The 72,089-nt window shown below is 40.7% G+C and overlaps 1 protein-coding gene and 1 long non-coding RNA gene across 2 annotated transcripts; one reads left to right on the top strand and one right to left on the bottom strand.

The window, feature by feature from the left end:
• Window positions 1–16,812: 16,812 nt before the first annotated feature.
• LOC147602008 (uncharacterized) lies at window positions 16,813–21,464 on the bottom strand. Its single transcript, XR_015258885.1, has 4 exons — window positions 21,377–21,464; window positions 21,176–21,257; window positions 20,817–20,872; window positions 16,813–16,919 (listed from the first exon to the last, which is right to left on the bottom strand). It is a non-coding gene; the product is annotated as an uncharacterized LOC147602008 (long non-coding RNA).
• Window positions 21,465–34,377: 12,913 nt separating this feature from the next.
• TSPAN8 (tetraspanin 8) lies at window positions 34,378–49,428 on the top strand. The gene is made up of 8 exons (XM_086740038.1): window positions 34,378–34,542; window positions 39,098–39,160; window positions 41,989–42,117; window positions 42,825–42,899; window positions 42,985–43,092; window positions 44,778–44,924; window positions 47,000–47,083; window positions 49,137–49,428. The coding sequence occupies exons 1-8, from the start codon at window positions 34,483–34,485 to the stop codon at window positions 49,188–49,190; spliced, it is 720 nt and encodes a 239-aa protein (XP_086596164.1). The 5' UTR covers window positions 34,378–34,482; the 3' UTR covers window positions 49,191–49,428.
• The last annotated feature ends 22,661 nt before the right edge of the window (window positions 49,429–72,089 follow it).

The following is a 72,089-nucleotide window of genomic DNA, read 5'->3' as shown; positions in this document are numbered from 1 at the left end:
GCATTGGTCGGTTTGTGGCAAGCAATTGCTTTCGTGTCACTTGTTTTTCTTGGTTGTCAATATTTTTTTTCGGAAAGTTTAAACTTTGTCTCAGTTCACAGGTTTTCTCACTTTTACCTTTCTCATTCTGCCACCCATACTGCTGTGAGGGTGTGAGTGAGCGGCTGCATGGTGCTTAGCTGCTTACCCAGGTTAAACCACAAAAAGATTTGAAATGCCACACGAGCCCATTTGCCTCTCTTCTGAATCCCTGGAAATCATAGTTCAGAATGTGGTTTGGGTACTCGTCATGAATGTGCATCTACAGTGCTTAATTGGCCTTGTTTCTGCTCTAATGCACTCCTAACCAGTTTTATTCCAATAGTAGTGGAGAAGAATAGATAAAGTGGATTAAATTCATCTGACTACATATAAACGTCTACAAAAGAAATAACCACTTTTGGCTCCCTTTGTAGTCAATGGAGAGAAACAAACGTTTGTAGAGTATGATTCATCTCATTCTGAGATAGATGTCTAAACTAGTTTGGATGAATCATGTCCTAAAAATGCCTGATTCGCTACATAATGAGAGCCACCTCAGGTGTGGGTTTCTTCGCTTTAGAAACCCTTATCCAAAGGGAGATGTAGTGAATCTCAGCTAAGGAGATCCGGAGAACAGATAAACTACCGCATAAGGCCAGACCATCTAGTTTAGTACCACCAGTGGCTGATGCCTGAGACAATATACTTAAAGAAGAATGCAAGACCAAGGCAAGTATTGTCTTTCCTCTTTATACTCTCCCAGCTTCTGGTCGTCAGCAGATCATAGTCTCCTTGCGCCAGAGGTTTCCCCCGATCATTGCTTATTGTAGCTATTAGTGATGTCTTCTATCCATTTGCCTAGGCATAGTGAATTAATGTACCCCACTAACCCTTCCCGTCATACTCTCCTCTGGGGCTTCAGGATTCTTGTCCAGGATTAAGAGTGTCCTCCTATTCCTAATCTGCCCATCTATGGAAACTGTTTCAATCTAATCACTCTGATACTTTCTCATTTCTGTTATATCCTCTGGGAGTCAGAACTGCATGTTGTATTCAACACATACATACTGTGTGGATTGTATTGACAGATTTTGTTCTCAATTACCCTTCTAATATTTCCAACATTCTAGCTGTCTTTTTGATCACTACTGAGCATTACACTATTTTTGTAGGTAATTAACTGGCATCACTCCAGAACTGGTTTCTTTAACAGTAAGAATTAATAAATTAATGAACTGTAAGGTACTTTTTCCTGTGTGCGTTGCTTTACACTTCTTAATAGTAAACTTCAAATTCCATTTTGTCTCTTAGCTCTAAAATATTCTGAAATTCTTCTGCAATTCTTTGCATTTATCTTGATTATGGCTACTCTGGTTTATTTTATATGATCTGCGAGTATTGCTGCCTTCTTGTTCATCCAGTTCTATGTAAAACGGAGCAGATTCCAGAATAGGTTAACATAGGACATGAGAGATACACTCCTGTAAGAACTTACCTCTTAGGCTCAATCTTTGCTTTGCCTATTTTAAGCAGTTGTTTATCCTGTAACAGCTTAGTTTTTAGAGTTTCTTTCATAGAGGATCTTAAAAAATCTGTTAAATTTTATGGTGAGTCTTTGTCAGTTAGAGATTAAAAATTTTCACCACAGAGAGAGAAAGTGAATTGTGAAATATACATTGTGTTAGCAGAGAACTGGGGCATTAGGTAGTGGAGGAAAAGCACAAAAGATAATTTTATAATAAATAACAAAGGCATTTCGTGGAAAATTGAAAGAGTGAGGGAAAAAGAAGAGAATTGCTTTCATCGTACAATAAATAAGCATAAATAGGTTGTGATTCTAGTACTTGGAAAGAGCAAGATTCAAAGGAGTTGTCTTTCCTCTCCCTCTGTTTCAAGCCTGCTGCTTTAGAGTCTGCCTGCTTCTAATATGAAGCTGTAGTGCACCATGCAAAAGTATAAATATGGATTCCTTCAGAGGTCTGATGACATTTTGTTGGAAGACACAAACATGTTTCTTGCAGATTTGTGATCTGCAAGAATTCCGTTTGTGCCAGTACAATGGGGACCATGCCATAGATCACAGTTCAAAATTGCCAGTTCACTCTATTTATTTACCTGGGTTAATAGAAACAAAAGAATATTGAACTGCAATTAAACTGAACTTGGAAAAGGATTTATGAAACCTTGTCAACTGTGTTATCCAACACAATACCATTTGTGGGAGAACAAAGATTGTTCATTTAGAATATGTTGAAACCATAAGTGAAATCACCTTACAAATATTTTTCTCCTTGAACGGATAACATCTGACAGACGGGAAAGCAATGCCTAACCCACTATTAACCATTACCAGGTTACCATTATTGTTAATTAGCAAGGCATTACCCACAATCCTCTGAAGACAATTGTTTTCTGGCTATCACCCAGGCCTGCTGCAGTATAGGCTCACTGACTCCAGAAGGCTGACAAGAGGTTTTTTCCTGCAAGAAGCATGTTGTGAAAGAAGCCTGGTGATGGTGAAACATGTGTTGTTACTTTAGCTTTAGGAGATCAATTTGATCACATTAGCTGGCAGCGCTTCTAATGTTCATTTCAATGTCAGGGAAATTTCTGCATCAATTTTCAAAGCATAAGTCTGTATACTAATTGCTTTTTCTCTTTGGCAAATACCTAACCTTAACTAGGAACTAATTTGAAACCTGCACTCTTGTTGAGAACTCATCAACATAACATGAAAATCAGGTCACAGTTTGAAAAACTGCAGGGTTTTTTTCACTCTGTGAAGAGAAGTGTTTAACATCTTCATTAAAAATCTCAATGATGAGGCAGAGTGTACTCTCACCAAGTTTGTTGATGACATAAAACTGGGAGGAATGGCTGAAACACTGGAGAGTCTTATTGGACTTCTCTACAAGGATGGCCTGACAGTAATGCTGAATATGTTTATGTGGGAGATGTGTGTTTCCTCTTTGGACTGTGCCGATATGGCCTACTTCCTGACCTGGAAGATGCTAGCATTACTGTGGCAGCAGCCCATTCATCTGCTGAAATGAATGAAGTGCCGTGCTTTAATTCATGATGACCTATCTTGGTCACTAAAAAGAAGAGTCAGAGGCCTTCAAAGTGGTACCTCCCAGGTATCTGATTGGCATGTGGATGGACTATCTAGCAAGCATGTCACTGGACTGTCAGACCTTTATCACACAACTTGAGAACAGTCCAGCAAATATCAACACTGACCGCTTCAGACAGTAAAGGAACATAAACAGGGATTGCTAAGGTTCTGTTCCTTAAAGGATTTCTGACTCATGGTGATAGGCTATTTTTGATGCACATCCTGACATTTTCAAGGTGAATTTTCAATGATCTTTGAAAAGAATTCTTGCTTTTCCATTCATTTCATACTTTTGACCTGTACTTCTATTTTAATAATATTCTAGCTGGTGATGCCAGAAGAAATGAAGATCGGAAAGAAAAACATGTGTCGTTACTCAACAGTCTCATTGCTCAACCAGGCTGCCTTCTGCATAACCAGAATTTAGTGGTTTGCTCACTGAAACACCAGGTATTGCGTATCCCAGAACCCATGTTGCATTATAGGATCTGTGTCAGGGGGTATTGGAAAAGAAGATCTTATGTGACAGTCACTGCACAGGGCATGGTGGCTTAGCACTTCCTACTTGTGGAGCAAAATTTATTAAAAAGGGAGTAGATATATGTATGAGTTCATTCACGTGGTTTTGTTCCCATCCTATCTGAGAGTGTCTAGAGGCAACAGAAAGACCAAGGTTTCGTGGCTTTACTGGTGACAAAGACGCCTTTGTGAAATTTGTTGTTGGGCTGATGCTGAGAGCCACTTGGCACTCCACATCAGCTCATGGTCAGGAATGGTGAGGGAAAAAAATGGAGCATCTGAGAGAAAACTGGTCCAGTAAACTAGGTAGTCTTGGACAGATGTTGTGCATAAGCTCACTTGGTGTTCAGAAATTAGACACCTCCTCACCAAAGCTCACTGAGGCTTCATCTGGAGAGCAGGACCTACTCAAAACGTACTGACAAAGGCATTCCTGACAAAATTTGTCTGGGGGTGCCACCTTCATTATAGCTAGACCATAAAGACATCCTACCCATCCTCCTCTATATAATAATCTAATGGTGTGAGCCTTCAGCATGGAGGTGTAGGAAGTCTGGATTCAGGCCCTCTTAATCTTAAGGACATGCAGATTCAGATCTCCTACTACAGTGCCTTAGTCCTTGGTTGTGGGGGAGCATAGGGAAGTGATCTTAGTACATTTTGTCAAAGTAAATGCAAAAAAAAAAGGAGCCAAGATTCATTGGGTCAGAGAAAAAAAGGGAGATCTGGGCAATTTCCTGAAGGAAGGGAGTCTTAGACTCTTGATCTTTACTTTCAGAGAACTGTTCCTGTATATTATGTCAAACAGTCACTGGATAAAATGAACTGAATTGAAAAAAACCCAAAATAAACCCTTTTCAGGGGCCTAAGTCTTTTTGTATCTAACCATAGGTCCTTTCATTGCTAACTTTTATGGCTGTATATCGCTTTGATGACCCTATTGTGAATTCCCTTCGTTTTACTGTAGCAAGCATGGTGGCCTGTTACTGTAGCTTTCCTTCTGAGAACAATGACATGACTGTAAGCTGTGCATGTACGTGCAGAGTATTTGGAGCACATTTTAACCTCACTTACCAGGGCAGAGGTATTATTCTTACCTTGGCTTGCTTAGTAAGTTCACTAAGGGGCGGGAGAAGAATAATGGAATCCTGGAGATTTGGCTCATGAGATAGAGCTGTGTGCTGTGAGTAAAGCCCCCTTTGGAGATATCATTTGGGGCCAATTTATTTATTTTGTAGTCAGACAGTACTCTCATTGACGTCAATGGGAATTTTCCTTCCATAAAATATGGGGACTCAGGTTTGGCCCTGATTTTTTTTCTCAACTTGGGCCACTTCAGGTAGTGCCAGTATTCTGAACAGCCATTGGTGGGCAGAAAGCTTCTGTAATGTACTTAACATATCCTCAGGTTGGCATAAAAAGGTAAAAATAAGGAAAAACAACTCATTGGCCAGCTTTTTTCGGTATTCCCAAACGTATCTTGTATGAATAGTGGGACCCTCCCAGATGCATAAGGATAGCAGGTATTTTGAATTGAATCTTTAAAAAATGCTTTTAAAATCAGACATCTAGTAATAGCTTGTAAATAGAAATGTCAATAAAAATGCATCATATTCAGGGCTATTCACAATGTGAACCGCTTACTCCATCCCAAGCTTAGGAAAAGTAAATGTTATCCATTTTCACATAATTTTTTTAGCCAAAGTCTTTTAAGCGTATAACTTTACAGCTTTCATAAAAAGTGCATAAAAATGAAAAATGTGTTTTGCAATGAATCTGCCACTGATATGAGTGTTCAATTAAATGGACCGTGCAAGAAAAGAGGAAAGATTTGCTACTGGGATATTGCCAATGATATCCTTTGACACTTCCATGGTCTCATGTGTTCCTGATCAAGCAGCACAGAGCACTGGAAAATCCCAAACTAATAAGCTTGAAACCAGAGTAGTCTGCATACATTTGATATGCAGTTAGAAGAGGCTGATTTGAAATGATTGGCACTGAACTATGGCCTTTCTGTTAACTTACCTTAAACCATTTTTTCCCTTTTGTTGACACAGAACTTCATCAACTTTATTTATACCCTGGAAAACTGCATGTTTGTGCTTAGACAACAGATTCAAACTGTGTTTTTACTAGTGCCAGCCATTTGGAATTCTTTCCTACCACACTGTATCCTATTTCACTTCAAATCTTCTCTTCTGGACACATACAAGATTAATACTTATGTAAAATCTAATTACCAAATTTGGCAATTTGTCATTGACATTACCAAGTGAAAAATGTAACTGGTTTTAGTCCAGTTCCTGAATTTGCCTATTTTGTTCCCATCACAGAAATGTCAGTGTTCCTGATGCAATTCAGTATGGTTCGCAGTGTAAGATCCAGGTTGCCATGCATGCTGTACTGCAGATGCAGAGACAAGAGTGTCGGCTCTGCTTGTCTTATCCTTTTTCTCCAGCTCCAGCCCTCTCTTCTATGACACCAGGATGCCTGTCCTTCTGTGCACCTGGTTTGATGATAGATGAGCATGAAATAAGGACTGGTAGTTGATGCATCTTGGTCATTGTTTAAACTCTTAGTAACTGATGGATGCTGAGATTGTCACAGGTAATAGAGTTGCCTCTCACCTTTGTGGTGCAGGTTCCTAGGGAAATTCCAGGGAAGAAAAGACAGGATGTCTTCTGGTGGCAGAAAGCCTGCCTGCAATCTGATCTGCAAACCAACATTGGGTTCCCATGGTTTCTCTACTTGTGATCTTTTGGTTTTGGTGCAACCTCCTGAACACCAGATACTGAGAGTTACTGTCTCATTGTGTTGTGTCTCCCAGTACTTTTGGGAGACAACTCCTCTGCTTTTCCCTCATTGGGATAGCAACCACTCATTCTATCTAAAGAAGGAACAGGAAACCCTATGAAAAGAGTACATAAATGTTTCCATCATCTACTCTGTCACACACTCATACATATAGAAAAATGCATTTAGAGCAGAGTAGGAGCTCTTAACAAAGAAAGTAAAATCAGAATGTCACAGAGACCATTTTTCTTTGTAAAGCTAAAAAAGTGGAAGTCTGTCATGAATATATTTGCATTCTTGCCACTCACTGGCTTACCTTATATAAAGCTGACGTCTTCCTACTACAAATCTGGCACCACTCATAATGACTAAATTCTCCTAAAGAAAAATAAGAAGGAGAGAAAAAGAATTATTTTGTTGTGGCCAAAGAATGCATGAACTACTGGAAGAAGAATTTTGTAAGTGCTTAACACAACATAACAGAGAGATTATGCCAGTCTTCAGGATAAAAAGAAAATCTCATGAGGAATTCAGCTTCTTACTTGCCGTCTCATGTAATTGCATTCTCATCTGTGCAGATGTCATTCAGTTCTAAGTATAAAACTACTATCAGATTTATTTTTCATATGCAAGAAATAGTATTTCCATCAGTTCAAGATTCATCTGCTATGACTGAATTTGTTTTCTTGTGCATGAGGAAAGATATGTAGCTCATTTGTTAAACAAATGACATGTAAAGGACCTGCCACTACTCTTCCAAACACGTCCAATTCAGATCTATCTTGGTCTTTCTTGGGGAAGAATGCAGGTGTTCAAGATCTGACTCTCTTCATGGCAACTCACTCAAGTTCCATCTTTGGCTGTGTTGACCACTGCATCCCCAGCAGGCACATCTGACTCCCTGCCCTGCATATGGACAGTTGATCCCTACAGTAGAGAAAACGGGACAGATCTCAATCTCAGAGACAAGGGCCGTGGCAGATCTTGTGATTGCTAAACGTGTTTCCTCCTCAGAACAGGACAACCTTGTCCATGCTGCTCCTGGGAAAAGCCTCTGCCCAGTGTTAACCCCTGTCTCATACCTTAGCATTATCTGGGAGAGTATTAATTGTCTCATGTCAAAATTGGGAACTATTATAACAATTATATTTAACAGATGAGCCTGGGAAACTGTTCACACTGCTGTCCTGACCCTAACCTTTTTACTAGAGTAAACATAGTCCAAAACATCTAAAATCCATCCCATTAAACTTGAAACACTAAGAAGTAAGCTTGAATTGGTTTGCATGGTAAGCACACATTTTAGCGTCTTATCAGTTCTCATTGGTCTTTCTGACTTAAACTGAAGTCTCACTGAATATTGCCAATTAGTGATAACTTGGGAATAGAGGAAAAATGCTGAAGACAAGCAAGCGCACCATTAAGAAATAAACTCAAGCCTTTGAAAATGTCAAATAAACATATCTATGTAACTTTTAAAACAAAAGATGGACATCTCTCTAGACTGCTGAAATAACATTATCCTTCCATTTTTTTCCATAACTTTTTTCCCTTGTCTAACCAGAAATAATTCAGTGCAGCTGAAATTCGGGAGCTGAAATGAAATGCAACTTGGACTAATCTCAGTAAAGTTGCTTGCCTCATGCCAGCCAATGACTTCAGTACAATGAGTCATTTTAATTGCATCATGACTGTCCAAAACACCTTCTGTTTCATTGACCTCTTGGAAAAGTGAAGGCTTCTTGTTGGAATAAGTCCTTTTTATTTGCTTCCTTGTTACAGTGTGTGTATGTTTGTCTATGAGATGTGTAGAGGACTATAAAGAACTGAATCATCAAACTGCAGATGAAATTAACAGTGGTGTTCAGGACAAAGCAAAATGACTGGCAAACATGCAACTCTATGATTCCTTTTCAGTCCAAGTGGGAAAATAAACAGGGATGGCACTGAAATCTAAAAGAAAAACTAGTTATGCTTTGCATATGGCTACATGGACATCTTCAGAAATGAGAACTTGACATTCTCACATTTGTTGAAGCAAAAAGAAAATACAAATCTGTTCTTGCAACTGTATTATTTTTTTCCTTAATTATTCCAGACCTTTCATGTATTGTATCATGAACTTCTTTACAGAGAGAAACAAACAAACCAATAATATAATTTGTGCAATTTCATGATTCTAATTTCCTTTCTTATGAAGTGGTCAAAAAAGAGTGTTTTTATTCTATTTTGGTTACAGAGCATTTTGGCACAAACGTAATTTTTTAAGAATTTCCTTGACATTTGACTTACTAGTGTAAAGGAGAATGAAGAAGGAGAAAGAGGAATTTCCATCTGGAATCTTGGTACTAGCATTTATTCTGTGGCAATCAGCAGCTGTTCAAAACTCTCATCAGATGCAACGGGTGGATGGTATTTGTATGTTAAGATATATTTTATTGTATTTTATTTTGTTTATTACAAACAGTGTGTTTTTTTTTTACATGCAAATTTGACGTAATAATTCACAGTGATTTTAAGAAATGTTATTTGATTATTTATCAAATAAGTTATTTATTTTTGGTTATTTACCTAAAACTGTCCCAATTTGCATGAGACCTATGCTTTAGGAAATGGAAAGAACTTCAGGAGGTCACCTATTCTGAAGAAGATCTTTGCAGGATCAGGATTAGGGCAACAGTGTTCCTGGAATTCCTTCTCAGCACCAGGTAATGTTTCAGGGAATCATCACTGGGGAAAAACCATACATGGTACATTGATGTGCAAAATTCCTGTGCAATACCTCTGCATCACATTAAATCCCATATTAACCCAGTATAATATGTGTGATATATAGGATGGAGCAGTTAAGATAGATTTATAGAGCAGTGTTTTCTTTAGTTGTCAGGAGAGTTTTTGAAAAAAGTACCCCATAATAGCAGGAAGTGGGAATAAAGTGGGAATGTGGTCACGTGCAAAGATAGAAACCCTTAGTAAATACTGTGTTCTGAGACTGAAAGTCTATGGATCTGTTTTTAGGCCTGTTAAAGTTAACAGGAGCAGTTCTGACCACGGGAATGAGTGCAATTGACATACGAACTCGAGCTCAGTGAACAAGTTTGCGTAAAACGAGCAAATCTGAAACCTTGTGAAAAAAATCTTGAACCGAACCAAGCCTTTTCCTGAGGGTTGGAAAAAGTTTGATTAATTGTTTAATTTTCACATTCCTCATCTTTTCCATTTTCAGCTGGGAGAAAAAGTGGACAAGAGAGTATTTTGTGGTATTTTTACTGGCCTGACTGAAGCTAAAGAGGTATTAGAGGTAATCTCATGAGAAAGTTTGACCTTGCAAGATTTCCGATTGGTTTCCAGAGCCAAAAGATTCAGATTCATTTGGATAGACTTTGAACAAACATCCAGACTTCTACATGCTTGCCTGAACTGAAGATCTGAATGTTTTGGTATGCCCTCCTTCCTTTCCTTGCACATGTATATTGTGCGCGTATTTGCCTGTGTTATTTGTGAATCTTGGAAAATATGTGTACATTTAGACTCTTGTCAGAAGAGTTTCTGGGTTGAAGTGCTAATTCATTACTGGAAATAAAAGTTGATATAAAACATAAGTGCTAAGTACTCCAGAAAGTACATTATGAAAAATTGTTGAGCTATATGCAGTCTTCAGTCTCATTAGGAAGTGAGAAAGAGATGGCATGGAAAAAATTAACTTGTCAACATAGCCATATATAATTTTCAAAGAGCACAATGTGAACACAAGATGTTGCACTGACCATTCAAATAAATCAGAGAGCTGTGAATTGTTTCAGAGATTTATTGATTTAATTACCAATCATAACACAATGTGTTTGTTCTAAAGTAATCCTATAAAAAAGGAAAAACATGATGTATTTACGCAGCTTTTGGACAGAAAAGCAGATCCTTTGAAACTGTCAAGTTATGGACTGCATGTGAATCACACATTTACTATGCACAGCTTTTAAAAAGTTTATATAGAGAAGAGCAGCATCAACAGGGCATATTAAATGTTAGAGTTTCCAATGGAGAGCTTTTTGACCTCAGAGTAGCTGAAGATTTCTCTATGATTTTAGTCATCACTGAAACCTGAAACAGCAAAGGAGCACGCTGACCAGGAAGATGATTTAGCATGGGAAAATCATTGGTGCTTTTCAGCCTTGCAGACAGACAGCACCAAAAAATAACTACCCTGCAAAACTTGTACTGAGACAGAGGGAGCCTGAAGAAAATTACCTGATGCTCATATCTGAATATTTGCTAGCATTTCAATATTTAAGCATCCTGATCAGGAAAACTCATTAGATTTAAGCACAAGCTAAAGTCTCCTGAGGCAGTTCACATGCTGAAGGTTCTGCATGTGCTTAAGTGCTGCCCTGGGGCAGGTCTGCATAGATATGGAAGCCAGCATACAGATGTGTAGTTATGCATAAGAAGCAAAAAGAGCAAATAGTGGAAGAGAAGTCACAATGATTAAATTCATTGTCTTATGATGGACCCCTTTGTCTAAGGCAGATTTTTCTTCTCAGGACAAGCTGCTTAAAAAATTTAGTTGGGTAGCCCAAAGAATCCACAAGGCACCTGAGAAGTCTTTTTGCCATAACAGCACAGCACAGTGTACACATATATTTAAACAATACTTGTAATCCAGAAATGTCACAGGTTTGATGATTTTCAGGGACTTGATTCATCCAGAATGGGTCTAAAGCAAGCTTGTGTGTGCTCACTGTGAGCAGTCAGTGTACAAGGCTGAGTGAAATGGGAAGTGAAGTGAGTGAGTTAAACTTAGTGTTTTAGACTAAAAAGTACTTCCTATAAGTGATGGGGAATGAACTTACCAAGATTACAAGAATTCCTATCTACCTGACTTTTGGTCCACGTTCTACACACAGAGAGATGAAATTAAACATAAATGAATGTGATTTCTTTGGGACAAAATTTAATTTTCCAGGCTGTCCACTGGAAAAATTAACCTCTAAACTAAATCTCTGGAATTTATTTTGGGCCTGATTTTTATTGGTCCTTTAGGAATAAAAGTTAGTAACATCTAAAATAGCGTAACCTACATCTCCTTCAGAGCTGGAATAAACAGAAATTTTAATGATCTATAAAGTTTTATGAGTGACTGAACTTTAGTCAGCAGTCTTTCAATGGGATTTCTAGAAACATCAAAAGAATAAAAAATCCAAATATAACATCATTCCACTTTGGTGGCTAAGAGTTAATAAAGTTAAAACCTCTTCCATACTCTGTCATTTAACTCCATATCATAACTCTTGTTACACTAAGGTTCATTGCCAAGAATTCATAGTAGTAGAAGCAGTATAATGAAAAATGGACAGAAAGACCACAGTTTTGTTAGGCAAAACAGTTCAAGTAGAAGATTTTGGGCACTGTGAAAGAAGCAGAGGTGGCCAAAACTACTTGAGTGTAACAGCCTCCCCATATTCTGCAATTACATAACAATGAGTCTAGTCATTAATATCCATTACCTGTCTTAAAGTCCTGAGCAATCCAGTGCTATAACCCCTCCCAGAGTGCATCAAGCCAACAGCCTAAAGAGGTTCCCAAGACCTCAGCAAGCAGAATAATAATGATAGTTGGGAATAAACACCTTTGTTCAGTAAAATTAATCGTTGCAATGCTAGAGTCTGTGACCAGGTCATTACTTTAAAGGCAGATCCTGGTTGTGGCAGCTGAGCGACCGTAATGGAAAAGCTCATAAGCAGAGGGCATGAAGCAGTTCTTTCATAATGCTTAACTAGGGCAAGAGAGTAAGACCTTAACGAGTGACAAGCTGAGCTGGAACTGGCCACCATGTCAGTAGTGTAAGCAGGAATACTACTATAGCTATAGGATACTGCCATTATCTAGGAGTGACGTTCACTGACTGGCAGAGGAAATGAGAAGAGGATAACTCTTTGTCAGGCAGAGAAAGCTGATGAAGAAACAGGACAATCTGAGACTAATGCAGGACAGCCCCAGAAACTGAGCTTCCCTTCCCGGGAAGAGATGCAGTTATACAGAAACCCTTGCTCTCTAGTTGGGTGTAGGCAGTGCTAACCACCCACAGCCTCTGCTGCAGCCATTAGTAGGCTTGAGGCCTCAAAGACACACCTGCAGAACTGGGGGGAGGAGGTGGTCTAGTTTCTGTAACGTACCTAACTTGCTACTGATTTCCATGGGAGGTTAGGCATCTGAACATTAAGTTAGGTGTCTAATACCTTTCATGGACCTTGCCCCCTGTCCTTACAAAAATAAGGTGATTTTGATTCCTTAATAATTCCAAACAGAGTTTCCTCACCATCACTACTACCACTTCTGTAAGTAGCAAGGGTTCCTGTGTGATGTCCAGGTCGGAGGCAGATAGCAAAGGGTACAGTTCCTCTCTGTATCAGTCATGGTGGATGAATGCAGTGGGAGTCAGATGAAAGGATAAGACAAGTATAAAGTGAACAGGGCTTGGCAGGTATGCTGCAATCACAACTTTGCATTTGCTTGGTCAGTGCAGCAGGGGAGTTAAGGAGTTTATTTCTCTGTCCCCAGATGGAAAGGCTGCAGGGGAGGTTAAACTAAGAATTCCCCATAGCAGTTTTCCTTGTACATAGGGGACAGGCAGATGAAAGCATAGAGGTGGCTGAGGAAGAAGCAGACATGGTGATCAAGGCTGTCATCTTTGTCAGATCACAGGCAGGAGCTGACAGTTTGATAGGCCAATATATTTGACAGATAGGGTGAGGCTAAATGTGAAGGTTCTTAAAGGCAAAGATAAGATGCTTGTGTTCGAAAATTCGAAACCACTGGAAGGACACAAGGAGAGTGGGGATGCAGCCAAAGCAACAAGCCAGGAACGTGGTTCTAATCTCAATGTTTTGAATGGAAGTGAAGGCAGCAACAGTGCTGGAACATGGCTGGAGACCAGATTATTACAGACGAAGTGTAAAATGATGGGATCCTGCTATGAGCCTTAGCTGGCTGCTGAGAGAAAGGATGAATCTGTGAGCTATTATGTAGGAGGAGGCAAAGAGACTTGGATCACAGAGTGACTGAAAGAGGGAGCAGAATCTAAAATGTTCCCCGGTTATGGGCTGGAGGAAGTGTGAGGTTAAGAGCAGTGGAAAAATCAGAGAAGATGGACAGAAAATTTGGTTTTAGCCATTGCTGATTGTCGGAGATGTGGAAGTGAGGTGTTAGAATGAGAATTACCTAGAGAAAGAAACAGTGAGAGATTTGGGAATTATTTGCAGAGGTAAATTTTTAGAGGAAGGGCTCCCACAAATGGAATAGAGCTAGAAGATCTTCAAATAATTCTTTCTATTTCTCTGACTCTCTTCTGATGTTCAGGCAGCTGGAAAAGTCATGGGCATCACCAATAGCAATTCTTCTTTTGTTTGCGTACTGAAATCATCATTTTCCTAATTTTGTTATATTTTTCTCACTTCTATGGTAGGATGTGTACTGGGTGCACAGCCAATTCACTCAGCTCTGGATATTCCAGATACTGATAGGGGTTACTGGCAGTACTGGACACAACAGAGCTTGTGAGTTTTATGAAAAAGGACAGTAATTTCAATGCAGTGACAAGACCCATCCCAAAATGTGACAATCTACTGGATATACAATGGGCCCAGTCTTCTATGGTTTCGATATAAAATAGTGTGGATATATGACAAGGCCTTGGGTATTCTTAAAGCAGCTTTATGTGGCCTCTTTAATTTTCATGGTGAGATAATCCTACGCTTTTCTATTTGGTGAGAAATCACAGTCCTGATGGAAGTTACGAGATTGACAGAGCAGGAGATACTTGATAGATATGTCATTCTTATCAAAACCACCAGCTTTGCAGCCAGGTTGGATTAAGTCCCATCAGCATCCCATGGTTCAGCTTTTCTGTACTTCTCAATGCCCCCCCCCCCATCATCTGTCATTCTTGTTGATGGACATGGCATTCTCCCTGCCAGCCACAAGAGGAAAGGGGCAGTAAGGGCTTCTGTGCACTTTTTTGTGCTCACTCCTTTAATCCCAGAGTGGCAGATTTGGTCTCTGCTGTGAGACACCAGGATGAGCTTGACCTTCAAACTTGCTTCCTGCCCTTCTCATGGTAGGTTTTAACTCCATCAGAGAGTATCAACAACATTCTCACAGATTTCTGCTGAGAAACCGAGGCCAAAAGCCAAGGAAAGTATTTGAAGAGACGGTACTGTTTCCTTTTTCCTTACTAAACTTCTAGCCAACGTCTAAAAACCAGGGTGATGGCTGAAGTGCTGAGAGTAATAAACAGAACATCTTATGGATCATTTTGGCTTAAGAGAAAAAGAAAACCAGCAAGTCTTTGTATGCTTGAAATAATTATTAACAGTTTTTATTAGGAAGAGACCAAACTTGTTCAGCTTCTTTTATAGTAAACATGTCTGGTGGGGTGGAGAGAAAGGAGGGAAAATCACGCATATTTTTTATACAGTCTGGTTGGATCACTGGCAAGTGCACCTGTAGGGCATATGTGAATGTGTAAACCCACACATGTTCACTTAAAAGGACACCGTCAGTTTGCTTCAGAGCTTTTGTTTGCTCTTTAATCTGCATTATTTTAATACCCTCTTAGAAGCTTAAAAAACATTATTTATTTCCCTATTGATTTCCTTCTTCTCTTTTCCCTTGTCAAACCCTTTCTGTGTGCTTTTTTTTGAGTGGGGATAAAATTAACACAGCTGGTCTTATTTAACAGCCCAAACAACTTCAATTTGTACCACACTTTATCGGGCCAGTGCGAGCAAGGGTGAGAGCGTCAGTGGACAGTGATCTGAGTGGGCACGCCATGGGAGTGCTGCTTTGTACTGCCATGCTTAAACTGGCCTTTGATGGGACACCAAGGCAACACAGTTCCTCTTTGGTTCGCCTGGGTCGGAAAGGGAGGACAGACACATTAAAGAGATTCAGTTCCTGTAAGAATGTGAGTAACCACTTGCTGCCTCTTCTTGAGCAAAATGGATGAATTAAAAAACCACAGTGGCCTTTGTCCCAGTCTGTGCAGTCAGGTTAACACCTTTCTGATGCAAAAAGACCCAGTGTCAGTGGAACTAAGTGCGAGAACCTCTGTTTTCAATCCTTACTGCTGTTATGAGCACAGGTCAGTTTGCAGTGATGCAGAGCTCTACCAAAAGCCCTGGGGGGCTGAGGCTGCCCATCCTTGACATCACCTCACGGTGCTGCTGGCAGCAGACACACCAGGAGAAGCAGCCTGGTGGGAGACACTCAGTGAAAGCCATCTGCTCCTTGCCCTCCCTCTATGTGGGGGAAGAAGGGTGCAAAGAGGAGCTTGCCAGAAAAGCGGTGATGGTAGGGAGCCGTTCTGTGTACTGAGCTTTCCAGGTAGATTGAAGTAGGGAAATAGGAAAGAGTGGAAAAGCAGGAGAAGGGGAATTTCCTAGTCAATCCAATGTGCAATAGCTCTGCTGTGGGCCCTCCAGCTACCCTGGGAGATTTAGCTGCGGCCACTGCTCACTCAACCATTGTCTTTAGGATCTGTTCCAGAACAGATTAGTTTAAGTGTTGACTCTCATTTTTAGATATTTGATCAAGTGAGAGGGCTAGAGGGAAAGCAACAGACGTTCAAGGATCAAAACATGCTTCTGTCTTCAGCCTTGCAGGCTTTGTCAAAATCTAACAACCCCTCTTTAAAGTTCCACATGGATGAAAGGATTTTGTGATTTCACCAAAGTTACACTCAAAAGGAAGGAGCATCACCTTTGACAGCTTGCTTAATGCCAAATGAAGGGGAGCAGGACTGGCACTGGCACTGTGCTGTTGTTTCTTCTTCCCAATGGCAGGGTAGGACCAGCTTGCAAACGAAGCCTTGCAAGCAGAAAGTGCAGGAAGCTCTTATTAAGTAAAGCATCAGGCTAAAACATGCAAAATAAGCTGCACAAGAGCTCCAAACCTGGTGTTTCACCTGTTTTGAGAATTCACAGGATTGCTGTCCTTTGGAACATAACTCTCCAAAGGTTACCACAAAAGAGCAGACTGTGATTTCAGCAATAGCCGTGGCTACAAAAGCCGTATGAAATAACAGGGTGAAAAGAGAAATTCACACCCAGCCCATTACTGGATTAAGCGTTTTATGTTCCCGCACAGTGTTCAGCTATTCTCCAGTACTTCTAATGTCAAAGAAACATAATACAGCAAAGCAAACAAAACACTTCAAAATGCCGAGATGAAAAGCCACCCTTAAGCAGAGATCTGATGCGGCGACTTCTTCCTCTGCGCTGAGCAGCTCCGGGCAGGGCTTTCCCACCTGGGCTGGTGGCTTGTCATTTCAGGGCTTCCTTCTGCCATCTTCTGCCTCTTTGCAGTACTGCTAGCTGGGGAGCAAACGCTTCAGCCTCCTGCACAGGTCTTGTGGTCGGCAGCAGCAGGACCTGGGCTTTTCCCCAAGGGCAGAAGATCTGATTATAGTCATGCACTGGGAAATAATTGAAAATAACTTCTTTACAATAGTAATTATGCTTTATTGAAATTATGCTCTTAAGTGCTCATAGGCATCCCTGCCTGAGCATCTGTTGTCTGAGCACATGCATGAAGATAGAGAATAGCTGACAAAGGTAAGAGACCTTTTTTTTCCCTGAGGGTTTTTCACCTTGACCTTGAGGCTGCTAGCTGCCCCCTCCTCCTGTTGAGGAAGGGGCTTTGTCCACCCCACTGAGGTAAGGTGCTCAGCATCTTTGCATGGAGGTCTACAGGTTGCATCCTTCAAGACAATAAAGAGAGCAGACAAAGAAAGAAGCAAGAAACCGTCTACTTCACGGTGATAGCAGATGGCTGTGCACTCTGATAGGTTTTTTGCTACCTCCTAACAAAAATGTGCACAGTGACCGTATGACTTTACCATGTATGTCTCCAGAGATTATTGACTGTCTGACAGGCCTGGCTTACAGCTGTCCCTTTAGTTTACTCTGACCAGCTAATGGTGATACTGACTACTGCTGTATGCCTGGGTTCTAGATAGGGTTTGTCTCCTTGGGGTCCTGTAGCAGAATTATACACAGTAATGGTTATCATCCTGGAACAGTTGTGGTGGAGTAAAGACTGTGAGGGACCCTCTTTTGCCCCTCTTTCTTTTAAACCTCCAGACTGAAGGATAACACTTATTCAGTACACTGGAAGGCTACTAAATTGACACCTCCCAAAGAGGACAGAGTTGTGTGTAGGGAGTAGGGAGCTCTATGTCCCTTCTGAAGTGGGTCCCACTCGGCTTTCACCACTGATGCATTTAGTCTTAGACAAGCAGATTTCTGGATATGCCTGCCCCCACTCAGTACACATTAGTCCCTGCCATTGCTGGGTCAGGTACGAATATTTGAAAATATTTTGCAAATGTAAATATGGTGTTATTTCCTTCCAGCTGTATCCACTGTGCTGCCAGCTATCTCACTGCACCCAAGATTTGCATCAATGTTCTGCTGCTCTTATTTTCCTATCAGTTAGTAAGTAACCTTTTCAGCTTTTGAGGAAACTTCAGCTGCAAGCTATATGTACACATATCTTCTAGGAGGCATTAGTGGCTGGCATTTAAACAATAACAACAGTGACAGCTACCAATTTATGTTCCTACTATTTGGGTCTAAGCTACAGTACTACCTGAAAAGGTGGAAGGAGTTCAGCTATTTTCTGCTTTTGCATAAGAATTTGATTTATAGTTTCTCATATGTTTTTCCTCATTTCATTTTGGCCCTGGGTGTGTCTCTCTCTTGTCTCTATTTACAAATGTTGTCCCAGAAATACAAGGTTAAAACAGTGGTCACCCCATTCACCTCTGACTTGGAGTTATGGATGTAGAAGTCACTTTCCTGCCAATTTCTATGAACAACTGCAACTAAAACCTCATATGATGGTTTTCCTGGCAAAATGCGGCTCCTCATTTCCCTTCTTTTGTTACAGTTTTTTCCCCACACAAAATAATTAATACTTTATGTTCTGCTTTCTCTTACCTTCCACTCGTCTTTGTTTTGTTTCTGACTTTGTAAATTTGTTTTGGAATAGAGAGGTCTTTCTCTTAGTTCTTTCCAACAACCTTGTGTGCTACATTTTATGAATGATTGTGACTTTTACAGTGTACAGCCTATTTGTGTGTGCAATTTCGCAGTGCTAAGGTTTTCAATAAAATTCCTCTCACCACAGAAGTTTAGTTTAGTAAAAAAATAACTTTTTTTTTTCCAGTTATGCTTGGGGTTACTTTTATGTGTTGTTAACTATATCTAATTAACATTGGCACAACAGTTTTGTCGTAAAAATGAAGACAATACAAGCTAAGTAATCCTTGCCTAAGATTTTAAAATACAGAGGATGTTGGGTTGGTTTTTTGTAGTGGTACAGTAATTAATTTTAACAGAAGAGAATTTACTCCACCAAATCTTTTTGGGCATTCTTAACCTATAAGGTTTATTTCCTTGCTTATGGGTACCGGTATTTACTGCATCAATTATTTGCAATTTTGGTGTGGTTAGGGGGAGTATCTGTGCAGTCCTGAGCAAGAAGCGGGGTTTAATATGCCTGGCTGCAGAAGACTGGGCTGCCTTCCCAGGCAAAGCTCTGGGCACAGAGCTGGTCGCTGGGGGTTCAGCAGGGCTTGGAAATAGCACAGGTGCAGGAGAGTTTTGGGGCCAAAGTCTGAATTAACGTAAAGACTGCTGCCAGCAGTAGAAAGACGTTATTTGCACACTGAGGAGTAAGAAATAATCAATAGACAAAAAGCCTCCAAGAAATTAATTAAAAGGTGGTGAAGATGTGGAGTGTTATGATAATCTTATGTTTAGTTTATAATTTCTGGGTAATCTTTGTTTTACTAAAACTTGATAAAATGTGCTGTATCAATTGCACCCCAGTAAAGGAGCTGGGAACATGCTGAAAAAAGAGGGAGAGTTCAGTAAAGCACATTTTGTTTGCCGCAGCGTTCCTTTTCCTTCCTGTTTCTTCAGCAAACATGTGCGTTACAGCACACACCGTATTTTAGCTTAATCAGTAATGTACCAGGCACCAACAGTTACACATCATCACACACAGGTTCTTATCATCTCTCAAGGTGTGTCTGTAGATAATGTGTAATGTAAATGTGAGTGAAGTCTCCATCATTACATGAGTTCCACATGCCAGTTACTATTATCTAGGAAAATTATTTATTAACAGAATAAGGGAGGAGAAAGGCTGGGTGCAGTTTCAAACTAGGGTTTCTTTTGCTTAAGCTTAGGTTACATGACTCACAAACTGAAGTGTGAGAATGTGTATCTAAAGCTGTGATTTATTGCCTCAGCTATGAAGAAGTTCAGGAGCATTTTAATTTGTCTGTCTCTGATCTCTGTCATTAATAGTTTACTCTGTAGTACTGTCCGTGTATAGCCCACGCCTTTCTTGATTTTCCTTGCCCTAAGTAGCCTGAAGTATTCTTCCTTCCCCTGATTTCCCTGGTATTTTCTTTGTCATTGATTCTCTGCCCTTTTTCTGTTTTTCTGTTCTCTCCCTCACTCCTGACGCTGGAGCAGAGCATTTGGCTTGGAGAAGTGTCAGGGTTGCAAAAGCCTGCTTTGAGTGCTGGGGTGTTCCAGCAGTCAGGGTTGCTATCCCTTGGCCATGGCCCAGAAGACTTTCTATAACCAGAGCTGGTGCCAGAGTAGTTATGCCAAGTCGATGAAGGTAGAGGATTCCTCTGTGAACAGGGGACAGTCGATTTGCTATCTAACTGCCTTTAAGTTTTCTCATGAATTCTGCAATGGCACCCAAACAAGCCTGATGTGGTTAAGTGTTCAGCCCAATGATCTCACATCCTCCACAGCAGTTGAAGACTCATAAACACATTTTATGTCTGTATTGGTATGTTGTCATAATTTGGGAAACACATTGCCTGGAAACACAATAGTTGGTTATGAAAGTCTAGTTGATGCTGAGAAATCTCAGCCAGATGTTGAATTCCAGTAATCAAAATTAAGCTATTGCAGGAACAAATAGAAAGTAGTGGAAGGCTAACTTTATACAGCTATGTTTTTTTTTTCTTTTTTTTTAAAAAATCATAATTTAATTTTGTCTATAAAAGCAAGGACTACTTGGAGAAGACAACAATGACTAGAAGACTACTAGGAGAAGAAATCCAAAGAACTTTAGAACCAGTAGAGCTAGTCAGGGAAGACATTTCATATTACACATTAACCTAGAATGTATATCTGATTAGAGCTGTACATGCATTAAGTGTAACCGATCAGAGCTCCAAGAAAATAGGCTGTAGAATCAACTGGTGGAGGAGTAGAGATGGGTATGGAAGATATGGTAGTGAAAAGGCTCCATAGAAAACTCAGAATTTGCAGATACTTACTGCACAAGGCAATCTCAAGGCTGCTTTTCTAGTTAGGTTGACCCAGGGAAGTATGTCTGTAAGAAAAATGTAAAGGAACAGAGCCAACTGAAAGACACAGAGGTAATTGAGGGCTGAATTTTCTGCACTGTGAAATGAAGAACAGGAAGGGAGAGAAGGTGGGAAAGAAGGAATTTGGGTAGAATAGCCAGCTTCACAGAAGACAGGAGGAAAAATGGATATATGTGGCAGCCATAATCTGGTGAAGAAGAGGAAAAATACACAGAAAAGCTGTCTCTGAAAAAGGAATGTGAGAGGAGGACTCAGGGTTGGGGAAAGAGGTCAACAATCTTGTTGGAAGTAAAGGAATATTCACTCACCTCTCTGAAAAGCAAGATCCTTGCTGGAACAAACTGAAAGTCAGTGTGCTGACTTAAAGGTGGAAACTCAGGGATCTTGTTTCTGTCAGACATTCAAGGACCAGTTTATAGCAATATGCACAACCACCTACAGTAGTTAAATCCCACAGCTGATCCATGGTTAGTTTATTCTCCTAGCAAGTAAAATAATAAATAACTAACCTTATTTTCCTTCTAGTCACCTGGAACCTGCTTTCTTATCTCCACAGGGACCTAACTTCAGAAGCAGATTATGTTTGCACACCCTGCCTTCGTACCCCTCCACAATGCACACATTTAAGGCTGATATTTGCTTAGACCCTAAGTCTTCTGCTTCTCAGGAAAGTACTTCAGCTGGTATTCAGAAAATCACGATCATTGGCCTTGTCCTGAAAAGCAAGGCCATATGCTTGATAAGGCGACCACTTCTGCAGACAGTGCAAATGCAGGAGTTCTTCTCTATCCCATCTCTGTAAAGCATGTGATGGGATACCATGTAGGGAGTTGTTTCTTAAACCAGTGAAGATGGAGATCAACAGAAGTGCTCTATGGTGGATAAGGAGACACTTAAAATAGAGATGTCATCAGGTAGTGTTGAAAGGGAAGATGCTGGCATTAAAGGAAGTTAGTTTATAGAGGAGCAGAACTGGAGCAGTGCAGGAGCAGAGTCGGGACTTTTTTTTAATGTTTTCACTGAGGCCTGAAGAATGAGGAAGCACTGATGTGAAATGTTAGTGACACAAAGGTTTGAGAGATGATCAAGATATACAGATGATCAAGATATACAGAAAAAATGAATGACCTGAGGACTGGGGTGTTAGAGTGGAATGGATTTCTGCAAAACATAATGTCAAGTATTTAGCATTGACAGGGTTAAAAAACTCCTTCCATTATAAACCAGAAACTAATCAGGTAAAATCAACTGAGAATGGAAACTTGGGCATGTTATTTACCAGGATAAGTATGCACTACCGGTGTGATACAGCCAGGAAAGAGAAATATGGACAGGAGAGCAATTAACTGTAGAAAGAGGAATGGCTATCTTTCAGACCTCATCTGGAACTTCATGTCCTGCGTGGAGCTCCCTTATTCAGGAAAGATGGACTCAAATGGAAACAGGCATAGAGAGATGTGGTTAGGTTCAGCAGAGGAATGGCAAGCATCTTGCGAGGAGAAACTAGAAGAATGTGACATGTTTTTAGCTAAGCAGTCTTTCAGTTCATAAAAGTATTACAGAAAGTAAATAACTATTTAAGCTAAAAGATGAGGTTACCAGAGAAGAAAGAAATAAACTGCATAAATGTAAACTGGCCATGTGCAAATTAGAATGAAAATTAGAAGAACTTTCCTAACAGCATAACAACAGGAGTAGAGGAAGTGAAGAAAACAAACTGCTAAAATGGAAGTTGATAAAAAAGGCTGTAATATGATGTCTGCAATAACAAGAGACTGGTTTATGTGACTCAGGAGTACTTGCTGAGCTCAAACGCTGGTTTCTTAAATTAGATGTATTTTTATAGTTCATGAAATCAGCATACCTATGGCAGTGAAGTACTGTCTAGCTGAATGAGACTGGATTCATCTGTTCAGGTGAGGAGAGAGCATTAAGATAATCTATTCTGAACTTTAATGTAATACAGCCCATAGAAACCCACTCATTCATTTTTGCTCCAGGCACAATGCATCTCTTTGATCTATGGCATATCTTTTCAGAAAGGTATTCAGATTTAATTTAAATACTTCAAGTGAAGTAGAATCCACCATTTAACAGCAATGTCTATTGAAACTGCAATGCAGATGGTGTTTGAGAGAACAGCTTTTGACCTTCATGATTTGTTTTCCTTTTTTTTTTGCCATCGTCGACAGGCTTTATGAGGAAATACATCAGACAGATCATCGTGGAAGCTATTAAACTTCCTACATCTATTCTGATCTGATGAATTCCTTTTCAACAGTCTCAGGAGGTGTTAATGGCCTGTGGTATGTTCTGTCTGCTATTGAGCCCAATTTTGAAATCAGTGAAGTTATTCCCGTTTACACCAGGTAGGAATCTGATCGTTTATGCATATGATTAACCGGCTTTGTGGGATGAGTAAATATTTTCTAAGTAATCTAACAGGCTGGAAAATAGCTATGTATCTTACCTCTGTATCTTACCTATGTACCTTACCAGCAGGCATTGTTTTATGGTATACTGTGTGGAGTGCACAACATTTAATTTTTTACACATATAGGAATCTCTTAGGGTAGTATCTATTTCCATTAATATTGTCTTCCTAAATCTGGCACATAATCTGAGCAAATCCCTTAAATTCTCTCTGTAGTTGGAAAAGAGAGATAAATACTTGCCCACAATAAGACATCTCACGTGTTTTATATACTTTGGATGGATCTTCTTCAGGTTAGAAAACTAACTTAAACTAAAGACTTAGCTTTTAAATGACAGCAATTAAATGAAAGGAATTCTATTTATAAATTCTGGAAAAGAAATATCTTAATGACAGGGAATTCTGGGTGACTATCATAGAATAAATTTGGAGTAGTGCAGTGGTAATACTAAATAAACCAAATTAGCCATTCAGATCTGGGAATAAATTTAGCTCCTCATAGGGAGCTATGAGCCTTAAAAACCAAGTACAGAGCTGAACCCAAGCATAGCTAAATAGTGGTTAGATTCATGGTTATTCTTCCTTTGCAACATTTCTGTTTGATTGTAATACTTCATTGGCACCCGTTCCAGAGATCTCAGACACCCTGGAGTGCATTCCTGTGCAACCAGCAGCATGCATCCTGGAGGATGCTCCCACTATATATGACATCTTTTGACAAGCTTATTTTTAGCAGCACAGTGGTTATGCCTTGTTTTCTGTACCCAAAGTCTCTTTCAAGAGCAACGTGCAATGGTGCTAGACGTTGAACTAAATCTCAGACTAATCAAAATCCTTGCCCAAACGACCTTTTTTATATATAGTCGGCACACTCTTAATCATGCCTTTTATAAGGATAGTTTCAATATGTTTAATCTGTACTGCAATGCTGTGAAAAGAAAGACTGCTCTTAGCTACAGCAGTCAGCACAGCCATCTGGAGGTCAAGTATTTTTAGAGGTCTGACTTGGATTAGAGTATGACCCCCATGAGCATGAATCGTCACAGGGATTAATGAAGTGTATAAAGTGTGTGTGCTTGTTAATCTCATCTATGGACATGACAAAGGAGGAAATTCTTCACTTTGAGATAGTGAATAGTTTAGCAAAGAGAAGACACAAAGCCTAACCATATGCTGATGGAGACCCTACTGCTTAATGGAAAAGTATCTTTTATTATCTTAACAGTTAAGAACTACAGTGATTGTGCTGAAAGGAGGCATGACATGAAAATGATCTTGTTTCACTTTTAGCCATGAAATTTTCACTCTTCTTCCTCTTGGCATTCTCACCTCTGTTTTAAATGTTATCTATTAGTTTAGATTCTATTTTAAATGGAAACTGGAGTTTAATAATTTGCATTGATTTTACTTCACACTTCCTGTAAGTTCCTCCGGTTCATGCCATGGATATAAACATGGTTGCTCAAGATTTGACTTTGGCTTGGTGAAATACTTTCGCAGGGGCAAGTATTTCTCATAGTAGCTCTGATAACACAAAATAGGAAGTTTACTAACTGAATTTTGCCTTTAGTTGTTACAATAGTTCCTTAACTGTAAGGTTAACAGGAGGGCCCATTCCAGCTGTCCATCCAGGGCAGATACTCTGAGGCATAGTACTTCCATAAAGATTGTCTTACTTGGCTCTGCAGAGGAGGTTTTTAAAGTCTCACAGTCAGCAATAAGACAAACTGTGTGCAGAGCTTTTAAATCCTTCATGGATGGTGGCAGTCAGAGTCTCGTCTTCAGAAGCTCATCCCTTCTGATATGGTACTGTTTGGCAAAGAAAAAGTCAAAGGGATCAGAGAGCAAGTAAGGAAGCACATCACGGCTTCCAAAAGATTGAGTTCGTCTCTAAGAACTTCTGTAGATACAGTTTGTTCCAGTATGTGTCTTCTTTCTTTCAATGTCAGTAAAGAAGGGTTTTGGACATGTCCTGTAGCTTTAAAGAGAATCATCTTTGTGCAACAGCCAAGAGTATCCCAGATCCATGTGCTTGTCTGTTCAGAGGGAGGTAATCCCAGAAAACTTGTGAAAGCTGAACAAAAGGGAACTATTTTTACAGTAGTGCTTAACATTTGGAGCTAAGTGCTGGATGGTACTGCGGTTCCTCTGAAAGCAGCGCAGCACTCTCAGCTCTGATTACAGTCTTGGGAGACCGACAGTCCCTCAGCATGGGCTTCTTAGCTTTTCTGAGGACCAGGCTCTTTACAGCATCTTTCTTCAATGGCTTTAGTAGGAAATTAGTTTTTTAGTACAAATGTGAATTGCACATGTGCAAGTTACAAATCTGGATCATTGCCAGTAGGTGAAGTAGCTAAATCTGCTGTTTGGTAGTTACTATAAAGTTTTCAGTAATACTCTTCAGTTCTCTTCCTGTCCTTTCTGCTAGAGAAAAAAAAGATTTGGAAAGAAAAGAGCCTTTTTATGTACAGAGGGGATAAATGAATAGCACTTGCAGGCCGAAGATGAGTGGGAATGAAAAGATGAGGTTTTTTTAGCAAATGTTTATAGTCTGCAAATGATAGAATTTTCATATTCAAGCTTTGTAAAAAACAGCACTCGGGGCAGAAATGAAAGGTTTGTGTGTGAGGGGATTACACTAAAAAAGCAATACAACCATCTGAATCAGAAAAGATTCCAGTGTCCAGAGAGCGCTGCAGAGCAGTGAAGTTTGATGCCAGCAAGATTGTGAAGGTCAGTGAGCAGATGAGGGTTGATGGAAACTCCTCTCTGGACTGTGAAAAGACTGTACGCATCTGGTAGAATAGTCCCAGAGGATCTCTGCCTTGCAGGAGATTGCGAAGCCTGTAGCTCACTTGCTGTGTAGTGTTATTTTGACAGCATCACTTTGTCAATAGTAACCATAGAAAAATAAAGAAGCTCCTATTCAACTTTCAGAGCACGGATGTTTTACCCTAAATGAGACTTAAGGAATCAATAATGTTGAAAGCTAAAGTTTGCTTACTTATGTTTGTTTTTTTATTTTTTTGTATGTGTTTACCTACTTTGCCAAACAGAGGTATGCCTCAGTGAAAGTGGGGATTGAGTGTCATATTATCCTGAAATAGAAGAAATACACTTGTCAAAATAAATATCAAATCTGTATTTTTGGAGCAAAATTTCATGACAGATGTTATATACTTCCCGTGTACTAATTCTAAACATAACTGGTGACCACATTGCCTGCCTGCCCATATTATGTAGAGTTTTCATATAAGGCATTAAGAAAGCACCTTTATAGAGAAAAATACAATTATAGTTACATAACTGATGACTAGAAAACAACACCAGAATAACCTAGTTCCCATTTTCTAACATAAAATATCAGATTTTTGGATCACAAAATAACTGTATACCTGTCTGGGTCTCATATAATTTGGGAAATTTGCCGTCCAAGGCTGGAGGGCAGCAGGGAAAATTCAGAGAGAAAGTGTCACATTTTTCTGGCAGATTTACTGTTTTTCCCTTGGAAAAATTAGAGCAGAGAGGAAGATCAGATATATCATTTCTAATCTGTACTGGCAGTGACTTTCCTTCTAAACTTCTTCTGATTTACATGGGCATAAACAAAATCAGAATCAAGTTTCCAGTGTTTAGACCTGAATATGAAATACGTATGTCCTTTTCCAGGAGAAACACTCCTAGGTCAGCTCCCCCCTGCTTGAAAAAGAAGGTGATACTCTAAAGGTGTATCTGAAGCCTTTTGATCTTTTGATTCTTCATTGACAAAGGCTGTTCTCTATATTTTTGAGGCATCTTTCTTCACAGCAATCCGTACTTTACGGCACAGACGGTTTCAAGATATGCTGAAAATGCAAGGGGTCAAAAATACCACTTTGTATGTTAGTACCAGCTCCCATACATTGAGCCCTGCCTGTTATGAATCATATTCAGTATGGGTTCTTTAGCAAGTATTTTTTAACGAAGTTAGGCTTAATAATATACTTATAGGCTAGATAGTGAAACCCTTACTGACGCTAATTAGCATGTTAATCCATGATGGATTCATTCTGAAACCAACAAAATGTTTTAAACCTGGAGACATATAGTTTAAATGAATCCCGACCAGGTGCTGGGAAATAGGAAATCCCTGACATAAGCCTTACATAAAAGAACAGCCTAGTTCATGAAGTACATAAATGAGCAAAGAGGATGTAGAACAGCCAAGAACAGCAGTAAATGAAAAGATCTGGGGAGGCAGGAAAGGTGAAAAGAGAAATATGTGGATTAGGTATGTGAGTTTATTCGTACTTAAGAACTTCCTTTATTTTAATATGAGCCAAATAGCCTAAAAATATGTATTTCAGAGAGTCTGTAGATGAAAGGCTTAGAAGAAAACCAGCAGTGTACGGGAACAGGAGGCTGCATCCTTTGGGAGGGAGAGTGGGTCACTGGCAGACTTGCTGCACGAGGTTTGTTTTCTGATGGAAGAGTTGTTGCTTTAGGGGAAGTGAGAGTGTTTGAGACACCAGACCTTGCTAAAGCAGGAACATATGAGTGATGTTGGCACCAGGCCACAGAGCGCCTGGATAGGAGTCCAGCACAGAGCTGGCCAGGGATTTTCTGATGAAACTCTTTTGTCAGAACAGGACTCTTTGTGGAGACATATCCCCATTTAAACTGCCTCTCCGGGGACAAGATTTCCAGTGCTAATGTGAAAAGTGTGGTCAGATGGAGGGCATGACGCACCTCTGACCAACACCCCGGTGGCCAACACACTTACCTTGAGTCCTGCTCCGAGTGCTTGCTCTGGGACGAGAATGTTAATGGCTACAAACACCTATTATTTCAAAGCAAAAGTAAAAATCCTAACAGGCAAGAAATTGGTTCTCAACATGACAGTAATAGGAGCTCAGTTCACTCATGTAGCCCATAGGAAACTGGGAGGCTCCAGATCTTGCTCTGAGATGCAACTTTGTCCTCTTAACAGCTCAGTATGGGGTAGGAGGGAGGAAAGGAAATTCTAGTAGTCTGTAGCAGTATTTGACACCAAAGGACCACACAGGACTGCTTTCTGGGTGGATTCAAGCTCGCTCTGAACTGGAACTGCAGTGGTGCTGGTGTAAGTGCACTGCTGAAGTGCAGTCAATCAGCGTCTCTGAGAGACTGGGCTTGCTGCTTTGGGCTCCACACCATGGCAAGTCCTTGGCTTTGGGTTGGGTCAGGGAAAAGCCATCTGATGGCAAAAACTGTGCAGATGTGCCCACAGTGTCAAATACAAAGGCCAGATCCTAATTTCCTTTTTTTTTTTTTTGCACTTTTTACATCACTCCAACAGAGTTTAAAAAAAAAAAAAAAGAAGTCCTAAAAGGGAAAGAAACATGTGCTTCCTTCAGAGCACTATACCAGCAAAAAATGTCTGCTCTGAGACACAAACGTGTCCCATTGGGCACACTCTTAAGTGAGATCCACCTTATGTGACTACAGTTTCCTGGGCTCACTTTTTGGTCAGTGGAAAGAAACAGATGGTTTAAGGGCAGAATTCATCTGGCCTGTTTTCCTGTCTATTTTCCTGTCCAAAGAAGGGCAAAAAAGCTGGTGAAGGGTTTAGAGAACAAGTTCTATGAGGAGCAGCTGAGGGAACTGGGGTTGTTTAGTCTGGAGAACAGGAGGCTGAGGGGACACCTTATCACTCTCTACAACTACCTGAATGGAGGCTGTAGCGAGGTGAGTCTTTTTTTCCCAAGTAACAAGTGATGGGATGAGAGGAAATGGTCTCAAGTTGCGCCAGAGGAGGTTTAGATTGGATATTAGGAAAAATTTATTCACCAAAAAGGTTGTCAAACATTGGAACAGACTGGCCAGGGAAGTGGTTGAGTCACCATCCCTGGAGATGTTTAAAAGATGTGTAGATGTGGCACTTAGGAACATGGTTTAGTGGTGGACTTGGCAGTGTTAGGTTTATGTTTGGACTTGATGCTCTTTAAAGGCTCTTGTCCAACCTAAGTGATTCTATGATTCTAAGCCATGTGAGGTGTAGAAATTTGCAAAAAGTTTACCCACTTATAGTATTGTCGATCATGTCAGCTGCCCAAAATCACGAGAAAGGTGTAAGACTCATGTGATTAAATACAATATTGCTGTCTTCTTTCTTCTACTTTTTCTTCACCCTTTGGAGTTTTCAGGTATATTTTTGTCATGCTTTCCACTCTTACTTTTCATCTCAAGGCCTACATGAAAGGATATTTTAAAATAAGGGCAAGGAATCTTGTAATTATTTGACTCTGAGAGTTAAGTATAAACTCAGCAGCCACATCACTACCACGTATATTCCAATGCAAAATAATTCTCCATAAATAAGATCTGTTAGGACACTGTAATATTTTGACACTTTCCCATGTCAGACATGGGAGTATACTTCAGTTTTACAATGGAAGTATTACTAGCTGTTATGGTATTGCAGTAAGATCTGTTTGTTAAGGTTGAACATAAACCAAGAAGTGTAGTAGACTGACTGCAATCTCAGTCAAGACCCAGTGTTGCAAATATCTTCAAGGACAAAAACAGACACTCCCAGTGGGTTGAAGGCATCTGTCCTACTATTTGGGCAGCAAACGTGTCTTCTTTAGGCAGTCTTTCTCATTTAGATGAGTGCCAAAATGTTGTTAAGGTTGATGGCACACAGTACTTGTTTCACCTGGCATCACATGTGGGCAACTTATTGTGAAAGAATGAAAAAGCTCTTGTACTTTGCACCACTGTTTAAACAGGAGTTTAATCAGGAAATGTAGAAACTTGTTGAGTAGAGACTTCAGGGCAACAGATGAGGTTTCAAGAGGTGAAGTGTCCCTTAAACCTGTCTCTGCACAGTAGGGCTGTCCCTACTGATTCAGTAGATCTCTGCATCTACTGATGTCAGCGTGCAAGCTCCACGCTGAATATAGTTCTTACTCATCTTCTCCATTGTGCGTTTATCACCACACTGAGCTGAAATTCCAACGGCAAACAAACTTTCATTATCCACTATCCACATCCCACTGTTCAAAAAGCTTGCTGCTACCCAGGAGAAACCAGTTTTTCAAGTCCAGTCCGGAAGGCATGACTGACTATAGAGTGAATCATCTGATCTGGGGCTTTGGTCGGGGCCTTACCTGTGAGGCACCTCACAGGAGGAAATGGAGGTTGTAAAAAAAGAAGAAAAAAGACTTCAAGTAAGGAAAACTTAGAGACGAAGGATGATAAAATCATTATAAAACCAACTGTAGCTGCTTGGGAAGTGTCAAAGGGGAGATGCTTTACTCCAGGTTCATTACAGGCATAATAGCATTTTTTTTTTCTGCCCAAATACGCCTCTCCTTCTCTAGTTCCTTGTGTGACACAGCGGGCAAAGTCAGCATGTCATCACAGCTCCTGTGCCGTGGTGGGAAGCTGTGTGTATTTCTGCGTCAGAGGCTCCCACCCTGCGCTGCACCCGGGCTGTGCACTGATAATCCTCCACTGCTATCTGTAAGGAGGAGTCATAAGTGAATGGAGTTTTACAACTTAATTATGGGGAAAAGCTTTTGAGCAGTTTGTTGCGTAGGCTTTGTTATTGGTAGGGCATAGCTGATCAGTTAGTGGAGGGGTAATGGGAGCAATTTCACATGTGGTCAAATAGAAGCAAAATTTCTCATGCCGTTGCTGGCATTCATAAACCTCTGCAATTTTCTGCATAACCCTCATACATATAGGTACAACTGCAAACGTAATCTGTGCCATAATTGTGGCTTTACCCTTTTCCAAGACATATAAAAATGCACTATGTAGCCAGGAAATAAGAAACCATCAACTCATACAGAAGATTTAACCTGAAAATCTGTCACTTAATGGAAACTGCTTGTTTACTTTTAATCTTAGATGACATATTTTTACTTTGGATACCATTAAATATAGATATGAAACATGTAGGAATTGTGGTAAATTCAGATACTGAGTTTCTATTCAGCAGCCACATTTAGCAGGTTGGAAACCCACTAGGAAATGTATTTAACTTTGACATTATTTTCTATTTGCTGTTGCTCGCAGCCCAGAAGGCCAGCTGCATCCTGGGCTGCATCAAAGAAAGCGTGGCCAGCAGGTTGAGGGAGATGATTCTGCCCCTCCGATCTGCTCTGGTGAGACCCCCACCTGGAGTACTGCATCCAGCTCTGGAGCCCCCAGCACAGGAAAGACATAGACCAGTTGGAGAGGGTCCAGAGGAGGGCCACAAACATGATCAGAGGGCTGGAGTACCTCTCCTATGAGGACAGGTTGAGAGAGTTGGGGCTGTTCAGCCTGGAGAAGAGGAGGCTCCGGGGAGACCTGATAGCGGTCTTCCAGTACCTCAAGGGGGCCTACAGAAAAGACGGGGAGAAAGTCTTCAGCAGGGCCTGTCGCGATAGGACAAGGGGTAATGGTTTTAAAATAGAGGGAGGTAGATTTAGGTTAGATATTAGGAAAAAAATTTTTGTAATGAGGGTGATGGAACACTGAAACAGGTTGCCCAGAGAGGTGGTGGATGCCCCATCCCTGGAAACATTCAAGGCCAGGTTGGACAGGGCTCTGAGCAACCTGATCTGATTGGAGATGTCCCTGCTCCTTGCAGGGGGGTTAGACTAGATGACCTTTGAAGGTCCCTTCCAATCCAAACCTTTCTATGATTCTATGATCTTAGAAAAGAAGCATCTATCAGCTCCTGGGAAAGTCTGGTTTTGTTTTTTCCAAAGAGATCAGTAAACATATAAAATGCAGGTAGATTCTTCAAGGTTTAGGAAGAACTGGGGTCTTACTAGAACTTGCCTGTGGTTAATGTTCAATAGGCATATTTAGAAAAAAAAAAAAGAAAAAAAAATTTCAGAAGTTCTGGCAAATTTCTTCAACATCTACAGCCATAAATATAAAATTGTAGTGAAAACAGGTTTCTGGTCTAAATCTTATCTGTCTCCAGCTGTTTAAGTTTCCTTAACTGAACCAGTTAGTCTCTCAACTCCTGAGGATGGAGGCTGGAGGAGGCTCCAGAGATGCTGTGGAGCTCTGCCCCTGGACAGGCCTGGGGTCCTCTAACAGCCAGGGACTGTATACCATTCTGGGACTCACACGGGGCATTGCTGACACAGACTCCCACCTGCCCAAAATCCAAGAGTGCTGTGAAGGAAAGCAGGGAGGCGAAGAAGGAGCAGGCTTCTTGCACGTGAAAGGTCCTTGCACATTGGCCTTTTACAAAGGGCCCGTGTGTGAATGCTCACGCTTGCTTCCTCTATTATTACTGCCCTAGCACAGTTTCCCTCAGACATCTCTGACTGAGTGCCTGGGCTAAGCATCTCACAGACAACAGTGCTACAGCTCAAGCCTTCCTTAATGAGTGTCTACTATGCGTGAAGATTTAGTTGTGTAGATTTTGGTATAAAATGCTGTTTCCATACTCTGCTTAAAATAAACTTTGTTTACTGCAGTTGCATGGTCTAATTGCAGACTTATCTCTTCAAATCCCGTGTCATCCGTGATTCTTTTATTACCCTTCATGACCCTTTTCATACAGTTTTATATGATCCTTTAAACTTTTCTCATGATTCATCTGTGGCTATGGCATCCCTCCATAAAGACACATTTCTCAACTTACTTATTTGTTGAGTGCTTTAGATCTAAACCATACCGCACAGTTGTTTCTCTCAATCCTTATAAAATCTGTATTTCATGAGTGCAATTGTTTTTAGGAACATTCTCAGATTCAGGGTGGATATTGTGAAATAAGCTAGCCAGACAGCAGATCTCTCTCAGAAAAAAAACCCCTATTACTCCAGAAAGGAGCCTAGAAAGTCAAAGACAGGTATAGAGCCACTCTATTGGAATGGTTGTGTCTGTTTAAATACAGATAGTGAAATTGAATGGAGAGATTACAATATCCCACCCTCATTAAATGCTGGTTTAGAGAGCGCCCAGAGCAAGTTTTTTCCAATGTAAAGTAGATTTTTCTTTTGTGGATCCTACGAAAGCCAGACTGTAAGTTATATCTTTTTGTCACCATCTACAGGTGTGTTGTATACTAACACTTTCCACTTTTTTTTTTCAAATACGGACAGCAGAGTTGAAGAATGCGAACGGACAGTGAAGACTGAAAAATGGGCTTGGGCCAAAGGGACTTCATAATTCAGTTCAGTCCAGTATGTCCTTAATCTCTTGCATTTAATTCCTTTCTGCTCACCTACAAAATAAAGCTTCTTTTTCTTTGATGAACCCAGGGGAAGCTGTGTCTGACCCTCATCCCTCCAAGGACTGCTATATGAGGCTTCTCCAGAAAATGGGCTGATAGAAAAAACAGAGTGATGATACCTTTATTTTCCCCTCAGGATTCCTAGTTTGAGGAGCACTAAAGAAAACAAACAAGACATAAATCAAAACTAATGGAACAGGTTTATTGCCTTGTCTTCTGGGACGAATCTAGCTCCTGTTGCTGAGAGGTATCCTGCATCTGACACCAGAACCATGACTGCTGTGCTCAGGTTCACAACACTTTCAGAAACTTGCACAGAAGAACATTTTGTGCACCATAGTGCTCAGGTTCCCAGGGTCCTGATTTGGTGAGGAAGAGGAAAAGGATCTGAAGTAGATGCCGAGAGGGAGAAAATGGCAGCAGATTCCTTACCCCTCCTCTGCTGGGACAACACCAACCTATCCCTTTATGCCGGTTGAATGTCTGGAGTGCGACAGCAAACACGACTGAATGAATGTTGGCAATGGCCAGTGGGCAATGAAAGAGTAAACCCCCTAACTTAAAAGCATTTCCGCCTCTTAAAAGTAGGTCTGTAAAACATTTTTGTGCTCACTTCCCTTACTCTTGAAACGATGACTTTTGCTGCATTATCTATTTACTTTTGAGGTGTAGGACGAGACTAACAGGACCATAGAAAAGTACAAATCACAAAGACGCAATAAAAGTCGGGAGACTCAGTGATAACACCTGGTAGTGCTTCCCCAGTGCTCTGGTTAATATTTACCTGTGGTATAGGAACTGTTTAAATAATTGTCGATGCCTTGGTCACAATTTTTGCTTTTAGTAGCAGAGCACAGTGTATTTTACATGGTCTGAGAGGTTTTTCTGAAGACACAGGAGCAACTTTTATATCGAGGTCAAACTCTTAGGAAAGCTTCTTCTGCGGTGCTCGTTTTTGCCTCAGCTCGTTGAAAATGGCGGGTGTAAGCAGCTGTATGAAGTACTCCATGTTCATCTTCAACTTCTTATTTTGGGTAAGTTGGTGTTTAAATTGTTATTAGTGATGCATGAAATGTGTTCAACATTATCTGAATGCTGTAGTTGAAGGAATTGTAAAGAAAATAGAGCATAAGTGGAACCAGAGTACAATTCTAAATCAGGGAGGGGAGAATATGTTTAACTTTTGTCCTTCCCTGTGTGTTCTTCCTTCAAAATAGCTTTCCCTCTGCATTCAAAAGTAGACCTGCTGTGACTCTGTCTCCCTGCGTTTATGACACTACTTATGTCAAGGGACATCACTCATTTCACTCGTAAGATGACAGACTGTCCACTTACAATGCATTGTTCTCTTGCTTTCATTGTCTGCTGCACCAAGGCAGATAGAGCACAGGGCAGCAGGCAAGTTTCTGGGTGTCATTTGAACCATATTTGTCTACTTATCACATCTCAGCTTGTTTGCAAGAATTTCAGGTCCTGGAAGCTCTGGAAAGGTTAGAGTTAAAGAGCATTTCTCTCATGATTCAACCTCACTATCAGCTTTTCTGACAGAGATTTGTCAGGTTCACCAGAGGTTCACTGAAACCAGAAGCGGAACTACTAGCCACATTAATGGGGTTTGCCTCAAGGGATTATTTTCAAGTGAAGAGGGGACCTCAAACAGTAGCCTTGTAAAATTTGTGGCTAGCCAAAATGAGAAGAACTAGCAAAATTCTTTGATCACTTGTGGACCTCGCAGAGAAATTCCAAACAGGCCAGTGATGGTTTGGACTGCCTCTCCCTTCTTCTTCCTCCACTTCTATCAAGGCAGATTTAAGATATTTGACATCTGTGTTGAAGTTTTTCTGCAACGGCACTTAAAAGAGTCCATAAGTTTCTGACTTGGAATTCCTGCCCCTCAGGATGTTTTTTCCTGTTCATATACAACTGTATACACTGTAAGCTAAAATATAGGCATATGTCAAAGTTCCAAACTACTTCTGGAGTGAGCATGTGAATGCCTCACACCTAAGCCTCCAGTGACAGCATGGGTTTCCTAGGAAAAAACACAGGATGAGATCCTAGGGGAGTCTTGAAAGCTCATGAAACAAGTAGGTATGCAACCAATTTCTCAAACTTATCTTTATGCCAAAGGTAGGAAAAACTGTACTCTATTCTAAGGAAGTATATGCTGAAAGCACTTGCTGTGCATGTAACTGCCTGTATGGGACAGAGGAAGACAGCAATGCAGCTGTAGTTACTTATTTTAAAGTAAGGGGTTTAGCACTACCAAGATAGAGAAGAACAGACTTGGTGCAAACAGGAATATGGGCTGACAGACTACAATGAAGCTGAATTGTTTGATTCACATTCCTGTCTCTAATTTATGGAAATCATTAAATTGCTGTAGTAAAGTACAGGGAACAGTGATGTCTTTACAGCCACTGGTCCCATAGCTGCTCTCCCTGGTGCAAAAGACACTTTTGCAAGTGGAAAATTAAACTGATAGTGGGAAATAAAGGTGACTTTAACTTTAACTAGATAAGAGCAACGGCTGCATACTTACCTGACGTCCTTTCATTTTAAGCCCTTTGCAACCTCTCTGGGAGTGTCTCCTCTCAGGGGACTTGGGAACGGGGCTTTCCAGCCTTCTGATGCCTTTTTCTAAGCAGTTCATACAGCATAGCACTAAGTGTGTAAGTGCTGGAATAGTCTAAGGTAACCCTGCGAAGTGGCTCTGACTTCACTACATTATATGTGCCTTCTGGGAGTCTACAGCCCCATGCTGAGCTCCAGTGTGTCTGTAGAGTTTTGCATCCTCCCAGTTTGGTGAAGGAAAGCTGAGCATGTACTTTTGAAGACCTGTGCTTTGGAGCTGGGTGCCTATATGGAGATTTAAATAGTCCTTAAGTTAATTCTTAAGTCAGTTTTGTGCATTAAACCTGACATATAAGTCACATATTTCCTCTTTCCCTTCTTCAGAGTTTGCAGGATATCCAGTCTCACCTGCTGCCCTTATTCTGTCTCATGCAAAGTTATAGAATTATCTTTTTTTTTTTTTCCCACTAAATATTGATATCTGATGCTAGTTTGAGGCAACCTGATTAGTCACAGAGCAATCTTTGATCAATTGTTGATACTAAACTTACAGTCCCATCTACAACCAAAGTGGTCCCTTGCCCATACTTTACATCTGAACATCTCAAACCCTGAAAGCAGCAACACAAGCTTAGCAGGTATGCTGAGTCGTAGGCCACGCTCTCTGCTGGACTTTCCTTGCACTGTTAATTTCAGGGATCTCAAGGAAGTGTTGCAGTCAAATGTTTTCCTGAACAGGGGAAACCTTGTAGAAAGCTCCTCCCAATATCCTTAAACTGGTTGCTTAAAAAGTGTGTGCCAGTGGAGGGAATCCCCCATAGGTTTGGTATTCCCGTGTCTGAGAAGAGCAGAGTCTTGATATACTGCTAGTCCAGAGTCACGATAGGCTCATCTGAGGTGATATTAATTTAAATAGCCTGTATTTCTTCATCACACCAAGACTGAAGGGCTTGGGAAGATAAGTAATAATTGAATTTGAGGGACAACAGTTCTGTTCTTGGTCAGTTTATGAGATGGTGATGAGGTCACTGATTCTTAGTCAAGGTCATAGCTATCTAGTTTGGGAAAACAGATGAGGACCTTTTCAAAGAAGCTCTTTTTTGTCCATTGGAAAATACTGGTTCATGAAAAATGAAATTTCCTGAAATGAAATTTTCTTTAGTTGAAACTTTATTTTGAGAAAATTTAATATTCAGGATGGAGTACTACAGCAAACTCGTAATGTTCTACTTGGACTCTTTGGGAACAGACCATTTGAATTGTTTTTTCAAAACTTTTCTTTGTATGTTCTTGGACACTTTGTATATTATGAAAATAAACAGAAAAAAAATTAAGATTTTACTGAAAAGGAGCATTTTATATCAGCCTAAGCCAACTGTATTTTAATAATTAAAATATATACACCATGCTAATAATTTTGATTTATAAATGATGTTTATTTTTTTTCAATCGGAGAAATAAATATTGTAGCATTCCCGTCTCATTGGTAAGTTCCTGTATGTTCAGCTATATTTACTTCTAGTACTCTGCTGTATTTATACAGGAGGTCCTATGTAACGAATAAGGCACTGGGCCAAATTCTGTTTTGATTTGTAGCAATAGTTGCATCAGTGGAAATTTTCACATTAGCGAGCCCATGTTGTCTGTTGCATAGCCACATGGCTCACATAGTGCTGCTGAACAAGACCTACATATAGACTCACATGATACCATCAGTTTCTAGGCAGATTCAGCGGGATGCAGAAGGTTTCAGTGGGGACTTCCAGTTAAATTTGATAACATGATATAGCTGTCGTCGATTGTACAACTTTACTTCTCATGTTTAAAATGCAGTTACAGGAGCTTTACTTAGAGCAGGAAAATGTGTGGTACTCATGTCTGAGTGCTGGCTCTGTTCCATATTAAATAATCTGCTAAAGTCGTTATGGTCTTCAATGCTGAATATTAAAAGAAATCTTTTGCAAGGAAAGTATTTTTAAAGAAAAATTATCTCAAATATATAAAAATAGCTCTTTTAATTTTAAAAGATCAGGTATAGTCTCACTCTATGGGAGGCTCATAACAACATTTCAGAGCCATCTATGACTTGAGTTTTAATGACATACAGGAAGATAATTATAAATCTCTGGTCCTCGGTGATGTCTCTTTCCTACTAGTTGTCTCAGCAGGCACAATCCTTACACCTGATTGGCCTCTTAATTATCTGTCTCTAACACTTAATAAATTCTGTGTAAGAATCATCACAGGCAAGGTTAGGAATAGAGTGACTGGCACATGGTGGAGTGGTACCTCAACGATCAATGAAATGGGAGCACAACTAGTGATCAGTGAATGTGTTTGGATCTGGGATTCATCTCCCCTGACTTCAACATCTTAAAGCAAGTCATCCTGGTCTAACTTTCACATGTACATGACCAAGTATGGTTGGTTTTTTTTTGTAAAAATTTAATGGAAATAATAACTATGGGTATTTTATAGGAGGAATATTCTAAGGATTGGAGATGGCCAGATATATTGTAATAGAAACAGCAGAAAGACTTTATTTAAAACTTTTCTTGATAGTTTTACCATAGATAATATGTCTTTAGATATATGTCCTGAATAATTCTAGAAACAACATTTATACAAACATCCCTTATCAAATCTCATGTGTTTCCATTATACAAGAAACAATGTTCTTTACAGCCATGTTATATACATACTATAGCCCTTGATATTCCTCTCTCATCTGACAGAATTTCTGTTTGCTTCCCAACCGCATGTATAAATCATCAAGGAAATGTGGAGTCCTCTGAGGTAGAAACATCAGGAATTTGGTGCATAACTGAAGATTTAACTTCCCTTATGAAGTTTCCTGGATATGAATCAATATTCTATGCTCCAGCAATTAATGTTTCTTTCACTTTGTCAAACAAATGATTTCAGAGTTTTGGCCAGCATCTGGTGCAATTTGGATGCTCAATGTTAATCTAAAATTGCTGACTTTTCTAAATATTCTTTATTTTCTCTTGCCAGGTGTGTGGTTCCATTATTTTGGGAGTCTCTATATGGATACGTGTTAGCAAAGATGTTCAGCAGGTAAATGTATGGAGTCATATCAGAACCATGTAAAATGTGGAAGCTACTGCATACACTTGTATTTCCCATCTTCATTTCCACAAATTTGATATGTTTTTGTTGAGGTGGTTTGTGTGGGTAAAGATTAATGCATTTAATGATGTTTAAGATTAAACAAAATGGTGCAGTTAGTCAGATAAAGCGATTGATGTAAGCACAGACGTGTAACTACAAGAAGTGTCTTCTGGTGTTAATAATGTAGGTTCTTGCAGATGCACACTGATTTCTGTTGGAAAACACGTGTCTCTCTCCTCAAATGAAAACTAATGATGGATTTGTTATCGATTTCAGTGTTAGCTAGATTTTTCAATGTCTTTCTCTATTAAAATAGTATATTCATATATATTCCTAGGGCTACTTCCATATAATCATAGGGAATATTTTTACCTTTCTCACTATCTTCAATAACACAATTCTTACTTGCTCAGTAACTGCAACTTTGAAAGAGAGCAAGGATTGTTCCATTCTATTTTCAGTGCCTCCTTAAAAATACCTTATTCTTTTCCCCTCATATTTACATAGAAAGTGTTTTGGAGTCCCCAGAATCTTTACTTAGGATTTAAATGTCCTAACAGCCCTCCTGGAGGGGAGAAGAAAGTCCCTGAGATCCCCTCCTGGGTTTTATCTGGGTTATTAAATTACTTCAGACGTTATGACTTTCCTTTTCTGCAAAGCTAGGGAAAATACAATTTTGAGGAGGCCTTGATCTTACAGACATGCAGCAGAAGCTGGTCCTGTTCGTGCAAACGCCCTTTGGCCCTGTGGGCCCTGCCAATCTTTTGCCAAGTGTGCTCCCAGTGGCACTGGTCTCTGACTCGCTGCATGTTTTCAGTCACTCTTGAGTGAAGCTGATTTTGCAGCTCATAGATGCTTCTCTGAAAGGCACTGGGCAATTCTGTATGTTGGTGCTTTGTTATACTACCAGAAAGAACAACCTGACTCTAAGGTGTAAGCAGTATATTTCTTCCTGTGAATTTGGGCCAAAGAAATGTAAATGAATTTTAAAATTTATTTGGCATACTTCTATTTTCAAAAAAGCTTCCTAGCTGTAGAAATGAAAAAAATGACCAGGTGCTATATGGAAGCATTTTTTTTCAGCTTTCAGATTGAGCCTTTATTAGAGACTAAGTTGCAAATCTTCAGATCCCTCACCGCAGTCCATCAGTTAAGAACAGTAATTTTTAAGTGAGTATTTTTCCATCTGGAAATAAGAAGATGGTGAAGATAAGAAGGTAGTTTTATATATTTCCTGCCATTTGGTTGATGATGCTGTTGCCCTTAGCCAGTCCTGGATGTCTCACTTCTGGCAGAGGATGGACGCAACAGAACTCAGTTTATGATGACATTGTGCCATGGGGTGAATTAGGTCATGGCGGAGAGCTCTGCCACTCTCTGTTGTGGAAGAATGGCAACTTTAATTCCTCAATCAACATTTTAGAAGAAGCTAGCCATACTTGCTAGTTGACCATCTCTAGTATGATGGTTCAGATGGTACAACGGAGGTTGGAAAACCATAACTACTATTATCTTTTCTTAATTTTTTAGTGATGTCCTCTTTAGAAAAGCATACTTAATTGTGTCTTAAACTGGTTTCCTGAAGTGACACTTAGTGCTCCCCAAAACCTGTGAATTAGGAGTAGGGACCAAAATTGAAAGCATTTTCTCACATTTTTGCCTCTATTGAGGCAAAGTTCCCATTCAAAACCAAGGTATGTTTTGCATGAACAATAATTGAACAGACCATAAGGATTTGACTGTAGATGAATAGAGCTTTCTAAGAATAAATAACAGGAGGTTCAGTCCAACTTGGAAGGGGAAATAACAACACATTCTTCAAATTATACTTGTCTATATACCTTTGCAATTTCCATCAGAAGATAAATATGACAACTTCCAGACATTTTTGCTAATCTTGGCACCAGCCACATTGGAAAATATTCTTTGAACATTCTTCTTTGTTTTGGCCTTTGGCCTTAGTCAGTCCTGTGGGAATGGAATAATTTGATATTTAATAATATTGAGGTATATGAATTGTTTAGTTGAATGTCCCACACATCAAAATACAGTCCTCATCTCTGAAAGTAATATTAGAGATCATGCCTAGGGAAAAAGAAAAAGAAAAAGAAAAAGAAGAAGAAAAAGAAAAAGAAGAAGAAAAAGAAAAAGAAAAAAGAAAAAGAAAAAAGAAAAAAGAAAAGGAAAGGAAAAGGAAAAGGAAAAGGGAAAAAAAAAGAAAAAAAAAGAAAAAGAAATAGAAAAAAAGAACGGAAAGAAAAAGAGAAAAAGAAAAGAAAAAGAGAAAAAGAAAAAGAAAGCTGCTTTGGAAAATACATATAGCTATTTCTCTAATATATCCAGCATCACTCTGAGAAGTGTTCTCTCAGGAACAGACACAGAGTATGTTCCTGGCTTTCTAATGACAAACAGAGGTTTTGTTTCTTTAACATTTGGTTAATGTAGGAGAGATTTCGAGATAATCAATTTTGCCACTTCCAGTAAAAAGCAAAGATTCATTGACTGAAAACTAACAAAGCCATTTATTCTCTAAAGTTGACTTTCATCTTGTGCAGAGACAAGGACTGTGAAAAGCCAGGTTCTACCAAGCTCCCCAACAAAATGTTTAAGAAAGGGGCATTAGAGGTTTGCTTATTTATGAAATGGAATTTCTCCATGGTTGCTAATCAGTATATTTATCAGATATTAAGCAATTCTCTTCTTTTGTGGGATACAGATGTTTGTAAGAGGAGCTTCTTGTGGCTGAAAGATTTTTTTTCCCCCTGTCTTTTCAGGAGTTGCAGATAGACAGCAGCCTGTTTGCAGGGGTTGATCTGCTGATAGCCGTGGGCTCCATTATTATGGTCCTTGGGTTCCTGGGCTGCTGTGGTGCCATAAAGGAGAGCCGGTGCATGCTGCTGTTGGTAGGAAAGAAAAACATTTTACTACCTTTAACAGGCCAGAGCTATATTTGATGGATAAGGTCCTTGCAAATGGTATCAAATGAGGATGGGGACCTTTTTGTTTAACCAAATGCTCCTTGCAGGGGGGTTGGACTAGATGACCTTTAAAGGTCCCTTCCAACCCAAACTATTCTATGATTCTATGATTACTATCATGTATTTTCACTGCTTATCTTATGCTTAAGCCCCTTCAAATTCTCATGCAGAAAAAAATGATAGATGGTCTCATTAACAAGAAGATAGGGTCCAGAGAGAAAAAGCTTTTGTTCCATACAACGGTTTTGTTCCATACAACCATCACAAAAGTTCCCTCCACGAGTCCTCTCCCACTACCTATCCCATTCAATTTAGTAAATTCCCAGTTTCTCTCTTTGCTGGTCCTCCTAAACACCCTTCCTGTCCTCCTGCCCAACACCTCTCACTTACACATGCCTATCATGCCACTACTCTGGTGTGCACCTTGCTTACTGGCTGAGCACACTCTGTCTTGAGCACTCCTTTTTCTTATCACCAAAGAAGGAATCACTTGAGCAGCTCTGACTGGAACTTCAGTTCATTCTAGCTATATGGTTATTCAAGCACATGAAAGCTTAACATTCACTTAGAAGAAATTATATCATCTTGGTCATAAGTATTATAATTTTCTCCCCCTTTTGTTTTCTTTGTAGTTTTTTATTGGACTACTTCTGATCCTGATCCTTCAGGTCACGGGAGGTATTTTAGGAGCAGTGTACAGATCTCAGGTACAGTATTATTCTGCATTTTCATCAGTGTCTTCCCAGAGTTTTGTTTCTACCCAGAAAACTAATAAAATATTTTGACTTGCAGATTGAAACATCCTTTAACAAGACTCTCTTGGAGAGTGTGAATTCATTGCAAAGCTCTACAGAAGAATCAAAAGTGTTTCAAGAGAAGTTACAAGAGTTTGAGAGAAAGGTAATTAAAATATAATGAAGGGCAAAGGTTGTTGCTATCTGTTCCATCTCTAGCATTTTTCTGTGCTTCGTTTTATGGCTACTCTGACATAGATTTGAATTTCATTCCCTGGGGATGGGGAAGGGTCTGAGTTAAATGCAAGTTAAAACATTACACAAGGGACTTCCGCGCTCTTGGTATGGCATGGGCTTTCTGTGATGATTTCTTTGTGCAATAGTATTTATAAGAGCCATGGAGCAAGGACACACAACATGCAAGTGAGACCAACAGTTAGCTAAGCTCTTTCATGAGAAGGCTGCCTGCTCCTTTGTTATAGCTTTTCCTTCTGAAGGGACATTGTTCCTTCACTGTATCCCAGCTAAGAACTGTCCAGTACTTTTAAGGCAAGATTACCCCAGGGATGAGGAAAACTTCAGGAGTCTATTTTATTTGGAATATCCTATTGCTATGAAGTCTTAAATGTCATACTTTACTGTGTAAGAAGGGGGAAGAAAATATGATAAAAGGGAGGTCTTTTTTCACTGTACTTACACCCATCCTGGCTTCCCCCACCTGCAGGACCCCAGAAGTTACCATCTTGCTCGTGGGTATCACACAGAACACCCTTGAATCTCACTGATATCATTGATGGTGTAGACCCCTGCCCCTCTCACTAGTACCTGTGTGCCTGCTGTTATTTTTTTTCAGTCCCTAATGGGTGATGACTTTGATGAGTAAGCTTAAAGAATCCCTGTATTTTTAAAGGCTGCTGGTGTGAAAGAAAAGGAAGCAAGAAACAATATTTGGGTGGCTTATATTTCTTCTGCTTCTGCTTCCCCATTCCACCTCCAGCTCTGTCCTCTTCTTCTGAGCCAGTTTATTTCTTCTGATATAATAAATTGCTCCCTGGAGAGATGACTGGAGGGTGAGCAAAATGAAAAATCCCATAATTACTGTATTAATTTTTAAATAGACCAGGGTTGCTTTATTATGTCCCCCAGCCTTTGCTTTAATACAAAATTATGTGAACATTTCCAGCTGCTTTTTAAAGAGGGAGGACCGCAAACTCAAGTCTGCACCCCTGAGCTTTAGTGGCTTGAATAAAGTGGAACACAAAGTGAAACTGCACCTGGTTTAGGTTTCACAAACCCCAAATGGAGCCCTGGCCTCCTCAGTACATTTCTAATTTAAAGGGCTAACCATCATACAAGGTGGTTATTTTTCTAGATTTCAGCATTTTATGTGCCTGAATTTTACATTCTCAGCCTGGCTTTTGAAGATATGAAATGTGGATGTTACAGGAGCTGTTACTTACCTTCTGCAAGTATAACCTGCAGAAAAAAGACTTAATTATCAAAAAAATACTATACTCAGTCTTGCTCCATGTTCCATTTCCATTCTGACACTGACAATTACTAGCTTTATAGTATGTTAATGTTTTTTAAGTACTGTGTACTGAAAATCTGGTCTTTTTCCCTTCCCCCCCCTTCCCCCCCTTTTTTTTTTAAACTTGTGCACTTACATTTTTATAACTGGTACAGAAATGTAAAGGGTGGTTGAGACATACTAATTTGGGAAAACCTCCACATGGTTAAAGATGAAAGGAAATGTCTCCTTTGTTGTTCCTCTCTGCTCCCTCCTTTACTCTCCTTGAACTGCAAATCACCACTTTTTCCCTCATTTCCCCATTTCCTCCTTTCTTGCAGAACCAGTGCTGTGGTTTGCTGAATGGACCTGCAGACTGGGGCCAAAATTTTAATAATCTTGGTAACAATAAAATCTGTCAGTGTGAAATAAAGGAATCATCAGCAGACCTCTGCATGTTTTTTCAAGGCAGATACGTTTATAAAACGGTAAGAAAAATATAATGTGCCACTCTTCTATCCAAAATGAGATTTTCACCAGAGGTTGTCTTTGATGGCTGGCATAGTCAGCAGTTCTGTCTCTTTCCAACAAGGCAAAGTTTTATCTTCTCTTCATTAGTCAGAATTGCCCCTGTGCCACTTGTTATGAAATTACTGTGTATACGTGAAAGATGCTGCTGCTTCCTCTTCCTGCGATGCCTCTATTTAGTGCAGTACCCTTAGGACCTCAGCAGTCTGCATGGTTACTCTGGGTGAAAACTACTATTGCTTTAGGGTCAGGGTATGCCTCTGGGTCAGAGCAGCACATCAGCTACCCTTTGGCTCTCATTCCTCCCTCAGAAGGTTGTGTTCCCACCCAGGCTCATTCTGGTGGTAGACACATTGACTCAGAGGCTTTCGAAGGGCTAAGGGATATTGAAAAATGAACACATTAAATGCAAGACCTTTGGGGTTTTATAGCCCTTTAATGAAAAAACCCACACTCATTTTGCAGTATGTGCTGGAAAGAAACCTTACATGTTGGAGGCCTCATGGCAGTATACTCAAAGTGTCATTTCCTACAACTACAGCCTTTTGAAAAGCTTGTAACTGTTAATACAATAATAAGGCAAAAATGTCTGGTGATAGGCAACAAGAAAGCATACTCAAAAGTCGGTAGGGAAGCAGCAGAGATCTCAGTTAATGAATTTCAAGCTTTATCTGTCCCGTTATATGGAAATCTGGACTCCATGCATACAAAGAAAATTATGAAAAAAAGTGGAAAACTAGCACAAAATAGCTGCATTTTCAGAATGTTGATGGTACACAGTTTTCCAATCTGCACCTAGCACAAAGCAGATTGTAGCAAATGTTTGTTCTAATTGCATACTTTTCTAAATGCACAGGTCCTTAGTCAGGTCCTGCCTGAACACTAATTTCCTCTCTGTGTAGTCCCGTAGAAGCAAATACTGTTTTAAAGCAAAGGAACACTCTGGTTAAGTAGAGGATGCCAGAACCCAATCTGGAAATAAGAGGTACACAAAGAGGTTGTTTTGGCCACATTTTAATGTCTTTTTGGCCTCAGGCAAACCCTCAAAGGACACATGAGAAGCCATCAGTGAAATTACTGCAGGTGCAAGATATCGCTCACATGAACACAAAGGTTTCATGATGGTGTTACATGCTAGCAAAGACATTCAACTCTTGTGATCCAGGAAAAAAAGATTTGAAATTCAGTGCAGTTCTGAGTCAGCTTAAGTGAGGGTTTTTTTAGAGGGACTAGAAGGAGAAGACCCATTTGTTTATTGTGAGGGAGGAAATACAGTGAAAGACTATAACTATATTTGAGGGAAGGCTGTTGTAGTGTTGGAACAGTATGGTAGTTCTGATGGATTTAAGCTGTACTTGGCTTTCTCTACAATTTGTAAAAGAAGGATTGTCAATGCCTGGAGAAGCTGTAGTCATTATAAGAACAGATGTATGCATTTATTAAAAAGAAGAGTATCTCTGCATAGAATTTCAGATATGATCACTCCCTTCCTGCCAGCCCTAGCCCAAGACCACCAAACATTTATCAAAATTAATATTTAAGCTGGGTTTTATATCCAAATATTGTTAGTCGAATCTGATTCTAGTAATAGGTTTTGAAGTTTCAAATCCAAAGATCAGATTAGTGGGAAACTTTCAGATCTGGTCATTGCTGCATTGGCTCTTTCCTAGCAGTGAATGATTGTCAAGTGAAAGTAAGGACAAATGCTTCTGTCCTTGTCAACTGAAAAGCATGCAAACATTAGGCATTACGGTCACTTGTCTTCATTTGAAGCTGTACCATTTTATGGTCAGCTACTAAATTAATCTTCATATTTCAGAAGGCAAAGACTAGATATCTTTCTCAGAGCACAAGGTACGTATAGCTGTGCTCTTTGTGCTTGTTAGCAACAAGCCAGAGAAAATTCAAATAGCCTGTCTGTAACACAGAGAGAGAGAAAGAGAGAGAGCATCAGATGAGTTAATTTAGAGGATGCATTCCTAATAACCTTAGGATAATATTTCTTACTTATTAATAATTTTGCCTTACTTTTCAGCCTTGTGGAAAAGTGATTGTCAAATACCTTAAAGACCATCTGCTCATAATTATGGGGATCGCCTTTGGACTGGCTGTTATTGAGGTACCAGTATACACCATTAAAATATTTAGTAGCTGACAAGCAATATGTTCTACTTAGAAATACACTGGGAATGGGATTTAGACACCTGGCCTGCTCAATTAATAGAAAAGGGAAAACCACCTCTCACCTTAGCTATAATCTTACTGTTACTTCATATAAACTGTATATGGCTGCTGAGCTGCGAACTTCAGGAGGGATCAGACCACCCTGCTGCCTGTCTAAGTGTAGCACATGGCACTTTTTCTGCAAAGATTTGACAGTCCTGGAGTCAGGCTGTGCCTTGACAGCGAGCCCTGTGGACAGAGGGGTGTGTGGATACCCAGCCCCAGCAAGATAAGAGGCAAAATAGCCAGTCTTTTCCTCCTGTTTCCCTCCTTTGCTAGAGGAAAAAGTCATCTCATAAGAAAACTGAGCCCCTAAACTGCATATTCTTATAATGGAGAAATTATGATACAAAATTATTATTCCGAGGGCATAATTTAGCCATCAAGATGGTGCGTGAATGTGCCTGAGTGCACACCTGTGCTGCTCCATATATTCCTATGTGTAAAAAAAAAGCAGAGTATGTTAGCTCTTTATTTTAATTGCTTCATCATACACTGAAGAATAACATGCAAAATCTTCTCTGAAAAGAGGAGGAAAACCAGTGAGTTTATCCATTTAACTACTTGATGAATGATGGGCTTTGATTAGGAGAAAATGACAAAGAAACAGGGGATTTCATCCTGTTGCTTTCTTCAGTAATTTTCTTTTCACTATTCCTCTGTGACTTCCCTTCTCCCTCGCCCCCCATCGATGGATGTTTGAGGGAAAAGCAGAAATGATGAAGATTGCTGTGCAGAGTTCAGTCTGTTATTCTGAGTGAAAACTTCTCAATGTAATTGGCAGAGGATTGCTCCTCGTGGTAGAAGAGTGGGCAAAAGCCCCAACTCAAAAATATGTTTCCAGGAAAATAATAGTAAGCAGGGAAGAGTTATGCAGCTGCAACAGTGGGAGAAGTGACTTCTTACTCAACACAAGCTTCATGTTATTTAAGGTGCTATATGTGAGGGGTTAGGTCTCTCTCCTATATGTAAACTTTGAGGGGAAAATAGGTGAAATAATACATCAATATGAAAAAGCCTTTGAAAATATAATAGAAGTGTAAAATTTCATCTGTATCCCGAAGGTAAGTTATAGGTCACTTTGCTCTAGTTACTGCAGTTACATGAGTTGTAGCCTTTAGTTCATTGGCTGTGGTTCTCCCCTGTTCTCCAGTTGGCATTTTCTGTGGTGGCTGCCTCTCCCCGTCATAAAGGGACTAGAAAACAACACGAGTAAACAATCTGAGCCTCAGCTGGTACAAATTGTCAGCTGGCAATTTACACTTAACAAACATTTAACCTTTCCAAAAATATTAACATATTATGACTTCTCAAGTAATTGCAAAGCAAAGGCCACACACATGTCTTCTCTGGAAAACCCCAGATAAAAAGAAATGAACAAGGAAAAGTACTCTTCCCTAGCGTTCCCCCCTCTGCCTGCTCCATTATGCCACTTGTGGGCTGTTAATGGTTTCAGCTCACTCTGTTAGTGGAAATGATACTGAGAAGAAGGGCCCAGTTTCATTGGGCACAAATGAAAATGTGGGCATGGTATGTCAGGGAAGCCCTGTCGGCTTATTCCAGCTGTGAGTCCATACGCTTGTCTTAGCTGTACCCTTGTGCTCTGTATGCTTTCTGCTGTCTCTTCCTTAAATAAATGTGAACAACTGCATTTTAAACCCCCAGAGTTACAGGGTTCCCCATCCACAGAAAAAATCCATCTTTTAAGCAAACAAAGATTTTCCATCACGTCAGCAGTCTTACCTGTGGTACACACTGATTTCATTAAAATGGCTGTATTCTAGAGTCACGTTCTTTAAGAACTACACTGGAAAAGTTCTTCTGCATAGCAGATTTAGCCTGTGTATAAATCCAAGACATTTGCAAACAAAATGTTCCCACTGTGTATCGATTGTATCCTGGGATTTCCAGGATTGCCAAGTAATACCAGAAATGTCTTTGTTTTCCAGATTCTCGGTTTGGGGTTTTCTATGAGCCTCTACTGCCAGATCCAGAGAAAATGAAACTGTGGAAGTGTCAGAACACTGTCACCAGCCAAATCAAAACCTTTGTAGATAGAAGGATATTTGGCTTGGCACATTCAGATAAATATGCGCATATCTCAGGCAGCTGTTCGGATGAAAACAGCAGCCCTTGTGCACACGGATGCTTCACAATTTGCAAAATGACCTCCGTATACTTTATAAGATTTAATAATGTGAATGTGAATTTTTATTTGCAATAAATGTCTTTGCTCACATATTTGAGGAGTTTATTTTGTCTGAAGATAGCATTTAACTCATGTTGAGATTCTGAGTTCACCATGCAATGTGTCCACATGCGTGTTACGACACCCGTAGCAGAGTTATCATAAACAGCTGCAAACAATCTTGCGGTGGCTGACTGGCCTGGGGAATCCCGTGCCCCTAGGCAGCTTTGCTCGTGGGGCAGGGTGTTTTCATTATGCGTGTCATGGGTCAGATTAACATGCGATGTGGTATATACGGTCAGGGTTTTGTTACTTGTGAGAAGCACAGGGACTAACTTTCATCCAAATAGGAATGATACATTTCCCTTCAGGGACATTTAAGTTAATATCCTGGCAGCTGAGATGGTCACTCTCAGGCCCAAATGATGCTTAGATTGCTTACAGGAGTTGGATTTAGCGGCACGTGTTTTGCAAATATGCATCAAGGGTGAAATCCAAGCCCATGTGGAGGCAAGACATACACAAAGATCATGCAGGTGAGACTTCACCCAGAGTGGCTTAAGGCAAGCCATGGGCTTCCCAGCAGTGGGCGGACAACAGCGGGCACAGATGGTAGCACAGCAGCAGCAATGTAAAGCATATCTGCCTTTGGATTGACCAGTGCTTGCAAGTGTTGGGGCTCCAAGGCACTGACAGCCCTGACTGTCCCCGCCCAGCCCCCTGGGGCTCCTTCCACCCTGCCCACAGCCCAGGTCCCTATGCCCCGTGGACTGTTGGCCCCTGATCCAGCCATGTCACAGCAGGGTCGGTCTCCAGCTCCTCACAGCCCTGCCCTGCTTGGCCATGGGGCCCCACCCTGTTAGGCTCACCCATGGGCCCATGTCCTGGTCTGGCCTCAGCCCATTCCCATCCCAAGGGAGGTTCTGAATGCCCAGGGCTGGGGCTGCCCTAGTGTCCTGCTCCTGCTCTGGCTGCCAGGCCTTGAGCTGCACCCCAGGGGAGCCCAGACGGTTCCTGGACAGAAAGTAAATGGCATCTGGGAGCATATTGTTTAAAGGCATGAAGATGTCTAACGATGCCCGTAGGGATCTGCTGAGGTTTTCCACAGCATGCTTGTACCCTAACTGCTGTGCGTTGGGGGCTAGCTGTTTTCATCAGTCCTGCTGGGCCCTCATCTTCATCTTTAGAAGCAGCTTTAAATGCCTTCAGACAGCTGCTCTTAAGAGAAAACCACATACCATGCTCTTTTACTTTAAGACCCTTCAAGTCCCCACCACTGTCTTGAAGCACACCTAGACTGCTCTCATCTTGAGAGAACCATGCAACTGTTGCTTATCAGAAACACTAAAAACTTTCCTTGAGCAGAGACCTTGCCCATGCCTTGTACTGACTGGACTGTGTTCAGGTAAAATTCATCTACAGCAACCACTTTCTTTTAAAACACATCCAGAGGAAAAGTTTCTATTCAGTCCCCCACCCTTTCACTAGCACTCAGACCATTAGGCCAAGCAGTGAGAGCTGCTTTCAGAAATTCATGTGTCTCCCAGGAAAGTCATCTAGCTACCAGACAGTTCTGGCACTTGCTCTTTCCTCCACTGAACCTCAGAAACTGTGCCACAAGAATTCAAACTTTGTTGGACCGGAGAAAAAGCATGACTCCCTAACAAAGCTGTACAAACTGGAAGGAGAAATGCTGGCCTCTGGTTCCTCCTCCTCTCCAGGCTGTTTTTGTCTGTGCATATCTTACCTGTGATTTGAAATTCTGGGAGCTGACCCTGAATCACTCAGATCATGGGATGGCAACTGGACTCCTGGATTGATATTACAGAAAAAATAATGGAGTGTTACAGAAAAAAAAAATTGAAGAAGAATTCATCTGTGTGGAACACAGAAAGAATTGCATCTTCCTCTTCTTCCTCCTCCTTCCCATGAATAGGAGTGTTCTCCTCTTTGTTCAAAGAACTGGAAGATCTCCCATAGAGAGAGAGCTCAGAGCTGTGGATACCTAATAGATGGAAATGAAGGGGAAATTACAGCTCACCCTTGCTACCAGAAGTAGTTAGCTTTGGGTAGATGTAAACCTATTACTAATATGGATTTTTGATAACACAAGATTGGCGCAATGCACACTGGCTTGAACACCAGTCTGGTCCTGTATGCTTGTTGTGGTTTTGTTTAGTGAGGGGGGCCTAAGATGGCAGCTTCTGTAGGAAACTGCTAGAAGTCGCTCCCCTTTGTTCAGTGGACTCGGCTGGGCCTAGGGTGGACCCACTGCTGGCCAAGACCGAGCCGATTGGTAGCAGAATGTTCCATGATAGCGCCTCTGCGATAATGTGTTTAAGAAGGGGAAAACAGAAAAAAAAAGAAAGAAGAGAAGATGTGAAGAAGCTGAGCGGGGGCAGAGGCGCAGAGGGGGAGGCGCAGGCCTCATGGGCCTTGCAGGCCTCACCTTCTGGCCTCTCACCAGGCGGCTGACTGGGCCCAACTCGGCCCGGCCCTGCTGCAAGAAGTGGAGAGGAGATGAGATGGATGATGTGAAGAGATCCTGAGAGGCGTCTGCCAGCCTGTTGTGAAGAACTTTTCTTGTGAGAGGAACAGCTGCAGATGCCAAGGTCAGTGAAGAAGGAGGGGGAGGAGTGACGACCATGTGGTGATGACCATGGTGGAGCAGGTTGTCCCCCTGCAGCCCATGGAGGTCTATGGAGGAGCAGAGATCCACTTGGAGCCCGTGAAGGACCCCACATCAGGGGAGGTGGATGCCTGAAGGCAGCTGTGGCCCGTAGAAGGCCAGCTGGGACAGCCATTCCGGGGAGACTGCACTCCGTGGAAGAGAGATGACCTACGCCGGAGCAGTTTCACGAAGGACTGTGGCATATGGGTGGGACCCCACAACGGAGCAGGGGAGGAATGTGAGGAGTTCTTCCCCCGACCATGAAGCAGCGGCATAAAACAACGTGTGATGAACTGATTGCAACCCCCATTCCCTCTTCCCCCCTGTGCTGCTCAGAGGGGGAAGGTAGTAGAGATAATGTTAAGCTCGGGAAAAGGGAGGGATGGAGGGAGGTTATCTTGTTCTCTGTCTCATTATCCTACTGTTTGTAGTAATAAATGAATAGTTTTCCCCAAGTCGAGTCTGTTTTGCCCATAACAGTAACTTTAAGGATTTTCTCCCTGTCCTTATCTCAAACCTTGAGCCGTTTTTCTTATATTATCTCTCCCTATTCTCTCGGAGGGTGGGGGGAGTGAGAGAGAGACTGCGTAGTCTGGTCCTGATCAGGGCTAACTACATCAATGCTACTCTGGGGGAGAGAGATGTATGAAAGCAAGGTGTTAGTACATCTAAATTTTGGTTGTCTACAGCTAGATTTTGGATATAGCCCTCCAAATATCCTCTTCCATTATCAACATAACTATGTATGGTACAATAGACATAGACTTTTTGGTTAAAACTGTGGTGCCATTAAAATCAACAGCAAAATGTTGTTGTCTTCAGTGAGGAACTTTGACACAAGAGGTTTGTCTGGAGCTAAGGTGAACAGTTCCTCTGTTTATTTAGGAATAAAAGGAATCTGTATGGTCTAAGGAATAAAACTGAAGGGCTATGATTGTATGCTACCATGACTGTTTAAATGGGATTGTATCAATGAAGTCATTCAGAATATTACCAACTTTCCACTGAAGTTGGTTTGCCTCTAAAATATGCCCATTGCCTTTGATGTTGCAAAACTTATTTACTTGTAATGTTCTGTAGCTTCCTGAAGTATTCTCCTTCATTTTTTTTTCAATGGAAACAGCAAAATACCAAGCATAAAGCAAAGATAAATCTTTCTGGATGAGATTTATCTGGCCATATGCAGAACTCTACAGAGATGAAATCCATATCATAGAATCACAGAATGGGTTGAGTTGGAAGGAACCTTTAAAGACCCTCTAGTCCAACCACCCTGCCACATCGGAGCTACCTGTTTGGACTCCCCTTATAATAAGTGAAAAGAAAGAAGCACATCTAGGATTTGAGCCATCTCATTCTAAAACAGATGTCCAAAGAGGTTATGGGAGTCATTTGCATTGCAGATAGGTGAGGTTGGAGTGAATGAATCCTGCTCTACAATACTGAACTTCTTAATATCAATAGTAGTGGTCAGTCAGGAAAGAGCACTCCTATAATATTCCATGAGGGTGCATTCATTATTCATTGATTCATTGACCTTTTTTCTCAGTCAAAATCCAGCTTGCTAGGAAATTACCCCTGCTTACTCTCTGGGGTGGCAGGATGAGATTCATCTGCCAAGCAGGAATGTCCCTTTCAGAGCCACGATGCTGTAACAGAGATCCCAGCACCACTCCTTCATGGAGTCCTCTTGGTATTCTTATCAGAGAACACTCTGAGTTAGCAATTGACTCAAAATAACAATAGGACATTTTTCTGAGCCCACATCCACTTTTTAATCATGATGTCCGAATCACTGAAATGGAATTTGACCATAAATCCTCGACAGAACAATAAAACCATAAGGGTTTTCTTTTGTGGGGTGTTGGGGAAGGTTGTTTTTGTTTTTTCACAACAATCTCATCCAAGGTTATTCCTCTCCATCTTGCCCAATAAAATCAAGCATACAGAGGAAAGAAGTATGGCCAAGATCTTAGTGCTTTGGAATAGCAAAAGGAGAAAAAGGAGAAAAATATCATTATAATATTAAATAGTGTAAGAAAAGAGTGTTAAGAAGAAAGACAATGAGTCCATACCTTTGCTAGGGGAGCTCAACGGCAACTTAAAACCAAGTCTGTTTAACACAAACTAGTGATTTATCACGCCAAAGCCAAACAACTATTTAATGGCAAGAGATAAGACATCGCACTTAGGTCAAACTATCTCCAAAGAACGATTTATAACATCATTTAAGCGATTTTGGGGGAACATGTTTTTCTCAGAAGGGACTGCATTTGAGAAAAAAACAGAGCATGAATAGAAAAAGAAATAAGTTATGGTTTACGGTAAAATATGAGTCAATAAAGCAATGTCAGGAATGCCATAAACAATGAAGGGAGCGTTAATAAGTGTGTTAGTGGAAACAAAAAACAATGAAGAAAAAGTAAGAGGCAGATAGACAAACAAAAAAGAAATCTGATTTTGAAAAACGAAAGAGATAGAAGCGAAACAGGGCAGGTTAATTTGAAAGAAAAAAAAGAATAAAGCTATTGAACTTATCAAGACCCCAGAGTTTACTGCACTCAGCTCAGCGTGAAGGGAATTTAGCCCCAGTCTACCTTTGTGTCCTGGCTGTCATGTTCAAAACCAGTTCAACCTGTTCTTCATGCAAGGCCAAATCTGCCTGAAATTTGTCTGGCTTTCAGGGCCCCTAAGAAGCCGATGTCACAGCTGGGCCTCATCAGAGCAGAGCTGATAGCCAAAGGGTGCCCCAAAAGACAGCCCTGCTAGGTGTCAGCCCCCAGATGTGCCCGGAGAATGAGCCTGAGGAGCTGGAAAGCTTCTCCAGGCTTTCCCTCTGGGAAAGATACCAGGGCACTGCAGGTCTGATCTAAGTATGTTTAGAGATATGATGAAGTGAGGCAGTAGAGTTTATTTTTAAATTAAGATGGAGGATTATCAGTTTGAATTCTGAAACAGGATTGAAACTACAAAATTAAAAGACAGTTCTTTGACTCTGCTGCAAGACCTGTCCTGACTGCTTAGCCAAAGGTTTTCTGGCATGGAAGAAAACTCAGCTGATTTAGGCTGGATTCAACCCTCCTCAATTGAGTGGATATTTGGCTTGGGGTTGCTTGGGTCAGCCAGTTACACAGCAAATACCTAATCCTACTCAAGGCCAGAACCAAAACCTACCCTGGCAAATGTTCAGGCTGGGGAAGCTGCCTGGACACTGCTCCTCCAGGAGAGAACCAGGCTGTGTCCATCTGGGGAAAAGTTGTATTAGTACCTCATTCAGGGACCAAAGGGAGATTTGTATCTCTTCTGGCTTTATCCATGGGAATTTGATTATGCTTGATAATCATGCATCAAGAAAACTGGCAGGTTTTCTCCCCACCCTTGTCAATAGCAATACTCTCATCCTTTCACTGAAGGACTCTCTTTTTGTGCAGTGGGTTGGATTAAATGGCTTTTTGTTCTTTTCAAGTCTTTCTTTTTTGAACTGAAAGCTGACCCTCGGTGTATTTTGCAAAATGCTGAGCCTGCTTCAGTTTCTTGGGGAGATAGAAGGGTGATGTCATTCAACATTTGATAGAGTTGAATCCTTTATCTATCTGAACTTGGACACCAGGCAGGAATAGGAAAATTGTGCCTCTCCCTTTCTGTCTCAAATCCACTTACAGATTCTTTCTCCTTATAGAGAATAACAAGTCTCTACAGCAATATCCCCTTACCCCTAGATTTTATAAAATTTGCTCAAGCAGTCCAGAATTCTTTAAAATACAGGAATCAGAGAAGTGGAAAAGGCTTGAAGGAATAAGAGGCAAGAGAGGTCCTTGAGCAGTAAGAGGGATGAGAGACATATAATATTCTTCCTTCCCAATCTGTGAGGAGCTCAAATTCAGCTAGTATAGTTCATCAGAGAGACTCCAGTTTCTTCATCTACATCAACCTGTGCAAGATTGGAAAAGCCTGTTGGGACTATTTTTTTTAATGAAAACTGAACTAAACTGTGCAAACAGACTTGCACACATGGGGCTATGGAGGAAACTGGTAAGAAAACCAGGCACCGAACATGGATAAACCCAAGTGCTCTTTGAGACAGCTTCACGAAACAGTCTCAAGGCATTTATTTCAGTGTACTAGCTCTTTACACTGCAAGTCTGTCATCTTGCTAACGTAAGGAGATTAATTAGCGGAGTGGGTTCCAGAGGTTTTATTAAAAGGCCCAAAGCATCAGTAGTTTCACATGTGCTATTAAACAAACATAATGTGTTTCTAAGCTGTTTCAAACTGTGCTTTTGTGGTGCTCTTTATCTAAATGATTTGTCATATCAGCTAAACCCAGGTCGATATATGAATGCTGACTATTTTGGTGTTGTAATGCATTCTCTTGCTAAATTTTAAGCTGAACATGTTACTTCACTGTAATACAAATGTTTCCTAAACTCCATTTCATTATCTTAACAAATTAAAGCAGCAGCTACACTTTGAGCCATTAAATCTATCATTACTCAACTTGACCTTAAATTGTTTATTATTATAGTTATTTCAGACCAGGAAAGACATTTTGTAGATTTGATTCTGTTGGGGATGAGAAAATAATTGAATGTACTTACTACTGTCTCTGTTAAAAAATTATCTTTTAGAATGTATTGGGTTTTGTTCAAAAATGTTCATCAAAATAATCTTTGACTATGGCTTAATATCTGTATCATTCATTAGCAGTATATTAAGAGTAACAAATATTAGGAAGTGGAGCCAATGTTGGAAATTGAATGAAATGAATGTTGGCTGTTCATCAGGGTCTCCATTACTTATTTCTGTTGCCTGCCTGGACAAGTGTCAACTGCTGTAAATACTGTTGAGATCCTCTGGCACAGAATTAAAATAGAATCTTTGAAGAAAAGCAGTGACTGAGAAATTCTTTAATAAAAAGAATGCGTATAGCAATGGCTTGAATAAGAATGAATATTCCAAAGAAATATATCAGCATTGCATTACTGTGTAGGAAATAAATTGCAATCACTTCTCCCATTGCTGTAGCAAAGGAGTTGGGAGCACGCTGTCTCAATACCCAGGCTATTGCAGTCCCATATAGGTTTATCAACAGGCAAACAGATGGGGTGGAGAGTAAGGATCATGTGGCCACAAGGCTCAGAACATCAGAAAAGGAAGTGAATGAGGATGACATACCTAATTGCAACTGAGCGAGGACTTCAGGGAGCCAGAACGTGAATTACATGAACTGGAATGTGATTGGAGCAACAAGACAGAAGTTTACAACCCAAGCGTGATGGGCCCCTGAAGCCTCTTGCAAACTGATCAAGGATGAAAGTTTTTGTCAGCACAAATGAGAAGTTACAGACTACTGAACACAACAGTGTGCTGAAATGGGAAGGAAATGAGGGCTTGTTTTATAGCGGTTGGATTTCAAAAATGTCCTCTGCTCTAAGAGACATTGCAGATTCTGAGAGTTTGTCACACTAAGTACAGGAAATTGTCTGTCAGACACAGTTTTGGGTACTCTGATCATGGTACAAAGGATCCGGATGTGTTATCTCTGACATGCTTAATACCATAGCACAAACAATTACCATGAATTACCTTCTCCCTGCGATTTAAGATACTGCTCTCATTCTACGTACGAACTCTTACGGTGATACAGGGAACTTCCTCCTATTACCTTTTTTTTTTTGTATTATTATTTCTCAGCCTTTCAGCCAGTGGAAAAAGGATTTGAATCAATAGAATAAGAAAGACATTCTGGAGTACAGTGTGCCTAACTTGTTTAAACATAATTTTTAAAATATATACACAAAGAAATACGCAAACCATCTGAGAACAATATTGCCCATGGCTTTAGAATAAGACATGTGCCACAGATGCAAAAAGTTGTGGACAAAAGACTTCAAGAACAGTTTTTCAGAGCTGAAATTGGCTCTGCTTCAACTATTCTCAGAAGACTAATTTTTTTTTGGATAGTAGTGTCCATAAGTTGATGTTAATAATGCAAGCCAATTTTAGCAATGCATATCTGTAACTGCAATAACCACAACAATGTTATGTAAAAGGAACAATTGCCATGGATTTCATGGCAATGTGAATAATTTTGTGAGCAGGTGGAGTGGGTTTTATATCTTCCAAGAAGGACACTTGATGCATTTCTGCTCATATGGCAACCATACCTGAAGCTTGAAAGAATAGGTGATAGAGTTGGTATAAACTTTCTGTGCTTACAAATCCATGGTTTGAATTTATGCCTATTGTCTGATGGCTGTCTCTTTGAGTCATATTGGAACAGAAATGTGTTAGAGAGCCTGGAACTATGTAGGCAGAAATGAAAAGTATGTACAAAGATATTAAAACACATGAATATTGACCCTTACTCAAGAACTGCAAGCCACTAGATTAAATATTTAGAGCATATTTCACAGGTGAATACAGTTTCTGTACTACTGCACGTTACAGACCATGACCATCGCATTACAAACATGCCAATATCTCCAAATAGAGAAAATACAGAGGTTCCCTGACTTCAGTAAATCTCTTTATCAAATTAAGATTAGGTAAATTAAGTGAGATTCAGCAACCTAATGAGGTGCCTTTTAGATTGCTAAGGTCTTCTGCTTGGTCTCCAGCTACTGCTCAACAAGATCGTATCTATCGCTTGGGTCCTATGTCACACCTGGCAGCCCTGCACAGATTTCTTCCTCGACTTAGCAGAGCTAAAGTGAGACAACTTTCTTCAAGGCTCTTGATTTCTCCCTGGAAAAGGATTTGTTATTGCTTGACTACCGGTTACGTGGGTTATTGCAACAGGCTACTTAGGTAGAAAAATTAAAATCTAGAAAAGTTTAGTTTATGCTGACAACAGAACGATTGCATCAAAACACTGCTGTGCATTAGATATCCAGGTAATGAACTGTTAGGAATGCTAATAGGGTTAAACAATGCTGGAAATAAGGATACAGTATATATAGAGTCTGTGGTCTGTAGCAGTTGACCCAACTGTGAGACTGAGAAACAGACACAAATGCTCTTGTGGATCTCGTGGACTTAGTGACTCGTTCAAATGAAGATGTGATGAGGAATCGGCAGAGCCACAGGCATTATGACTAAATTAATTTCCTAGACAGCAGAAAGGGAGAAAAGGCTGCAAGGAAGGGGATAACTAAAATATTTTAAGGCTGCAAAGTGTAGTTCAGCTACACTTTCTGTTTTGGGACTTTGTCATGCACCTAGGAGCAAAATTATTTTGGCATGGAAAAGGCTGGGTAGTTTGAAACCCAGGTGATAGAAAAAAGCAAGGCAGCAAGGGCTACCTTAGCTAATGTTCATGGGGTGTCCTGAGGCATGTCCATATACACCAGACAGTTTTCTGCAGCAATGGAGCTGTAGAACACGTGGAAAATTAGTGACCCCAGGCCTTTACTTTCAATTGGTTCTCCAGGGTGTATGTCTTGCATATACCTTGTATGTGGTAGGTGTCTTATTACTCTAACCAATGTAATGGTGTTGCTACACACTTTGTAGAGCCCTGGAGGTTGCTGGAGTGTGACAAATTCTCACAAGGATATACAATTATTAGGGTCCAGATGCATTGAAAAAGGTACAACTCTTCACTAGAGACATGGATTACAGTGGCCTCCAAGACAGCAGTGTGCCGTCAAGCACAAGATGCAGCACTGCACTTGAGCCACACTTCAAAGCTTAGCATCTGCCTGCAGCCAAGAAACGTCCACCCTACTGGAGTATGGATTAGCATTGTGCATGGAAAATAGGCTTTCACGCTCCCCATATAATTGGTTATTTTGACTTTTCTGTATATTTTTTTTGCAAATGTAACAGAGCAGAACTAAGAGTTAAGGACTCCAGAGGGCAGGTGAGGTGGTAGCAGATGAGATGAATTTGCAGAACAACAGTGAACTAATGAGATACCAGCATAATTTCACAGATTTTAAAACCATGCGTTGCTATTTTCTGAAGCTGCAGAATTCTGTGGAGGATGGTACTTGTTAATTGTAAACACTCAAACCATTAAAAGGGTAAGTGTTTGTTTCTTAGGAATGTACCTAATTTTTCTAACAAAAATTGAGGAGCATCAGTCTGGTTGCCAGAAAACACTCACAGGCAGGAGTTTACGTTCAAGCAGATATAGTGAATTTATGCAAGCTCAGAGGAGCAACGAAAGATACCACATCACGATCTTAGGAAATGGAAAAGTGTTTTGTCCTGTTTACCTTGATTTAGGTTAAGGAATAATTTGGAATCAACAGTTAAAAAAAGCGAGTGTTCAGGGCAACAGTGCTGTGCCGTTTGTGGAATAATAATGTTCTGTAACACAGAAAACCTCATTCACCCAGGAGATGAAATGGGGCCAAATCCTCATCTGATGTCAATCAGCATGATTCCTTTGCTATTAGCACGGCTCCAATGTGTTCAGTGGAGCAATACCAATTTACTTCTGCTGAGGGCTTTGGCCTTCTGTCTCACAGCTCACAGAAATTAAGCTGCCTTCCAAGTCTTCTGACTAAAGCCGTGTGCAGTTAAATTTTGCTGCAAAAAAAGGCCTGTTCAGATATGTTTTTCCTTTCTGTTTCAAATGATTTTGCACATTCATCACATGAGTTTAATGGAACATGTCTAATTTTCATCAAACCATGGAAAACCAAAAAATGTTCACAGGTTTACGCCAATGATCCATTTTGCTGAAAAACGTAATAATGCACTTAAGCTAAACTTACTTTGCAGAAATGGTTTCTCTTTTTTTTTTTTAACTTTGTAATTAAATGTGAAGAAAGTTAATATATGAGCCATTTTACACATTATTAATAATATTTTGACAGCCCTGCTTTGAAGCTCTTTTCCAAATAATGTGAAAATCCAATAAAATTACGTCAATATTATTTTAAGTTAGAAAGGCACCCTTTTTTCATCTTTGTTTTTTCCTTGGTCATGTTTAAAATTGCCTCTCTCTTAAATTTGGAAAACCCTGTAAATTCACAATTAAAGATATAACTCTGTCCTTATTGAAACTAACGGTTTTCTATATTACTTTAATCTAACAAATCAGGTTAGCTATGATGTTCCTACAAAACAGAAAAATTATAGGAATTACCATTTTCCATGTTACACGGTGGGAACATCCTACACAGATGTTAATAGTAGCTGAGATCAGGAGTTTTGTACGCTTCCTCCTGCTGTGATTAGGTTTTGCAGTTATTTTGCATACCTCTGCCATCACTAGAGTTAACTTTTTTATTAAGTGAGGCATTGAGTAGGTTCGTGCATTCATTTCATTTTATATTTGTTATGGTAGGCCTAAAAACCCCAGTCTTTCACATGTGTGAGTCTCATTTGCAACTGGCTGCTACCTAGGTGGTGGGTTGCAAAACCAATAAGCAAGAACTGCAGGGAGCTTACAGGAGAAAGAAGGGGTCTGAGCAGGGCTGGTCAGCCTCTGCAGTGAGGAGGACCTGCCCATGAAGAGGCTGAAAGGTCCAGTGGCAGGAGGCTTTGAGGGGACTGAGTCAGGTCCCTGTTGGTGTTGCTGAACTGGGCCTCAAAGGTCTCCCCAGGAGGAAGGAAGCAAGAAATTGTGCCAGTAGTCTGGAGACACTGACATAATGGTGCATGAAGTGGTGTGCTAGCTTATTTGACAGAGGGGAACACGAAGGAGGATCAAACATCTTGGAGAAGGTCTACCTAAAGCTTCCTTTTAGTTTTAGATTTCCCTGCACCTTCATCACCTCTCACCAACCCTGTGGTCATGGCAAGAAACCTCCTTGTAACTTGGGTTCAGTGTGGCCCTGCAATTAGAAGATGCGATCCCACGCATCTCGCCACGTCACTTGTGATGGATGTGAGGAGGGGAAAAGTCACAGGGGGTGAGGACACGGTGAACTGTGGTGCTGGCTGGGCTGAGCTGGGAAGGATCTGACGGCACGTCTGAAGGAATAAGCCCTTGTAAGGAGAAAAGCAGACAGCGTTCCCCAAAGGAACTGCACAAGATGATCGAAAGAAGCTGTTTCCCAGAAGATCCTGTCTATGCTAGGGCTCTGCTGGCATGACTGTGTCAGAAAGTCTGGAAACTCCTAACTGAAGCACAGCTCCAGCGGCCAAACTTCAGTGCAGATCAGGCCTCAAAAACGGCGAGGACGCTCTGATGCATTATTTCCAGTGCAGGTCCCGCTAGATTAGGATGTGTTTTTCATTTGATGTTGAGCTACTCTAACCCAGTTCCCTCCAAACAAACAAACAACCGAAGGAGCGAGCAAACAACCCTGTGGGAGGGATGGCTTCTTCGTGCGCGGCGGGGAGTGGAGCAGGGTGGGGACTGACTGGCTCCGAGTGCCGGCGCTGGGATTGTTTTCCCCTATGACTTTCATCCTGTTTGTCACTGTTACCAGGGGTTTACAAATTCAAAGCAGACATCTGGTCTGGTTTAATACCAACAAGAAAGAAAACTACATATTAATTTTGATATGATAGTAAAGCAGTTTGATAGCACTCACACTGACAGAGCCGCCACACCATTTACGATCTCTAAAACTAAATTGATTTTCATAAAACCCTCGCAAGATCCTATTAGGCCTGACAATTAAGATTATAACACAGCCTAACTGGCTAAGGAGCAGTAAATTTTCCTGGAATTTGGTCAGTTGGTTACACTGATTTTATATTAAGTTAGAGAAAATTTTGGTTGTGTAAAAGCAAAAGCAGTTTAAATCTGTTTCATACATTGCAGCATGGTCTCACTGATTAAAAATACCTGGGCCTCTTCCAAACTTGTCGTCATATTGGCTACATGACTGTTATAAGCAAACCCCCACAAACAGAAAGATCTGAAAGTTCAAAGCTTATTTGACTTGAGAGTGCTTGTAAAAGGGGAAAAATGCCGTTTCTGCATGGAATAATGGCTTGTAACTTTTCCAGCATTATTTTTTCATTAATATCACCTGAATCTGATATGCATGTTTCACAGCGGACTCTAAATAAGAAATCTGGTACCTTTTGGCCTGTTATTCCTGTACCATCTGGCTAACAGGTACTGTACTGTTCTTGCAGCGTGACGCACCAAATAAAAAAGTCAGATCTTTTAAAAGCCACAATAAATTTCCCAAATGAGTTTGTGTGAAATGTTAAAAAGCAGAAGATAGAGGTTTTTGGTTACATTGCCTCTAATTTGAAAGGGGGATAAGTGGAGCCAGGTGGGCTACTTAGCCAATACCTGCCTGTTCCAGCTTTTTGAATCTGTGAACATTACACCTGGATACAGATGGAAATTGGAAACAATAAATGATTATTACAGAGACTTTATCATCCTGTAACCCGTGCACAAAAGACGAGCCGTGCTCAAGGACACTTTGAAAGTGTGCTGCTTAGGCTTGTATCTGGACAGATGTATGGCAGCAGGAATGCGCCGTATAACAAGTGAGAAGAATAAGATTTCTTAATTCCACCGTGACAAGCACAAGTATCTTTTAAAAAACGAACCTCCCCTTCTCAGCATTAATCCAGTTTCTTTCTGATGTCTCTTTTTTCATTAAGAATAGCACCCGGCCTTTTCCAGCAATAGGCTAGTTCACAGCTGGAAATGGGGGATGGTATAGGCAGACAGATATTAAGAAAAGCGGTTCATGATATCTGACTTGAATTACAAGTACAAGAAATAAAGGTAAGCTCAAACAGTTAAATTTTCCTCTCCCACTGGCCACTTCTGACTTACAAGTCTGTATTCTTATTAATATTCAAAAAGCTACATTTAATGAAAACAGCAACTGCAAATAAAGCCAGATCAGAAATTACTCAATGGCATATTTCTTCGTTGACAAGTCACAATCAAAACTTTCCACATGGATGGCCTGACTTTGCTGGGGGATCGGTGGGAAGCAGAAAAATTTCCACCACAAAATGTCTAGCTTGCTTTCAACTTGCTCAACAGAGGTCAATTACCCCATGGCCTGGGGTTCCCTGCTCCCCATCCTCTCCCAGCTGTTGGGAACAGAGGCTGAAGGAAAACTGGGGCTCTAGGAGCCCTGGCAGCAGCTTGGTCCGGATCCATCTCAACCTCAGGTGAGACAAATCCCCCTGTAGAAGTGTGTGTCTTTTCCCGTTAATGAGGAAGGCAGCCTGGGCAGCTGCAGGCACTGAACAGAGCCGGGCAGCTGGGCTGCTGTGGACTTCAGGGCTTTCGTTTGGAAACAAATCCTGAGTTGGTGACAAAACAAATGCTGAGACATGAAAATCCTCAGCAAGATGGGATGAGCTTCTCTGTATATCTATGACCAGCTGACAAGTCATCCCTTTGAGATGAGGGACCACCACAGCCAGCTGGCACAGCCAGCACAAGTTTTGATAAAGCTTATAAGGACTGGGCAGATCTTACTGCATTTGATTTCTATTTCCATTTGATTTAATACTTTTACAGTATTGTGAGGCTTTCTCAAGGTTCACTGGGTAAAGTGCATACACTTTGGGTTAGACAGGAGAAGGCAGACACACAATAATTAATTGAAGGGCAGAAAGAAAGTGTCGGGGTGGGAATAATACAATTCTTACCCATTTTCTAGTCATTGCTTTTAAAAGCAGGACTGCATTTAAAACAAAATCAAAACTCTCTTCCAAATACCTCTTATATATAAGAATGGGAAATTATTCCTTGCAATTAGATCAAATCAGGTTATTCCACAGGATGTGAGACTCAACTCAGAAAGAACCGCTGGAACGAAGTGCAGTGAAAAGCTTAACAGCATCTCTGTTTAAAAGGAAAAAAAAAAGATACTTTACAGATCTGATCTTCATTGTACAAGAAATGGAAGAATATTTTCAACATTTATATTCTTGTGAATCAGTGGAAATGCCACAATGATTATAATTTTTTGGCCTAGCACTGAAAATGCCAGTTTCATAACAGCTGTACATGTTAACATAGTTGTTCTCTTTGGAGTATTTGTATGTCTTACCAGCTTAAATAGCTCCATTACTTATAAACTGGTACACAAACCTCTAACAGATGTACAAGTTCACATGAGAAGGAATAAAAAATGCACAAAACCTACCACTCCTTCCCAACTAATCTGCTTTAATGTAGGAAACACAGCTCGATTGCACGTCCTTCACTGCAAATGCTTTCTTACTCTGTGAGATCCCTGAATCTCAGCCTACTCTTTGTTCTTTCATATTTGAAATAGCTCTTGGAGCTTTAGAAATGCTCCATCAGTCTTTTTTAGTTGTCTCATGAGACCCAGTATTCTGAACAAGCATAAATAAATGCCTTTAAAAGCTCTGAGACGGATTTACTGGAAGGACTGAGGTGGGTACATTCCCCCTTGTGTAACAGCAGATGAGCTGTGACCCTGATGGGTCCTTTCCTCCCCTTATCCACAGCCATGCAGTATCTGTATCTGAACAGTCTGATTTTCTTTCACTTGGCACATTAACTTACATCTAAAGAGTTTTGAGCTCTTGGTTCTCCTTCTTCTTGGTTCCTCTTCTTCTGTGATTTTGGGCCCGAACTGTGTGGAGCTGATGTTTCTTCTTTCTCCCATCTAGTGTTTGCCGTATCTGTTCTCCAGGGAAAGAGCCAGCCTTACATGCACATTCAGGATGTGTCTGTGTCCCAAAAGAGGTGGCCTGAGCAAGCTGCATGTTAACAAGCACAGGCAACGTAGCACAGAGAGGTTTGAAGAATAAATCAGCCTGCAGTTTTACCTGAAGACAAATTTATCCTCAGAAGTACAATAAAATAGTCTCCCTGGACTGCCACATGAATTGAGCTTTACTGCTTCTACTGTCCAAACTAGCTTGCTTATGGTTGAGGCAGATCGTTTGTATGGCAGTGGTTTGTCTACGCAACTTGAATTCAGCAGTGGAGAATCCTTGGTCTGATCATCACTCAGGTGAGTTTCTCCCTCCAGCTATTGCACAGAGTATTTGTTCTGCAGCACAGACACTCTTGTGTGCTGTATGACACTGAAGTCATTCTGGATTAAGCAACCATATATTTTCTGAGAGAAAAGAGAGGCAAATACTTGTAGACCAATTATTAGTCCATGCTTGCAGAAAAGTAAATAAAGGGTATGTACCTGTCACTTCAGGAGACACCTCGGTGCTCTGTTGAGCATCCATTACTTTTGCGGTCATGAAGTTCAACTACATGTCAGTTAAAAAATTGCAAATGCTGTATCCTTAAAAGTGCTGTGGATCTTGCTGGTTTGCTGGCACCAGTGAGACCAAGATCGAGTAGGATTTGCCCCCACGTTCTTTGCTGTAGATCTTGCCTATAGCTTTTGGGTTAGCTCTTCTCCTTCATCTAGAGAAGCAGTAAACAAGCTGGTAAATCCATCCTCTGCATTGTCAAAGCGTAAAGTTACACTGCATCTGTACTTTCTTCTTCATTTTGTTTTTTTAATAATCTATTGAGTTTGTTTGTTCAAGTTAATGAATATAGTATGTTATTGTTATGTAGCTATGCCAAAACAACTTCACCAGAAATTTCATAAATGTTTTCTGGTGCGTTGCCCAGTTTCATGTGGTTTCACTTTTTCCCTTCATATAGAAGAAAAGCACATGGAAGATAAAGATCTTAGGGTTAATAGAGCTAGAAAAGGCCCTGGGAAGATTCCCTTAAACAGCAAAAAAGGAGTTAATGAAAAATCAAGTACAAATGAATTACTGTCTGGCTGACTAACAGTAGAGCTTGAAGGTCTTGATCGCAGCTTTTATTTGCAGGACTCAGCAGGAGTCCAGCCAACTTTTGGGGGGACCACTTGTGTGAGAAAGCGCACATCACCACAGGGAAAGGTGTCACCACCTAACATTTGCAGCTTCACAAAGTTTCAAAATTGTCCTTTGCTCATAGTAGCATTTCTCTTGGGCTAAGGAGTTTCCATACAATTAAAAGGAGAGGGTCTCTGCCTCCAGGGAGTTCACAGCTAAAGGTCAAAAAAACCCAGGGGGAATCAACAAAGGGGTTTTTGTGCAAATCAGCAGGATGCTGCAAAACAGCATTGCACTAGCCTGTCTTTTCAGATGTTTCTGACTTGTTCTGTTAGTACAAAGAGGCTATTTTCCCAGAACACCTCCATGATCAGTGCGAAAACACCACTCTTGGAGATGGCACCTGAGAAGTTCTGGAGCTGTAAAAAAGCAAGTTGTAAGAAGACAAACTGTAACAAACTGTACTTTGTGCTTATACATAGTGTAGAATATGAGTGCAATAGACTTGCAAGGAGGAATATGTGTGCAAGGATAGAATTCGTCCCTCTGATGTTAAGTATATTTGGTAATTTAATTTTAAAGCCTGAATTCCGATAAATCAGCTTTATATCCCATCTTTGTGTCCTGGTGGTATACATCTACTAAAATTCAGGGTTGTGGAACTTCCTGGATATTTTAAAGCAGTAAAATATTCCTCATTTCTGATTTCTCTGCTGTTCATGTTAAAGTTAATGGAAAGCTCTCTTTGATTTTATTCAAGTGGGATCAAGTGCTCAAACATAATTTAAGACCTCAGCCAGTTCCCATTGCAGCAATGAGGCCCAACAGCTAACAGCTAGAGTTGCAGATGCAGATTGCCAAATGGAAGGAAAACAGGCTGAAAGAAGCAAAAATATACGGGGTACTGAAAATAAATTTATTGGAAATGAACATTGAATCTGAATGAAAATCTGAACTGCTTCCAAATCAGTTTCAAAGAACGGATAGAGCAGAAAATGGCCTTCTTAGCCAGTATTATGTCCCTTACCTTAGATAAACTAACCTATTAATGATGTATAGAGGAGTCACATATTTTTCTCTGATGCATCTGCCAAACATCTATGTGTGCAAGTGAATTCACAGATCCTGGATTGCTTTCAGAGGCAGGGATGTAGACATCTAAACTCTCAAGTCAGAGTAATGTGACCCTCTTTGTAGCTGGATACTTTTTTTTTTTCCTCTAGTTTCGTACACACGAGTGCAAATTTCCCCAAGACTGGCCACAGCTGCGTGGAGTTATGTGATGAGGCACATCTGCCTTGAGGAGCCACATGATGGGGGGCACAATGCTATCCTCAAAGTGCAGTTTCTAAATATGAGGTCCACATTACAGTATTGGGCCACAGCCTCTCCCCTGCTCTAGGACATCTCAGGCCTGATCAGCAAGTTTGGCAGATTTAAGATCAAGCAGATCAGCTGGATATGGCATTTAATTACAATAAAATTAAGCATAGTAAAAGGAATGAAGGGCATCATGTGGTGAGATGGTGGGTGACAGTAAACTGCTTTGTGTTATTTCTCATTCCTACCCACTACAAGCCCCCATCCTCTTCCCACCCAATGCTCTTCTGTTCACCTTTTCTGCACTGCTCCTCCAGCATTTTTCAAGCTGTAGATCTCCAGACTCCTTCCTGCTCTAACACCCCCTCCATTCCCCTCCATCTGCAAATGCTCCCGATCTGTATTTCCAGAGCTCTTCATGCCTAGTCTCCCACTGCCCATGCATGTCCCCTGACTAAAGCCCAGCTTGTTTTCAGGATGATGCTGCCCCACTGCTGTCCACATCCATCACAGCTGCCCTCTCCTGGCCATGTCAACTCCCTGCCCTGATTGTCCCTGAAGAAACAGTGAGGTTTTAAGAACCTGGGCACAGGCTGCAACTGTGAAAAGGTTTGTTTGAAGGTGCAAACTATAAGAAAGAGAGATGGTTTTGCCCAGGATCATAAAGTGGGAAGATATCATGGTGTTGCTCTCCCAGTATGCAAGGAGCCAGTTTCACAGGGGAATAACATGAGGTAGGAGCCTGTTGCAAGAGTGTTCAGTATTTGAGACTTCACCAACCCACCAGCAAAGAGCTACTAGTTGTTCACCAAACTTACCATAAATATAACAAAGCTTAGGACACTTGGAGTTGAGACAACCAAATATGGAGCTATGAGTCCTTTGGGGGGCTGCAGAATAAATTCACTTCTTTGAATTTCCTCTCACATACACAGACACATTATTTAAGTGAACATGTGTCTGTCTTGTCCTCTTCCTCTCACATTTCCCCCTTCTTCCTCCACCAGTAGAGGTGCAACAATAAAACAGATTTGCTTTTTTTTTTTTTTTTTTTTCTGTTGGAAAGCTGGGCTGCACATTAGTAACTTCCCTTTTGAAATCTAAACTGAAAAATTATGTGTACTAGCAGACCATATCATGCTCTTATTCTTGAAGCCAAGCTCCCTTCGGGTACCTATACGGCTTAAAAAAGCAGTGACAGGATATACAGCTGGACAGAGTATTTCCAGTGGATCTACTTTCCACTGGACAGTGACATTTTGGTGGAATGTGTTGATTCTGTCAGAACTTGCACTGGGTGCAGGTGGGTGGCCAGAATCACAAAAAGCAATTTTTTTAACAAAATTCCATTATAAATTTCTTCTGTCTTTCTGACTTTTCCTTCCAACTTGAAATAAAAAATAAATAAATCTGGAAATGGTAATGTTTTTGTGGAGCAGGAATGTCTAAGCCTTAACCAAAAAAAGAAACTATTTGTTTATTTTTCCTTTTGGATTTTCCTCTCTGTTTCTCTGGCTTCTCTCACTCAGCTGCCCTCCCTTCCCCAGCTGAATTGTTGTCTCACTCCTGGCTTTGCAATCTCTTTCACAGCTGATCCTTTGCCGAGCATGAACTCAATAACACTGGAGGTGAACTTTCACACTCCTGTCGATTCAGAGGATTAGGGTAGACAGGTTTGCCTCTCTCCATGTCGTAAGTAAGGTTAGTGTATAAACTTCCTCTCTGCTTTATATTCTCCTTGTTTTTATTACCTTAACTTACTGTTTTGTTTTAAAACCCTGATCCATATCTAAACATAACCTCATGTGAACTGCCTGGCCACCACCATCACCGCTTCACCCTAGCCCAGCTCCCCTCTTCGCGTAGCAGAAGAAGTTTCGCTGTTCAAAACAAGACTTTGAATTGGAAACCACTTCACCATTCAGTACCATAGTTCAGTAATGGAGTTCCTGCTATAGGCACCTTTTTCCTCTCAGCCTGAGAAAAGTTTTACCTCCCTTATTAGTTTCACTAGCAGTAGCACAGGTTGTTTTAATATTCTGTGCTGCCTGTAACATATTGCAGATGTACCTGCGTGAAACAGTCTCTCGTTATTGGAATGCAATAAAAAGAAAACAAGCTTCTCGAGAGGAAAGAGAGTAAAAGAAAAAAGTTAACCCAGTTTGGGCCCGAAATACCCCAGATTTTTATACTAATATTAACATTTTATAATACAGCTATTAAATTACCCATAGAAGTGCATTTAAAAGGGCTCTGGGCCAAATTCCATATTCTTTCCTTTACTCAGTCCGTATATCTGTTGCTGAAGCAGGAATCTGTTGCCTGATTAAGGCAACATTTGCAAAAGCATAGCAGTGATTCTAGGACCTTTTCCCTGAAATTTCAGAGCCTAAGGATACGCTTGCCTCATGCCACAGGGAATGAAGAGGAGACACCTGACGCAGCAGACACCATCCCTAATTCCAGGAGAGGCAGGAGTCTGGGCATCTCATCTATCCCATCCCCCAGATCTGGGCAGAACATCTTGGCTCAGTTGCACTTCGTTGACCTGGGTCCAATGTTCTGGAAACTGTGGCCGCTCTTTGCACCCATTTCTGCAGCATAGCTGCAGAGCACTAGTCTTGTTAGTTGTGCACTGTGTTTCCCTATGTGGTGTAGATCACACACAAGGTGTGAGTCAGTTTTTAAATGGGACTTAGGCTCCTAAGTTAACTGGAGACTTGCAAAATGTCCAAGGAAAATACGAGGGCCAGATGCTTTCCCCTGAAGGAAAGTCCTCATCTGGTATAGATCTGACACACCATGCCTCTTCTCATTAAGCACATAACGTATCAGGATGCTTCAAATGAGGCAAGTTATATCCATGTACTGGTTATCTCTAGAGGGAAAAGGCCAAGTAGTCCAACAGAACAGCATCCATGCTGATTGTAAGCATGTTAGATGCAGCAGAGAAGTGGCGACAGGATCAGAGGATGTGTCTGAGCGCTTGCTCTGTGCACCCGTTGGCATCCCTGGAGGGCTTTTGGTTCAACTGAACTGGCAGATGAACTCATTCTCAAATTCTAAAAGCACCTTCAAATTGCTCTTCTAGAGGTCTCCAGCTTGTAACTTGAAGCCAGTACAAGCACTTTCATTTGTTTTAATTCACTGCCTCTGTGAAATAAGACCAAGGCAGAATGTCCCTCTCTCCCTCAGAAGAGCGCAGGAGTGTGCCAGTGCATTTCTCAAGGCAAGCTGCGTTATTTCACACCAATTTACTTCAAATTCTGCAAAAGTTTCTTGCAAACACTGATTTTTCTTCAGAGCTTGTGTTTTCAAGGGTAGTGTGTATAGCTGATCTCTTCCAGTTTGAATGCTTTATTACCCGTTGACAGTGGAGGTAGAAATAGGAATGTTTTTTTTAGCATGAGAACATCATCTATGCTCTGAACTGACTTAGTATACTAAAATGTAAGGGTTGAATACAAATGTGTGGTTGTTGGTCCCATGCCAAAAGACAGTTCTCTAAAAAATGAGGCCAGGTCAGCATAGCCTGGGATTCTGACTTGTGTTCCTGTAAATCTATGAGTTTGGTGATCTAAACCTAGGGGGAAAACCTGTGTTTGGCTATCTGCAACCTGAGGGATGAACAGTGAGAAAGGAACTGGATTATTACAGTGGAAAGGAAAAAAAGCCATTGTGCAGCAGTTGCTTGCAATGGGCTAGATGATCAACTAGGTGTAATTTGGCAAAGCTCTGCTGCCTTCAGTGAAGCTGCCCAGTTTATACCAGCAGATGACCTGGTTTGCTGTAATTTATCATTACTGTTAGCGGTCCCTGTAATTTTAATCTTACAGCATCTATGAAAACAATTGTTTTACGCACAGCTTCTCTTCAGGAGTCATAAGGGAATCATAAGCCTTCCGGTAATCTTGGATAATCCCTGAAGCTATGAGTCACTAGAAGCAGAGGCCCGTCATGCATCGTTTGAACCCCTAATTATCCAACACATGCGGGTGAAAAGTGAGAGGCGAGAGCGGG

This window comes from Chlamydotis macqueenii, chromosome 1 (genome assembly GCF_036417535.1).
Source record: "Chlamydotis macqueenii isolate bChlMac1 chromosome 1, bChlMac1.mat, whole genome shotgun sequence".
Taxonomy (NCBI): Eukaryota; Metazoa; Chordata; class Aves; order Otidiformes; family Otididae; genus Chlamydotis; species Chlamydotis macqueenii.
Note: the sequence above shows the minus strand (reverse complement) of the source record. Positions and strands in the feature narration are given on the sequence as shown.

Coding starts and splice junctions, on each gene's coding strand:
- TSPAN8 (XM_086740038.1), top strand. CDS start 34,483: ATGGCGGGTGTAAGCAGCTGTATGAAGTACTCCATGTTCATCTTCAAC. Junction 39,161..41,988: donor TTAGCAAAGATGTTCAGCAG/GTAAATGTATGG, acceptor CTGTCTTTTCAG/GAGTTGCAGATAGACAGCAG. Junction 42,118..42,824: donor GCCGGTGCATGCTGCTGTTG/GTAGGAAAGAAA, acceptor TTTTCTTTGTAG/TTTTTTATTGGACTACTTCT.